General features: G+C 40.2%; 2 protein-coding genes across 3 annotated transcripts; one reads left to right on the forward strand and one right to left on the reverse strand.

The window, feature by feature from the left end:
- Nucleotides 1-1,070: 1,070 nt before the first annotated feature.
- Nucleotides 1,071-3,662, forward strand: LOC132691948 (tripartite motif-containing protein 75-like). Its single transcript, XM_060653832.3, has one exon. The coding sequence runs from the start codon at nt 2,084-2,086 to the stop codon at nt 3,491-3,493; it is 1,410 nt and encodes a 469-aa protein (XP_060509815.1). The 5' UTR covers nt 1,071-2,083; the 3' UTR covers nt 3,494-3,662.
- A 17,584-nt stretch (nt 3,663-21,246) lies between these two features.
- Nucleotides 21,247-53,827, reverse strand: TMEM192 (transmembrane protein 192). 2 transcript variants are annotated; one of them, XM_078445638.2, is made up of 7 exons: nt 53,651-53,827; nt 44,922-45,068; nt 38,040-38,304; nt 32,667-32,801; nt 25,775-25,877; nt 25,037-25,220; nt 21,247-23,220 (listed from the first exon to the last, which is right to left on the reverse strand). In XM_078445638.2, the coding sequence occupies exons 1-6, from the start codon at nt 53,675-53,677 to the stop codon at nt 25,082-25,084; spliced, it is 816 nt and encodes a 271-aa protein (XP_078301764.1). In that variant the 5' UTR covers nt 53,678-53,827; the 3' UTR covers nt 21,247-23,220; nt 25,037-25,081. The 2 variants fall into 2 exon arrangements, with proteins under 2 accessions (XP_078301764.1, XP_078301763.1); XM_078445637.2 differs by having other exon boundaries at nt 21,247-25,220; nt 53,651-53,826.
- Nucleotides 53,828-72,089: the final 18,262 nt, after the last annotated feature.

A 72,089-nucleotide genomic window follows, 5' to 3' on the forward strand; every position in this document is an offset into this window, starting at 1 on the left:
AAGTTTCTGTGTTTTCCATAACGTGTTTTTATGCTTCTTTTTCTGCACTGGGAGTTCAGGTTTTTAAAATTTGTTTCACTTATTTTGTAGGTACTCTTTGTTCAGAGATAGGATTTAATTAGTAAATAAAAATATTTTTCCTTTTCTTCTTCTTTTTATAAATTCGTATGTCTAGATGTTATTTCCCGGCTCTCACTACGCAACAGCCTGTCCAGAAGCACATTGAGTTGTTGAAGGGGAGCAGAATTTGCCACCCCAAAATAAGCTCTTCTGCATAAGGATTATTTCAAGCTGATTATTTTTGAAAGAGGGCAAATGCTGGATAATGTTTGAAAATAGAAGTTGCCCTTTTGTGAGGGTAATTTACATTCATAAAAGAAATATCCATTTGTAAGGGTTTCTTTGCACTCTGTATCGCAAGAGGGGGATGACTAAATCTCTAGAAACCCTTATCTTTGAAGAAGGCAGGGACTCAAATCTGCATAACAACTTTACTCTTGTTTACTCTGCTTTGCCAAATAATCTCCCCAAACTGCTCTCCTCCCTTGCATCTATTTTTTGTCTTTAGCTGGAGATGGTATTTAAAATGGTGGCTTGGGCCATTTTGGGGGAGTTACTCCACTTTTCGTGGGTATCTCCATTGTATATGGAAGTATACATATCATAAAACATATATTTTTTCTTGTTAATATATCTTTTTATAACCGGGGAGGCTCAGTCAAGAGCCTAGGAGGATAGAGGGAAAATTATATTTCCTCCCCTGTACCTTAGAGGAGCAAGGATGAGAAAAGCAAACCAAATATGGTAAACGTGAATTCTGAGCCATCAGAAAAACTGTGTTTTAAGCTTCAGAATTGAGGAGGTTTCCTTAAGTTCTGTACTCTCATAAGACAAAAGTTTATAGTGATATTATAATCATTCTTTACTCAATTCTAAGAGTTTGGGATTGTAGGGGAGGAAAAATTTTCCCTTCTGTCCTTTTAGGTTCTATAGCTAGTTTAAGAATTAAGTTGAGATAGAAGAATAAGAAAAAACTTTAATAACCTATTTATGCAAAGGAATCTCACAAAGATATGAGACTCAAACGACGACCCAGACAGACCAGATGATTGGGACTTGCATGCCATCCAGAGCTCAGGAAAGAGCCAGAAGTCTGGAACCTTTGCGGTTGAGGGAGGCAATTCCCAGAAAGGTGAGTAGAAAAAAGTCTGGTAAACAAAGGTTCTTATGTTCTGCAGGTAAGTCTCTTAGGTGAAAAAGTTCTTTCCGGTAATAGCTCTTTTTGCACTAGTCCCCCTTTATAATGTAAATTTCCTTTATAATTGCAAATCCCGCCCTCTCCACAAAGGGGGAAATTACTTTTTTAAGGCAGTTAAGATGGAGGTAAAGGGCTTTTCCTGCTGGGTCTCGAATGCCTTCCTCAAAATAATTCACATTACTAATGGCCTATTTTCGGGTTGCATGTGCTGAACCCCTTCAAGATGTAAAATGAATTCCTCCAAGTTACATGGATAGGTGTCTTAATTTGGCTGTGCTACATCTATCTGTCCCAGAGCCCATGCCCTTTCCACAGCCCACGTTGGGGTGAATGGGAGGTAGATGAGATGTAGGGATTGTGGTACCAAGTAGGTAGGAATAGATAGAGCATCATAATAAAGGCATGGAAATAAAAGATTGGGGTTAGAAGAGGGTAATCTGACTAGAATTTGGTAATGGGTAGGACCACCTGAAACAAACCCAGAGTTGTTTTTGTTTGTTTGTTTTTTTAAGGAAGTTATACTTCATCTGCAAGTAATTCATGATTCGAGGAAACAATTGTTCTCCTGGCTAAGAAAGCTGCCTCGCTCGGCTTTCTTTTCTCTGTTTCCAAAGGCTGGAGAGGACTTGTCTAGTTGAGTTGTGACTGGTTGCAGGCTGTGGGAAGGGCTCTCCTTGGCAGCTGGAATTAAAGGCCTGAAGATTCACAGGACTTTAGCAGCGGCCAGCAAAGTGAGGACTGAGATTTTACAGTGTATCCACTTCTCACTGGAGCCCAAGCTCCTGAAGAAAACCCACCTCAGTCCAGTCTCTCATTCACAGCCCAATGGCAGTGTCATCAGCCCTGGCAGGACTCCAGGCCGAAGCCAACTGCCCCATCTGTCTGGACTACCTGAGAGACCCCGTCACCACCGAATGTGGGCACAACTTCTGTCGCTGCTGCATCCAGCAATCCTGGGCTGATCTCAGCGACAGGTTCCCTTGCCCCGTCTGCCGTCACTCATGTCGAGAGACGCACTTGAGGAGCAACACCCAGCTGGGAAGGGTGATTGACATTGCCAAGCTCCTCCACATCAGCAGGAGCAAGAGGAAGAGGCGGGACGAGAGGCATCTGTGTGAGAGGCACAACCGGGTCCTGACCCTCTTCTGTGAGGAGGACCTACAGGTGTTGTGTCCGGCGTGCGTGCGACCCCCTGACCACCAGGGCCACTGGGTGAGGCCCGTGGAGGAGGCCGCCTCTCACCACAGGCAAAGGCTCGGCAGTTACATCGAGCCCCTGAAGAAGCAGGTGGCTGATATTCAGAAATTAATAAGCATTCAAAGCAAAAAACCCTTAGAGCTGAAAGAGAAGGTGGAAAACCAAAAGCTGGAACTACTCTCTGAATTTGAGTGCCTGAAGCAATTTCTAGATCGTGATCAAGCCGCAGTTCTTTCTCGGTTAGCTGATGAAGAGAAGGACATTCAGCAGAAACTGAGTGCAAACATAACTGCATTTTCAAACTACATTTCCACCCTCAAAGGTATGCTGAGTAAAGTAGTAGAGAACAGTGTGCTGTCTGAGGTAGAATTGCTATCACAGATTAAACATTTCTACAAGAAGTCTGAGGATGAGATTAGCCCATCAATCTTTTCGATCCAATTAAGAAGAGAAGGTTGCAGTTTTCCTCCCCAGTACTCTGCTTTGCAGAAAATTATTAAAAAATTTGGAGTGGACGTGATCCTAGACCCTGAGACGGCACACCCTAACTTGATTGTCTCCGAGGATAAAAAAGATGTGAGATTTGCAAAGAGAAAACAAAACGTTCCTTACTTTCCAAAAAGATTTACAACCAACACAGTCGTCCTGGGTTTTCCATATTTTTATTCCGGCAGGCATTTCTGGGAGGTTGAAGTGGGAGACAAGTCTGAATGGGCTGTTGGGATTTGCAGAGACTCGCTTCCCACAAAGGCCAGGAGATCTCTGTCAGCCTGGCAGGGATGCTGGAGGCTTCAGCTGCAGGGGGATCGATATAATGCAGTGGGAGCTGTTCCAACACTGCTACTGTTAGACGTGAAACCCAGAGGCATTGGCATTTTCTTGGACTATGAGCTGGGTGAGATCTCATTTTATAACATAACTGAGAAATCTCACATCTATACTTTCACTGACACTTTTACTAGACCGCTTAGGCCTTATTTCTATGTAGGACCTGATTCAAAGCCTCTCAGAATCTGTACAGGAACGGATTGTGAATGAAAACTCCCTGGACCATTGTAATAGTTGTTTTGTTTGTTTTAAAGAATGGAAGTTGGGGGCGCTCGGGTAGCTCAGTTGGTTAAGCGTCTGACTTCAGCTCAGGACATGATCTCATGGTTCGTGGGTTTGAGCCCTGTGTTGGGCTCTGTGCTGACAGCTCGGAGCCTGGAGCCGGTTTTAGACTGTGTCTCCCTCTCGCTCTCTGCCCCTCTCCCGCTTGTGCTCTGTCTCTCGAAAATAAATACACATTAAAAAATTGGAAGGTGGGCAGGCTCTTGTGGGTGTGAGGGTGGATTAAGTTGGTCAGAAAGTGCAGATGGAGTGTGCAAGCAAGGGATTGACCAAAACAGAACTGGTCAGCTTCGCCTCAGCTCTATCAAAGTTGTGTTATTAAAACATTGTGCTATTATTGTCATGTACAAGTTGTGTACTAGGCAGAGCAAACTGTAACCTTAGTTTTCCTAAAAGGCACAATTGAAAGGGATGGGGCAGACATCAGAGGGAGTGGCAGACCGTTTTTTCCTTTACCCCAATGGGGCCAGCTACTGGCAGCACTCACCACATCTGCCTTTTTAGAAACCCTCTACATAGTTTTCATTTCATCCTAAATTCTTTGTTATTATGCATTGTATTTTATAGCATGGTGACTCACAGCATTGTAGAAAATTGGAAATTCTTATTAGTAACAGACATTGCAGTTTAGAAACCATGTCAGAGAATATAAGATGAATCACCAAGTAGTAAAAACTATTCGGGCGTGATGGCAGATCTATTTTTATTCAGCATTTTCTTACTAGGATAGCTAACATTTAGCAAGTCCTATGTCCCAGGAGTTACAGTATTTTCAAAGCAAATACTAAGTGCAAGGCACTAGGCTGTTAAAGAAAACAAGTGTACATGTTTAACCCTGGACACTGCACTGACTTCACCAGAAGGATCTAGGTTCTGTTCGTTTTCTATGATGTACTTTAACTAATTTGCAAAATGTACTTATTTTGCATGAAGGTGAAACTATATAGCTATGTGCATATGCTCCAAAGTTAACTTTCATATCTTTCCCTATTTTGAATAGAATTTTATATCTTAGCCTCTTATTTCCATCTTCATATTGATGTCATTTCCCTTTGTTTTTCTCTTCCACCAAAAATCTTTATGTTTTTGAAGAAAATAGATACAGTCAATGTGTGGGTCATTTTTTTGGAGTCTGATTTATTGAACAACTGAAAAATACTAACTCAGTGACGGAAGTGTGAACAGGGTGTTAGGTGACATCAGGGACCTATTTATTTTGTTAGATGTGATACAATTATGATTCAGGAAATGTCCTTATTCTTAGAAATTACTAGTGAAATATATAAGGGTGCAATTTTGTTTCTATGATTTCTACTAAAGAACTCCAGCCAAAAAAAGGTGGGGGGGTGGAGCAGGGAGGACACAGAGCAATAAATGAAGCTAAGTGACAATGCTGATAATTCTGGAATCTTGGTGATAGTATATGGACATTCGGTTTATATACTCTTATCAAGATAGAAAGCTTCTGCACAGAAACAACAAAACTAAAAGGCAACTGACTGAATGGAAGAAGATAATGGCAAATGATATCGGATAGGTTAGTATCCAAAATCTATGAAGAACTTATCAAACTCAACACCCAAAAAACAAATAATTCAGTGAAGAAGTTATTCAAAGGATTCAGAAATGCTGATTCGAAGGGACACATGCACCCCAATGTTTATATCAGTGTTACCAACAATAGACTATGGAAAGGTCCCAAATGTCCATCAATATAGACCATGGAATACTACTTGGTGATCAAAAAGAATGAAATATGGCAATTTGCAACAACATGGATGGAACTAAAGTGTATTATGCTAAGCAAAATAAGTCAAGCAGAGAAAGATAAATATGATTTCACTCCTATGTGGAATTTAAGAAACAACAGATGAACAGGGGAAAGGAAAGAAGATAAAAATGAAGAGGGAGGCAAACCATAAGAGACTTTAAAACATTTTTTTAATGTTTATTTTTGACAGAGAGAGATTATGAGTGGGGCAGGGGCAGAGAGAGGGAGACACAGAATCTGAAGCAGGCTGCAGGCTCTGAGCTATCAGAACAGAGCCGGACATAAGAGACTCTTAAATACAGAGAACAAACAGGGTTGCCGGAGGGTGGTGGCTAGGGCGATGGGCTAAATGGGTGATGAGTATTAAGGAGGGCACTTGTTGGGATGAGCACTGGGTGTTGAATCACTGGGTGTATATAAGTGATGAATCACTGGGTTCTACTCCTAAAACCAATACTATACTGTACATTACTTCACTTGAATTTAAATAAAATTTTAAAAATAAATAAAAATTAGCAAGGGTATTTCCTTTTGTCTTTGTGCACCAAAGTAAGGTTTCTGCATGGACTCACTCTGCCATCTCTACCTGAAGTTTGAATGGGTGCATTTACAGTTGAATGAACACATTTATCTCTCCTATCTTAATCTAAAATAGGTTTATATTGATTTTGGCTAGTTCCACATTTCTTGAGTTTTGAGAAGCTAGCTGTTCTTGAACTACAAATATTAACTATCCATTTCCTTAGAATTGAGTGCAGATTGGATGTCCTTTGAGCAGTTACTAGGTGGTCTCTCTATTGGCTTTACATATTTTTTTTTTTTTTACTGTAATAGTATAACAAAAGATGCTTTGCCTCTTCTATTGTCTGTTGCCTAGTTACATTATATGAATTATGACAAACTTCAGGATTACATTTCACTTTCCTTTAGTTTTCAATTGGATTTTTTTTGACAACTTTTTGATAAATTCCCTGTTAATACAACATGGTTGCTCTAATAAAAAAAAGAAAAATAGCCATATAGAGATTATTGGTGTGACCCTTTCCCCTATTCCCTTAACAATACAGGCACACACACATACCCACACACCCTTCCTATTAACAGCATTAACATTTTGTGTATACCTGTACTGATTTCTTGGCATGCATAAATCAGTATATATTAAGGACTTTTTATGTGCACTAATTTTTTTAAATATATTTTCTATTTTTTTTTTTTTTTAAATTTTTTTTTTTTTCAACATTTTTTATTTATTTTTGGGACAGAGAGAGACAGAGCATGAACGGGGGAGGGGCAGAGAGAGAGGGAGACACAGAATCGGAAACAGGCTCCAGGCTCCGAGCCATCAGCCCAGAGCCTGACGCGGGGCTCGAACTCACGGACCGCGAGATCGTGACCTGGCTGAAGTCGGACGCTTAACCGACTGCGCCACCCAGGCGCCCCTAAATATATTTTCTAAAGTTTATTTTGAGAGTGAGAGAGCGCAAGCAGGGGAGGGGCAGAGAGAGGGATAGAGAATCCCAAGCAGATTTTGCACTATTAGCACAGAGCTCAATGCGGGGCTGGATCTCACCAACAGATCATGACCTGAGTCCATATCTGGAGGTGGATGCTGAAGTGACTGAGCCACCAAGGCACCCTGCCCCCTCCCCCCCCCCCCCCCCCTTTTTGCTTCTGGTGCAAAAAGGTGGTTTTATTCAAGCACAGGGACAGGACACAGGACCTGTGGGCAGAAAGAACTGCTGTGAACTAACTTTTTAAATCAATTATTCCATATTTATGTACTTTATTTTTTTAAAGTTTATTTATTTAAAGAGTGTCTACAGTCAACATGGGGCTCAAACTCACAACCCCGAGATCAAGAGTCAAATACATGCTCTTCCAACTGAACCAGCCAGGCCACCCCTATGTGAACTAATTTGTAATAAAGCCAATATATTAGGGACAGCAAGAATGGAAGAAAGGAGCTTTGCAGGTAACTTAAGGATTTAAGAACAATGGGAGGCCATGGAGAGGTTTGAAGCAGGAAACAATATGATCAGATTTCTATCTCATTGGCTATGTCACTCTTACATTCAGATTTTTGGGTATCTAAATTTAGGAGTCCTCAGTAAATGCTTAGAAACTGAAGCACTGAAAGTAGATAAAACTTAGAGAAAGAATGCTGGGTGAAAGTCACAAAATTCATAGGACTAGCTGAGAAGGGGACTATCTAGGAAGATTATTTTCCCTCCCCTACAAGGGTAGAGGGGTCCTGAGATTAAAAAGTGAGAACAACTACCTCAAAGTTTAGAAGGAAAGAGAATGGAATACAGACCACAAGAGGAATATTTGGTCTTTGACCTAGAGAGGTTAACTCCTTGACTTAAAAAAAAGGTAAAGAGGATGGATAGGATGAGATTTTGGATCTACTAAATTCATTATAGAAGTTTAGGGATTTCCCATCTGACAGGCTCTACTTTTTAATCTATATATTTACATTTTTATCTACATATTCATGAAATTTGTTTTCTTGGTATAAATTACTACAAAAAATATTAAAAATTTTGTGGGTTCTGGTTTCAAGTCATGTTTAGAAAGTCATGCCTATATCAAGTTTGTAAAAATGGTCTCCAATGTTCTTTTATATCTTTATATTAAGGTTAATTTTATATGTCAACTTGACTGGACAGGGGGTACCCAGTTTAAACATTTCCAGGTGTGTCTTTGAGGGTGTTTCCAGATGAGATTAGCATTTGAATCAGTGGATACAAGTAGACTGCCCTTCCCTTTGTGGGTGGGCATCACCCAGTCTGTTGAGGGCTTCAATAGAATAAAGGAGGAGGAAGGAGGACTTCACTCCTATTTTTCTGTGCTTGAGCTGCCACATCTCATTTACCTAGGATTCAGGCTAAATCACACCACTGGCTTTCTTAGGTTTCTGTTTATAAATGGCAAATCACTAGACTTCTTGGCCACCATGATCAGAAGCTAGTTCCTCATAATATATATGGCTTCTATATATCTATATCTATTTTCTCTCTATATATAATACCTTCTATATGTATATATATCTTCTGTTCCTCTGAAGATCCCTAATATTCCTTATGCTTTTATTAAAACTTTCTCCTTTATTACCTTTTGTTTATTTATTTTAATTTTTAATTTTATTTTTTTAAATTTACATCCAAATTAGTTAGCATATAGTGCAACAATGATTTCAGGAGTAGATTCCTTAATGCCCCTTACCAATTTAGCCCATCCCCCCTCCCACACCCCCTCCAGTAACCCTGTTTGTTTTCCATATTTATGAGTCTCTTCTGTTTTGTCCCCCTCCCTGTTTTTATATTATTTTTGTGTCTCTTCCCTTATGTTCATCTGTTTTGTCTCTTAAAGTCCTCATATGAGTGAAATCATATATTTGTCTTTCTGTGACTGACTAATTTCACTTAGCATAATACCCTCTAGTTCCATCCATGTAGTTGCAAATGGCCAGATTTCATTCTTTTTGACTGCTGAGTAATACTCCAGTGTGTGTGTGTGTGTGTGTGTGTGTGTGTGTGTGTGTGTGTGTGTGTATACCACATCTTTATCCATTCATCCATCGATGGACATTTGGGCTCTTTCCATACTTTGGCTATTGTCGATAGTGCTGCTATAAACATTGGGGTGCATGTGCCCCTTTGAAACAGCATACCTGTATCCCTTGGATAAATGCCTAGTAGTGCAATTTCTGGGTTGTAGGATAGTTCTATTTTTAGTTTTTTGAGGAACCTCCATACTGTTTTCCAGAGTGGCTTCACCAGCTTGCATTCCCACCAATAATGCAAAAGAGATCCTCTTTCTCCACATCCTCGCCAGCATCTGTTGTTGCCTGAGGTGTTAATGTGAGCCATTCTGACAGGTGTGAGGTGATATCTCATTGTGGCTTTCATTTGTATTTCCCTGATGATGAGTGATGTTGAGCATTTTTTCATGTGTCAGTTGGCCATCTGGATTTCTTTGGAGAAGTGTCTATTCGTGTCTTTTGCCCATTTCTTCACTGGATTATTTGTATTTTGGATGTTGAGTTTGATAGGTTCTTCATAGATTTTGGATACTAACCCTTTATCTGATATGTCGTTTGCAAATATCTTCTCCCATTCTGTCAGTTGCCTTTTAGTTTTGCTGATTGTTTCCTTCACTGTGCAGAAGCTTTTTATTTTGATGAGGTCCCAGCAGTTCATTATTTATTAATAATGTCTATACCCAATATGGGACTTGAACTTACAATCCTGAGATCAGGAGTCACATGCTTTACCCACTGACCTGGCCAGGCACCCCTATACTTTATGCTTTTAAAAATAGAACAATATAATGAATATGTGATTCTTAAGAAAATTCAAGTTTTATAGGAATATATAATTTAGAAAATTAAAGACTAAGTCCACAAAAGCAACCACTGTTATCATCTAACAGTTTGGTGTGCATCGACCACCAGTTTTATTTTATAAAAGTTCTACATGCATATACTTTAACGTCAAAAAGTTCTACACAATTATAAGAAACTACATTCTCTAACCTCCCCAACTCCTCTCTTCTCAGAGATAACTACTTTCAGCTCTTCAGAATATCTTTCAGTGTTTACCTCCATATTTCTTAAAAAAAATTTTTTTAACGTTTATTTATTTTTGAGACAGAGAGACACAGCATGAACGGGAGAGGGTCAGAGAGAGGGAGACACAGAATCTGAAACAGGCTCCAGACTCTGAGCTGTCAGCACAGAGCCCGACGCGGGGCTCGAACTCACGGACTGCAAGATCATGACCTGAACCGAAGTCGGCCGCTTAACCAACTGAGCCACCCAGGCGCCCCTCCATATTTCTTAACTCCTCTTTTGCTACTTGTTTTTTCAGGTTTAGGCATTGTTCTACCAACCTTCCACCGCTCCAGCCCAACCACACATGTGCAATATTTTTTTCCTCCAAATCTCCCATTTAACTTTATTGTCATTTTTGTTAACATTCAGTATTTAAGTTATGACAGTGAATGCTCTAGTCACTTTTTTCTCTGATCACTTTTCCTTTTTCACTCGTTAGTCTTCCTCCCTTTGAGTTTAGTGTTCTACATACTATTTATCACTAACTTGTTTATGCACATTCACACTGCTGATTCTCCAGGTCTCTCGAACATTGAGGATGACATGAATTTTTTTGCCCTGAACAAAGGCAAGACCATCTGGTCTTGCCATTTACTGAAATGGGGGAAGATAGGTGAGCAGGTTTGGGGTAGGGAAGATCAGGAGTTCAGCTTCAAAAATATTAATTTTAAAATGTTTATTAGATATCCAAGTGACAATCATGCAACTGTCTAGGAGTTCTGGAGTTCGGGAGAAAGCTAGACCAGCAATTTAAATTTGGGGAATTATTCAGGCAATGACATTGGGTGAAATCAGAAAGGGAATGTGTGCAGACTGATGAGAAGAGGGCCTGGGACTGAACGATTGAGCTCTCCAACCTTGAATATCCAGGGAAAGAAATTGGACGCCAACCAGAATGCCTGCTGTAGCGTATCTCTCCCCCTGATTTCAACTAAAATCCTCAACAAAATAGAAAAGCAATTATCTGAGGACTCCAAAAGGTAAATAATGACAGACAGACTGGGGAGGGAAGGCACAACTTGAAAAGAAACCTGTAGAGTTTCCTTTTTATATCTCCCAGCTTTGTGCTGAGTGAGATAATGAATCAAAGACAGCAAAAACTCAGAGAACAATCCATCTTAGGAGAGGACCAGAAAAAAGGCCCCTGGGGATATGATTTCTTTTTCTTTTTTTTTTTTTTCTCCCAGAGACCAGACCTGACCCCAGTTGGGGATCTGTACTCCCAGGCAATGGGAACCAGGAAAAGGGGTCCCAGTTGCAAGGGATGGAGGAGGATCCGTCTGTTTTTTTCTCTCTTGCTCCTTTGTCCGCAGTCCAGGCCCGTTTGTTCAGAATCGCACAATTGCACAGGAAGCTAAATTTGCAAGAAAACTCCATCTGTTTGGCCACAGGTCATTGGGAAAGAGAGTCAGGACGTGGGGAGGGAAGGAGGAGAGAACTGGAGAAGGGAATTCTGTCTCAGAATATTTCCAGGCCCACCCAACAGCTGAGCCTGAGGGAACAACCCAGCGAAGTAAAGCAAATGCTTTGAGAAATGCAACGACGATGTAAACCCCTTCCAAGTCCCAGACAATTCCTAAGTGGCTCACACGAGGGGCAGATACAAATATAGAAAGGACTCTTGAAAATCAACACTAAGCAGGGCACCTGGGTGGCTCAGTTGGTTGAGTTTCCAACTTCTCAGGTCATGATCGTGCAGTTTGTGAAAGTTTGGGTCGAGCCCTGAGACAACTGAGATCTGTGCTGACAGTGAGCAGCCTGCTTAGGATGCTCTCTCTCTGCCCCTCCCCCCCGTGCATGCTCTCTCTCTCAAAATAAAGAAATAAAAATCAACACTAAGAAAGCAAGCACCCCAGTAAAAAATGGATAAATGATCAGAACAGACTTTTTACCGAAGAACACGAACATGATAAATAAGCACATGAAAAGATGCTCAACATCCTAGCCATCGGTGAAACGAAAATAACACTGTAAGATACTACTGCCCACTTACTAGAATAGCTGAAATTTTTAAAAAGTGACAATGTCAAGCACTGATAAGTATGCAGAGAAACTGGAACTTTCTATGTTGCTGGCAGAAATGCAAAATGGTAGTTATTTGGGAAAATCGTTTGGCAATTTCTTATAAAGGTAAAGGTTTATAAAACCATATTACTCAGCAATCCTACTCAGGTGTTTACCCAGATGAAATGAAAACATCACTTAAATGAAATTCACACAAACGCTTTAAAGCAAATGTTTATAACAGATTTATTCATAGGAGCTCAAAACCGGGGGCAACCCAAATGTCTGCACTGAGAAATAGACAAACTATGGTATGTTCATGGGATACTTAATTCAGCACTAAAAAGGAGTGAACTATTGATATTTGTAACATGGATGGATCTCAAGTGTATTACGCTGAGGGAAAGAAGACAGACCTAACAGGTTACATACCATATGATTGCATTTATATGACCTGGAAAAAACAAAACTATAGAGCTAGAAAACAGGTCAATCCTTGCCAGTGGTTAATAGTCAGGGGAGGGTTTGATTATAAAGGGAATGTAGAAGTAGATTTTTGGGGGGAAAGGGCTGTTAGAACTATTTCTCTTGTAATAGTTTCCGGTTGTTGCTGTAACAGATTAATCACACGTGTGTGGCTTACCACAAATTTATGATCTTCCAGTTCAGAGGCCAATAGTCCTAAAGCCAAAGTGTTGGGAGGGCTGCATTCCTTCTGGAGGCTCTCGGAAAGAAATGGAGTATTTCCTTTTTGCCTTTTCCAACTTCTTGAGGCCACAGGCCAGCTGCTGTCCCTCCTCCATCTTCAGGGCCAGCAGTGTAGCAGCTCCGAGTTCTACTTCCCTTACAACATCTTCAGTGACTCTTCCTCTCCAGCTTTCTTTCTTCCCTTATAAGGACCCTTGTGATTAAGTTACACTGGGCCAACCCAAGCACTTTGAGATAATCTCTCCATCTTTCATGATACTTAATTCATGAAATTTAATTATACCTGCAAAGTCCCTTTTGCCATTACATTAACCTCTAGTTTCTTGGAATCAAGACATGAACATCTTTGGAGGGGGGGCCATTATCTTGTCTGCCACAGCCCACTCTCTGGCACCCAAAGATTTACATCTGTCCCACATGCAAAACAGCTCCATGTAGGGGCGCCTGACTGGCTCAGTCAGTAGAGGAAGTGACTCTTGACTGGGATCCTGAGTTCAAGCCTCACTTTGGGCATAGAGCTTACTTAAATTTTTTTTAAAAAGGGGCGCCTGGGTGGCTCAGTGGGTTGGGCATCTGACTTCGGCTCAGGTCATGATCTCGCGTGAGTTCGAGCCCCGCGTCGGGCTCTGTGCTGACAGCTCAGAGCCTGGAGCCCATTTCGGATTCTGTGTCTCCCTCTCTCTCTGCCCCTCCCCTGTTCATGCTCTCTCTCTGTCTCAAAAATAAATAAACGTTTAAAAAAAAAAAAACTAAAAAAAATTTTTTTAAAAACACAAAAAAGCCAAAAAAGCAAAAATCCCTCACATCCACCTCATCTCGACCTGCACAGAGTTTCAAACTATTACTATGGTGGTATTGGTCAGACAATGTTATCTATACATTTTTCAAAAGTCATAGAACTTCATAGCAACAGTGAATTTTCCTGTACGCAAATGTTAAAACTGGGTGTAGAAAACAGGGAAAGAGCAAAGGAGACAGCAGAAATTGCCAGTAGGGTGACAAGAAACCCAAAGATTGTGGTGACCTGGAAGCTGAGTAAAGCAAGTATATCAAGGAGGGTATGATGAACTCAGATGCTCTTGAGATCCAGGACGGTGAGAGGTGAGTACTGACTGAGCATCACGGAAGTCTCTAGTGACCTTGCCTACAGTAGCTTCTGTGGAGCAGTAGAGGCAAAAGCCTGACAAAAATGTGGGTTCAAGAGAGAATCGGAGAAGTAAAGACAATTAACAAAGATCAGTGCCAGTCCGTGAGCTATTAACAAATAGTTACTGGTCCTCTAGGAGAAAGGAGTATACACTAGAATTTAAACCAACACACGGATTCTGTTATTCAGAAATCTTGCTATGAAAAAAAATCATCTAATCTTAATCCTTCATGACAGTTGATTTACATACTGGCTCAAGAGCCTTCTCTTCTCATGGATTGGTTACTGTTGCCAGCACCAGACCAGAGACCAACCACACTTTGAGCAGAACTGGCAACACTCTAGAAGGGTTTGCTGCTTTACATTTTAAGAAGTTGTCAGGGCACCCAGCCGGTGAAGCATCTGACTTTGGCTTAGGTCATGATCTCACGGTTTGCGAGTTTGAGCCCCACATCTGGCTCTCTGCTGTCACGCAGAGACCACTTGGATCCTCTATGTTCTCCTTCTGCTCCTACCCCGCTCATGTGTGTGTGTGCTCGCGTGCTCTCTCTCTCAAAAATAAACATTAAAAACATTTTTTTACATTAAAAATAAATAAAGCCTTTTGTTTCCTATTCTTCTGTCATTGTGAGTTTATGCTTTAACAAATTCTTCATTTTTTATTAAAAATTGTTTTTGTTTTAATGTTTATTTTTGAGAGAAAGAGAGAGAGAGAGAGTCAGAGCAAGAGCGGGGGAGGGGCAGAGAGAGGGAGACACAGAATCCGAAGCAGGCTCCAGGCTCTGAGCTGTCAGCACAGAGCCCGACACGGAGCTCGAACCCACGAACTGTGAGATCATGACCTGAGCTGAAGCTGGACGCTTAACCGACTGAGCCACCCAGGTGCCCCACAAATTCTTTAAAAAAAAAAAATGTTTATTTTGAGAGAGAAAATGAGCAGGCGAGAGGCAGAAAGAGAATCCCAAGCTCAGAGTCTGATGGGCTTGATCTCATGAAGTGTGAGAACATGACCTGAGCCGAGATCAAGAGTCGGATGCTTAACTGACTGAGCCATCCAGATGCCCAGCTTAACACATTCTTTACTATCATTTTAGCAGAGGAATCAGTAGTAACTTTGTATATTCAATCCACGCCATCTTAACTTTCAAGTACCAGGTTTTCTTTGTATGTATGCTATGCACTATTACTTACAAAGCAGTTATATTAAATATACTGAGTTGTAACTTACATTTTTTATTTACTATATGTTGAACATTATTCATTAGAAAATAAGTCACTATACAAATTTTAAATAATACAGAAGCAGAATAAAAAGCCAAAAATCTTTACTTTTATTCTTCTCCTTCTTCAACTCTTCTACCTTTCATTCTCCCACTCCCATTCACTCTTTACAGTATGAACTACTAAGTTTGTTTTATATCCTTCTGGACCTACTTCTGTCTTGATTCACACACACGCACACATGCACACACAAATTCTTAACCTAAGGGGAATATCAAAACATTATACAAATATATTGGACAATATGCTTTTTTTCACTTAGTGTATTAGAGGCATGATTTCATGTTGGGGTGTGTGTGTGTGTGTGTGTGTGTGTGTATTTGCTCATATAATTTTCATACATGAATACTTTTGTAGGAAAGATTGTTGGGAGTCAGAATTACTGGGTCAAATTACCACTAAGAATGCTTTTCCACTTATTTGCCCATTATTGACATATCCATTGTGCACACTCCTGCCAAACTTGGATATAACCAATCTCTTCACTCTTGCTACTGTGACTTGCAAATGTACCTTGTTTAACTTCTATTTCCCTGATAGGTAACAAGGTGGATTTTCGTCACCGTGTTTCATCTATGAGCTGCGTGTATTTATCCTTTATTTTTCTTTGCTGTGCTTTTGTAAATCTTAAATTTAACATTTGAATAGGGCACTTGGGTGGCTCAGTTGATTAAGTGTCTGACTCTTGATGTTGGCTCAGGTCACGATCTCACGGTTTTTAAAAAAAATTTTTTTTTTTAACGTTTATTTATTTTTGAGACAGAGAGAGACAGAGCATGAACGGGGGAGGGTCAGAGAGAGGGAGACACAGAATCGGAAACAGGCTCCAGGCTCTGAGCTGTCAGCACAGAGCCCGACGCGGGGCTCGAACTCACGGACCGCAAAATCCTGACCTGAGCCGAAGTCGGCCGCCCAACCGACTGAGCCACCCAGGTGCCCCACGATCTCACGGTTTTTGAGATTGAGCCCCAAGTTGGTCCCCCATGCTAAGCATGCATGGAGTCTGCTTGGGAATCTCCGTCTCCCTCTCTGCCCCTCCCCCACTCATGCTCATCTCTCTCTCTCTCTCTCAAAATAAATAAATTTAAAAAATAAAAATAAAAAATATCAAATTTTAAAATTAAAAACATAGGAAGGGATATACAATGAAGTCTGGCTCCCACCTGTCTTCTAGCCACCCAGTTCTCCCCACAGGTTGGTAGAGGTGAACTGTGAGTCCCAACTCTCTAAATCATGCGGTTGGTCTTACAGGCAACTAGTCCCTATCCTCAGGGGGGGTTTCCAAAAGTCACTTCAATAACATGTAAACCCAGGTGTGGTTGAAAGGGGCTTGTTATGAATAACAAGACACTCCTTTCACTTTTATGGTCCTAGAGCTATCTGGGAATCTGCTGAAGACCAACTATTTTAACAAAAGGTACTCCCAGTGCTCTTAGGAGATTCCAAGGTTTAGGAGCTCTATGCCAAATGTACTTTTTTTATAAATCACAAATCACACTCTGTGACATGAATTGTAAATGTTTTTTTACCCATTTTTGTATTTGTCTTCTAACTTTTGGCTCGTTCCTCTCATAACACTTTTTGCCAAGGGGAAATTTGAATTTTTATGTAGTTAAATATATCAGGGTTTTCACTGATGGCTTTTATACCAATCTTAGAAAAAGTTCCCCTACTCTGAAATGATTTTAAAAACCTCTCCCATTGTTTATAGTACTTTCGTAGTTTTACTTTAAACCATGAAATCTTTGAATCAGCAGTAATTTATTAGATATGAATTCCAAGGCAGGGATATAATCTGTTACCCTAAATAAGGAGGTAAACTGCAACAAGCTCAAATTACCAGAAATGGAGTTTATTTGGGAACAGCACAAGAATTGAATTTCAGGGAATGCATGCTCTAGCAATCTACAGGCAAGTTTGCTGAGGATTTGGGATGGTTTGTATTTATGGGCAAGGAGTACAGAGCAGGCAGGGGTGGAGGGGGTGGGGGCGTCTAGTCCAGCCAGAGTTCAAACAAGAAGCTCATTGGCTTGAAGATGGGGAGAGCTTCTTGGTGGATGTTCACTGGACAGGAGATAAGTCTCAGTCTTCTGTACATCAGGCATTTATGGGAAATCAGTCTCTGTTCTTAAATTCCATGCTTCTGAAGGTGCATGTGTGAGGTTCTCCATTTCATATCCTCCAGTTCCATGTCAGATGGAAATCCTTTCATAAACCTGTGTTTTTCTTTGATGGTTGACCTAGTTGTCTCAATACCATTTACTGAATGAGCTAACCTTTTGGTGATTTGAATTGTCACCTTTTATATCCTAAATTCCCATATATACTTCGGTCTGTTTGTCCCTTTCCTTTTTTGTTACATTGATCTGATTGTGGGCAGTATCTCACTATTTTAATCATTACTGTTATAGTATGGCTGATATTATATTATGATATGATATTATATTATGGCTGAGCACTAGTCCTCATAGATAGATTAACCAAGGGAGAATGGCCGTGTTTACGATTTCAAGCCTCTATCTGAGGACACTCCATGCCTTTTCATGTCTTATTTTTCAGTAGTGTTTTTAACTTTTCTTCAAAAAGATCTAGGTATTTAGTCTTTTTTGTTGTTATTATAAATGGGGTCTTTTTTGAATTGTATCTTCTAGCTGGTAGTTGCTTCTATAAAGCAATAGATTTTTACATATTAACTTTGCACCCAGTCACCTTATTGAATTTGAATTCTCTCATTTCTGTTGTTTTTTTTTTTTTAAATAGTTTTCCCAGTAGGTTCTTTGGAGTTTTCTGCATCTTCAATCATGTTATCTGCAAACAGTGTTAATTTTATCACTTCCTTTTCAAATTATATAGCTCCGTATTGTTTTTCTTATATACATGTTTTGTTAAAACCTCTAGAATAATAAGTGTAGACATTCTCATTTCTTTTTTTTTTTTTTTTTTTTTTTTTTTTTTTTTTTTAAATGAGGGTCCCTGAGTCGCACCCTTAAATCTTTTTTTTTTTTTTTTTTTTTAATTTTTTTTTTAACGTTTTTATTTATTTTTGAGACAGAGAGAGACAGAGCATGAACGGGGGAGGGTCAGAGAGAGGGAGACACAGAATCCGAAACAGGATCCAGGCTCTGAGCTGTCAGCACAGAGCCCGACGCGGGGCTCGAACTCACGGACCACGAGATCATGACCTGAGCCGAAGTCAGCCGCTTAACCGACTGAGCTACCCAGGCGCCCCGACATTCTCATTTCTGATGTTACTGGAAACATGTCTGATATTTTCTACTGATTTTCTTTTCTGTAGCATTCTTTTCAAATGAAAATCTTATGCAGGATAATGGTGTTTTTTTTTTTTACCATTTAAATTTGAATTGATATGATTATATTCTAATCAGGAGAGAGAAACCAAGCAAATGAGTAAATTATATCATACTGTAGGAGATAAGTACAGTGGGGGATGAATCAAACAGGGTATAAAGGAAGAAAAATTTTCCCTTCTTCTCCTCTAGATTCTTTGGCTGGTCTGGTAACAGAATGGGCATAAGACAGATTAACAAGAAAAAAAACAAATTTAATTTCATACACACAGGAGCCCCATAAAAAAGATGAGACTCATAGCAGGAAGCCTTTAAACCTTTTAGACAAAGAAACAATACATTTGTGAAAAACTGACAAGACAAAGGGGTTTGGGCTTAGGGATAGTAAACTGGGGTGAAGAATTATCAAGACTTGTTTATACAGTCTCTTTAGCCTTAAACCCCATCTCTGGTCATAAGGATGCCTTCTACCCTCCTCGTAAAAGGCAGACAGCTTTCACATGGGACATTTATAATCTTTCAGGGGGGAAAGGGGAGGGTCAGAGTTTCTGAGAGGGTCACTGTTTCTCAAGTATCTTTAATTCAAAATAATCAATAAGCCAAAGTGGCATGTTTTAGGGTAACAGTGTAAACCCCTACGAGGGTAAGGAAGATAGAAAATGGTGAGTATGGGGAAAGCTGTGGTTTTAAATAGTGGTCCAGAGCAGGCTTCACTGAGAAAGTAACATTTAACCAAGACTGGGAGGAAGAAGGATATATGTAAATGGCTAATTCTAAGTAGAGGGAACAGCAACTGCAAAGGTCTGAGGTGGAAATGGGTCTCACAACTCAACAATCACAACGTAACTGAAACAGAGTAAGTAAAAGAAGAGTAGGAAGAGAGGAGGGAAGGGTGGGAGGTGGGGCAGATTCTCTACAGTCCTAGAGGTCAATGCCATGCTTTGGTTTTTACTGATAGGCAACCATTAGAGTAACGTGATGGATGTTTTAGAAGAATCTCTTTGCTACTATATTAAACACTGATGTTTTGGGAGCAGGGCGTGTATGGCAGTTGGAAGCCAAAAGACCACTTAAGAGACTATTAAAATAATCCATGTGAGGATGATGGATTCTAGATCTATTTTAAAGGAAAAGCCAGCAGGATTTGTATATAAGACTGTATATAGGTGTGAGGGGTGGAAGAGCTGTCACTATGGAAACAGATGGCTCTGGAGGACAGCCTGGCTTTTGATGTGTTATGTTGGCGATGTCTTAGATGTTACCATAGAGGGCTAGATGAGGGAGCTAGGTATAGGAGTCTGGAGTTCAAAAAGACCGGAGGTACACATTTGGGAGTTGCCAGCTTGCGGATTGTATTAAAGACACAAGTTTACCACGAAAGTGAGTCCTGACGGAGAAGAGAGAGGCCGAGGGGCTGAGCTCTGGAGTACACTAACAATGAGAAGAAAAGGAACCTGCAAAGGAGAGAGAACAAGAAGCCAGTGAGGTCGGAAGACAACCAGGAGTTTGCAGTGTCTTGAAAGCCAAATGAAGATGAATCATGGAGGGAGTGCTCGGCTGAGTCTCCTGCCGCTCACAGGCTAAGGAAGAGGAGACCTATGCATTCATCCCCAGCTCAAGCAATACAGAACGGCCTTCTTGGTAACCTTGACAAGAACAGTTTCAGTGGAGTAGTAGGGCGAAAAGTAAGACTAGATTAGAGAAAACGTGAAGAGAAGAATTAGAGACAGGCTTCCTTGGTTTGCAAATAAAACAATTAAAAATAAATAAATTAATTAATTTTAAAAAAGGAGCAGGGAGGCGCTTGGGTGGCTCAGTTGGTTAAGCAGCCGGCTTCAGCTTAGGTCACGATCTCATGGTCTGTGAGTTCAAGCCCCGCGTCAGGCTCCATGCTGACAGCTCAGAGCCTGCAGCCTGCTTCAGATTCTGTGTCTCCCTCTCTCTCTGCCTCTCCCCAGCTCGCACTCTGCCTCTCTCTGTCTGAAAAATGAATAAACATTAAAAAAAAGAAAGAAACAATTTTCCTTAAGAAACCTAGGTAATGTTTTGAGATTTTTGTGATTTGTGATTGACATATTTTCAAAGTTTGTTTCCTTAAGAATTTAAGACTTCTAAAAGCATCTCTGATCAAGTTGTGAGATCATTAAAGTAAGTCTTTTCTGTAAAGAGGATGGAGGAAGAAGAATATAAAGTTCATTTCATTTGCCATTTGATTTTCTGAAAGGCTATAGTACACAGAAGTTAAATTTTCTCTGTAAGTCATAGTAACATAAGAGTACTCCACAAGGTCTAATTTACAGAATAATCGAATTTATCAAACTCAATGGTTGGTTTATTTGTCTAGTGTGTTTAAGTCCATCTTTCCTCTACTCCCACCCCCCACACCATCATTAGCATGCAGATTCCATGAGAACAGGAACCCTCTCTGTCTTACTGACCCCTGAATTCCCAGCACCTAGAATACACTCGGGCACATGGTCAGTTCTGAATTAAATGCTAAGTGTTAAATGAAATGAAATGCATGTTATGGAGACATTTTGGGCTGTAACAACTGGGGGTACGTAGTGGCATCCTAGAGACAGAAATACTAATAAACATCCTACAGTTCATAGCATAGCCTCTCAAAACAAAGGCAATCCAACTTGAAATGTCAATTTCAAGTGACAAGGTTGGGCGTGCCTGGGTGGCTCAGTCAGTTAAGCATCCTACTTTGGCTCAGGTCATAATCTCGCAGTTTGTGAGTTCGAGCCCTGCATTGGGCTCCATGCTGACAGCTCAGAGCCTGGAGCCAGCTTCGGATTCTGTGTCCCCCCGCCCCCCCTGCCCCCGACCCTCTCTGCCCCTCCGCTACTCCTGCCCCGTCTCACTCTGTCTCTCAAAAATAAATGTTAAAAAAAAAAAAATAGTGGCAAGGTTGGAGAATGCTGCCTTAAAGGAAAAAGGAGAATGAGCTTGATTCATGTAAGACTTGGGTCTGAATCCCTGGAAGAAGGAAAAGGACCTTCAGAAGCTGGGTATATTAAAATTCACTCAAGACACTGCTGGCTCTCACACAAGGAAACATCTGATATGGCTTTTAGGGATGCATTTGTGTGAACTTTTTCACCAGGGCTGCAGCAGATAAAATCTAGGCTGCAGTGTTTGAAGAGATCATAGCAGAAGAACACAGAACAATGAAATATTTCCAACAGATAGAAACTGAGGACTACCCTTATATATAAAGTGAGATTATGTTTGTTAAGAAAAAGAGTATTCCAGGAGAATAATAAGCAAAAGACCTGATGATATATACAGGTCACGAAAGATTGATAAAAGGTCAAAGAATATGGGGGAAAACACTCAACTTCATTAGCATTCAAGGAAATGCAATATGAAACAATGACATATATATATATGTTTTAACCCATTGGAAGGGCTAGAATTAAATATAGACGGAAAACACCCACAGGTGGTGAAAGTATGGGACAACAAGCAGTATAAACTGGTACAATTCCTTAGCAGTGGGATTTCAGATCTTTTTTTCCTTATAGTTTTCGATAGTGCTCTTTTAAAAAATGAGCTTTTAACATATAAGTCATGATGCTATTGTCCTCTGAAATAAAATCCCCAAATTACAGACATCTATGTTACACATATATATACATATGTACTTTCAATAGAATGCTACTATACTTGTCCTAGTTCAGGGCCAAATCTTTCTGCCATCTACTTTTTCTCCACCTTGTACTATAATCTGATGCTCCTGAAAATAAAACTGACTCTGTCACTTCCTTGCTTGAGACTCTTCATCGGATCCCATTCCAGGGCGGGCCGCTCAGCACAGAGAACAACAAGGTACTCTCCCAGATCTGATGCTGTCCGCCTCTCCTCCCATGTCGTGCTTCACACTCAAGTGCACAGCGCTTGTGATCTCTGCAGCTGTTTGCCTTGCTCCTTTATTCATTCATTTGCCTGGAATTCCTACAGCCCCTTCCCTGCCAGGGTGCCCTGGCCTGAAGTTCCGATAGTTCCTCGGACTTATAGCCATTATTTCACTTAGCACAGAGCCTAGAAATCCTAGTCCTCTTCCTCCTTACAAACCAGGGTCTCCTTAAGTTTTGTGTCTGCTGTGCCACCACACCACCTGCCTGGTGAATAGAATGCTTAACATTTAAAGTGCTTTGTTCATTATCCTGTTTTCCTAGTTCCGATACTTCATCTCATTTTTGCTCATTGTTTGGTACGTTCATGATTGAGTTTAGAGAAGTCTTTGCAGTTATACAGACATCACATCAGAATCTAAGCATCCTAACTTTTTAACTGTATCTTTTTCTGTAAACCAAAGTTCATCCTATACACCTTAGAAACTGACTATAGATCCAAATGAATTTAAATAAGAATCGTCTACCACTGGTGTTTTCCTTTTGAAAAGGAAAATAGCTGAAGGCTGTTGGACATGACTGCCAACTGACCCATTAGCTGGACTTGGACAATCGGAGGCTGCTCACCCCTCCCCTGTCCTTGGAATAGACGTTCTGCCCACCGTCTCACAGTGGGAGCTGTTCCGAGGACACAGCTTTGGGAGAATAACGTGCTGTTGAGACCTCCGGATGGTATATGAGGCCAATTAAGGCCTCTTTATAAACTTAAGATTCTGGTGGGTGGATGCAGAGATCTGTTTACCTGACAGCCCGCCTCTCAAGCCAAGCCTTGTACACAAGTTCCCTTGTTCATTAAACCTCCTACCTGCCAATCTGGAGTGCTCTGCCTCTCTCTGGTTGCTCTCTGTCCTCTATGTGGGGCCAGTTTCAGATTATACCCAGGAAGCTCCCAAGGAGGCTGCAAACCAACAGAGGCAGTTTATGGCTTCTGCCAGAACACAGAGACAGATTTCCAGAGAAGGCAATGACTTTGAGATAGACTTATTAAAAAGGAAGGAAAGAAAAAGAAGAAGGAGGAGGAGGAGGAGGAAGGGGGGAGGGGGAGGAGGGAGAGAGAAGTCGGGAAACTTGGATAAAATCTAAATCTTAAAAATATAATTTCGGCTTTAGTTTGTAGATGTTGTCATTTGGGGATTCAAGGGTATTGCCTACAGGGGATATACCATCACCTTTACCTTGGTAAAAAAAAAAAAAAATTTAGAATGGTCCAGTAACCGCTATATCTAAGGGAAGCTTGGTGTTTGGCCTCCATAAGTACCTGGATGGGTTTTCAAATGAAATATTTAATATTTAAGGGTTTTCAAATGAAATATTATTCAGCTAGTGACCAACATACATAATCACAAATATCCCCTCTCCTCATATTAAGCTTTCTAGGGCAGTATATAAAGGTGCTAATAGCAAATGGATAAATTAAAAGGGCAAACTAGGAAAACTGGGGAAATAATGCCCTTTACTCATAAAGTGCTTCATTTTCCCTGGAGAATGAGATAATGTTTAATATCTATATAAGTTTATATGACATTTTATTCCTATAATTTAAAAGCATAATCCAAGGGGCACCTTGCTGGCTCAGTCGGAAGATTGTGAGCCTTTTGATCTCGGGGTCGTGAGTTCAAGCCCCACATTGGGTACAGAGATTAATTAAATAAATAAAACCTAAAAAAAAAAAAGTATAATCTAAGACTAAAAAAGGTCCTTTTTCCCTTTTTAGACCAAATTAAAGTCACAGAACATATCTTTCTTGATCTAGTCAAGGCACAGTCAATACTGAAATCTATGGCAACTTCTTGAAGAAGGGTAAAAATAAAGATGGGGGGCGCCTGAATGGCTCAGTTGGTTGAGAGTCTGACTCCTCTAATTTTGGCTCACGTCATAATCTCAGTTCGTGAGTTCGAGCCCCATGTTGGGCTCTGTGCTGACGGTGTGGAGCCTACTTAGGATTCTCTCTCTCTCTCTCTCTCTCTCTCTCTCTGCCTGTCCTGTGCATGTCCCCCACCTCTCTCAATAAATAAATAAAATAAAAAAAATAAAGGGAAAGTTCTCAAGTTTTCTCCTAAGTATTTCAGTCGTTGCTAATGAAAAGTAGTGCCGATGTAACAAGCAACACTGGTCAGTCTAACACTGGTCCATGTAAACTCAGTATCTTATTTCTGGAGAATGGAAAACTGTAGGAGTTTGCATAGGAAATCACCTAGTGAGATCTTGGTCCTACAGTGAGGAAATGCTTCATAAAAGCTGCAGCACAGGTCATGCTGTAATCCTAAACCACACGAGCATGTCAAGTACATGACAAAGCTCTGAAGGGGGAAAAAACATAAACCACCAGAAACAATGACTTCTCTCATCAGTTTAAGAATGGAAAGAACTTATTTGATCAAAACCCTGTTTAAAATAGATTATCGAGTCAGACTTCCTCTATATAAATAACCAAATTATTACAGGGTTCTAATGTCATGTGGTACAAGCATTGAGCGAGGAGGTGTTTAAATTATACTTTTGATCCTATGATAAACCAGGCAGTTAAACAACTATAAAATGTGCAAAAACAGACCTCCTTGAGTTACCGATGAAGTACCTTTCAAGCGACCCGCAAGTCCCACATATTGAACAGCCACACAGGTGAAAATGAAATTCAGGTTTCCAACAAAAATTGTCAAATGTTATCTGGCAAAAGCTGCAATTCCCCAGGACAGCTTGTCAGTCAGTCTTACGTTACTCTGGAGTCCTCTGCACCTGCTGTCTTGGCCTTGAGTCTCTCACATTCTACTAGGTGGAGAGTCTAGCTCGGAGGAAGTGAAAGTCAACAACCGTTTACTCAACAGGGCATTGTGTCGCTTCAGGTACGCTATTATGTCTCCTTGCTTTTCAACGATGTCTTCTAGGCTTGAAATAGTCCTGCAAACAATCAGGATATTAACGGGTTGCACAAATTCACCAATACTCATTGGTCTCTTTGCAAATGGGTCGCTAATAGTTTTCAGTACAGCATATTGTATTTGTGACTCTTTCTTAAGATATTTTAAGCCAAGGCAATATCCCAAAATAAGATTCTTTCATTAGACTTGGTTTCATTACAGTTGAATGGAATTAAGCAAATGGAACTTAATTCTAAAGGCACATATGCATGGGGGTGCCTCTGTGGCTCAGTTGGTTAAGCATCCAGCTCTTGGTTTCAGCTCAGGTCATGATCTCACGCTTCATGAGTTCCAATCTGCTATTGGGCTCCATGCTGACAGTGCAGAGCCTGCTTGGGATTTTCTCTCCCTCCCTCTCTCTCTGCCCCTCCCTCCTCGTCTCAAAATAAATAAACTTCTACCAAAAACAAACAAACAAAAAAGGCACATATGCATAATAATAAACTCCAAGCATTAGAATGTTTTCTAAATTTCCAGGGGAGAAAAATTTTTATAATTCTCTCTCTAGTCTTTTACACCCCATCCAAAGCCTACCTGAATCCAGTCTCCGAGGTTATATTGCTGGGGTAAGCATAGATTTTTTCTTCTTCAAGTACATCAGGCTGTGGCTTGGCTTTATTAAAGTTTCGAATTTTCACTAAAATAATAAAGTCATTGTCAGGTTAGATAATTATGAAAAAAAAATGTATTTCCACTTATTCAAATTACATTAATTGGCTATGCTTTTCAAGTAAGTTAATATGGGTAAAAATGCTTCATAAAATGAATAAACAGGTTTGTTTATTGATGTACTCAAACCTTTGAAAGTCTATGTGCCAGGCCTGTCCTAAACACTGGGTATACAGACAGTATTGTTACTATCGATAATAATAATAACAGCTATGATTTCTTTGTGAATTTAAAACACAGGCAAACTATTTTACACGGAATGCCTCATTCAGTTCTCAGAACCATCCCCTGAAGTAGATGTTCTTATTATGCCTACTTTCTACAATAAAGTGAAGTCCAGGGAAGTTAAATTAAGTAGCCAGGTCTCCCAGCCAAGTACTAACCGGGCCTGACTCTACTTAGCTTCCAAGATCAGACAAGAACAGGCACGTCAGGGTATGGCTGTAGACAAGTAGCCAGGTTTCTAATCCAGGAACCAAAACTTTGAAGCCTTCACTGTTGATACTACCCTATAAAAAGAGCTACTAGTCCAGAGAAAAATACAGATGATAAGTCTACATTCCAAGGCAGTATGAAAGAACCAAGGGGCGCCTGGGTAGTTCAGTAGGTTAAATGTCTGAGTTTTGATTTCAGCTCATGTCATAATCTCATGGTTTGTGAGTTCAAGCCCTGAGTCGGGCTCTGTGCTGACAGCTCAGAGCGTGCTTGGGATTTTCTCTTTCTGCCCCTACCCTGCTCATACATGCTTTCTTTCTCTCGTACAAAATAAATATATGAACAAACGAATGAAAGAGAAAGAAAGAAAAGAAAAAAAAAGAAAAGAACAAAAATCAAAGCTTACACAAGGAGCTGTGACAGCCCTGGAAAGCTGCCCCTTAACTCAGCAGCAGTGGGATGGGAGGGAGGATCATGGAGAGGGAGGAGGGTAGGGCTTGCATCCAGCCTTGAAGAAAACACAAGAACTAATCACACAGACTAGAGGAGTAGAGAAGAAGGGTGTTTTAGGTGCAGGAAGAGCCTGAACAAATACTTAAGACCTTGACAAGGTGTATGTGTGTATGAGGGGGTGGAAACGTAGGTAGGGAAGATATGAGTGACTGGTGTTGCCGTGCCAAGGCATTAGATTTGCCCTGAGAGTAAATGCAAGTTATTGAAAGCATCTCGTCATCATCCCTGAAGAGCAGGGATGAGTAGGGCCAGCTCATGGAGAGCCTTTTATGCCACAACAAGATTGCAGATTTTCTTCCTCAGGCCGTTAGAAAATACTAAACAGGGGTGCGCCGCCCAGGTGGCTCGGTCCTTTAAACATCTGACGCTGGATTTCGACTCCAGTCATGATCTCACGACTTGTGAGTTCAAGCCCTGAACCAGGCTCTGCACTGTCAGCTCTCTCTCCCTCTCTCTGCTTCTCCCCTGCTGGTGCTTATACATTCTCTCTCTCTCTGAAAAAAAAAAAAAAAAAAAAAGGAACTTAAAAAAAAAAAAGGAAACTCTGAACAGGGATGTTGTTAATGATTTGAATTTACCTATGAATACAATTATATTAGCAGGAGTAAGGAATACAAATGAAGAGGACAGAGGAAGGGAATTGTCCACACAGGATGTGATGAGTGTCTGCTTAAGGCAGTGGCAGTGACAGAGGAAAGGAGACAAGTTCGAGAGGCAGGCAGACTGAACAGGACTGATGATTGATCCCTGGGAGAGTAAGGTGGAAGGAAGAATCCAAAAGGATGTCTAGGTTTCTGATTAAAAGGTGCAGGCTGATCCTGCTAGCTGAGATGGGGAGGAGGGATGGGATGGGGAAGGTTTGGGAGAAGAGAAAGATGTTCCACCTCTGCCTTGTTGGTACACTGGAACACTTGGATGGAAATTATCACTAAGCAGATGGATGTAAAGGTTTGGGTGGCTCTGTTCATCTGAGGGCTGCCCATGAGTGTACAGATGGTAACTCTGAGTATGTAGGATGAAAAAAGACGAGGGAACACCAAAACCTACCAATATTAAAGAAGTAAAGAAAACGAATCTGCAAAGGCAGGAGGAGCATGAGGAAAGCGCAGTCACTGTTCACTGCCACAAAGATGAAGACATAAAGAGGACCCAGTGGATGTGGCAGTTTGGAGGCCACCCATGAACCTGGTTGTCAGCATGGAGCCCGACACGGGGCTCGAACTCCCAAACCGTGAGATCATGACCAGAGCCGAAATCAAGAGTCAGTCACTTAACCGACTGAGCCACCGGGGCACCCCAAAACTCACTATTGTTTAAAATCATTTCAGTATGGAGAAGCAAGAAAAATCCATATATCAGGGAACCTATCTTAAATTTTCCATGACACCGAACAAAAGCAACATTTGTCTCTAGAAGCTATTCCCTAAATCTCTCCTATCAGAACCTACAGTACATTTAAGGGAACATTATAATTTAAAAAGTTAAACCTACTATTGACGACGTGGAGGTAAAACAGTCATACTTGAATCTTCTAAAGCAATTCAATATTTGCAGAAACCCGAAGTTTATAATTATTATCATTATAAACACTTCCCTGTGTAAACCATCTATTTACTTTACAGGTCTGAAATACCAATTATCAGGTTTTCTAACATTAGGAACCATATTATTTGAGATTTAAACAATTTTAATGGCATTTTTATTCAGATAAAAATTTAAAATTTAATGTGAATGAAGACGAAATATGCCATTAAGTCTTAGAGTATAGAATAAAGCAATTCTTTTTAATTAGGAAGACAATGGATTAAAATAAATGGAAAAGAATAAAATAAAATTATTTTAAGTTTAGGTTCCATGTAACTGATATATTTGTGTCCAACTGTGAAAATGAATTCCAGTCAGGATTTTTGGAACATCTGTTTGCTTTACCTCTTAAACACTCTCAGGTTTTTGTCTTTTTGTTTTTAACATTGCCTATTTTACTTATAATTAATTAAAAATGCTACAGCAAATTCTTTCAAAATGGTACAATAGGGGCGCCTGGGTGGCTCAGTCGGTTGACCGTCTGACTTCGGCTCAGGTCATGATCTTGCGGGTTTGTGAGTTTGAGCCCTGCGTCGAGCTCTGTGCTGACAGCTCAGAGCCTGGAGCCTGCTTCGGATTCTGTGTCTCCCTCTCTCTCTGCGCCTTCCCCGCTTATGCTCTGTCTCTCTCTGTCTCTCAAAAATGAATAAATATTGGGGCGCCTGGGTGGCGCAGTCGGTTAAGCCTCCGACTTCAGCCAGGTCACGATCTCGCGGTCCGTGAGTTCGAGCCCCGCGTCAGGCTCTGGGCCGATGGCTCGGAGCCTGGAGCCTGTTTCCGATTCTGTGTCTCCCTCTCTCTCTGCCCCTCCCCCATTCATGCTCTGTCTCTCTCTGTCCCAAAAATAAATAAAAAAAAAAAAAAAAAAAAAAAAAAAGAATAAATATTAAAAAAATTTTTTTTTTAAAAAGGTACAATAAATCCTAGAGAAATAAATCTTGGACTACATTTTAACAGTATTAATTTCCTCTTATTTACATGATGACATTCAAATGGTATCTGGAATATGATTGTTACCTCCTTGTATGTCATAGACCATTCCACAGGTATTACAGAAAACACTTTAATACAAGAAGTCTTGCACCCTCTCAGTAAAGAAAAGTTGTAGATACTGGAACATAACATGCCAGTTCCATATTCAGATCTAAACTATCACCTCATTTACAGCATTTGACAGATGTGTTTAGAATGGACCTGATCTTAATCAATAAAGTAATTCAATATTCATTTGTCACATGGATCACTTTACTGACACAGCAAGCTGTTTCTTATATATTGGAAAATAAACCTTACTTTAAAACTAAAGTCTCATTCTTTTCTGGGAGGTTAAGTGGGTATGATACTTACTTACTTACTTACTTACTTACTTATTTAAAATATAACTTATTGTCAAATTGGTTTCCAACAACATCCAGTGCTCATCCCAACAAGTGTCCTCCTCAGTGCCCATCACCCATTTTCCCCTCTCCCACACCCCCCAACAAATTTATGTTTTTAGAGTGAGGGACAAATGTAATCCTCTACATAATTTGTTTCATCGTTAGCTGATAACTACAGAAAAATTTACAAAGATCAGTCAATAATGTGACATCCTTCACATTTACAAACTAGTCACTCCATTCACTTTCTGAGTACTCTTCTATAGGCCTAAGGGTATGCAAAAAACAAAACAAAACAAAACAAAACAGTAAAATGAAAGAAACTGAGACCTATGTGATTTTGTCCTTCATAATTAGAGAAATGATCTCTTTCAAAATGGACAAGATATTTTATTGTCAAAAAATAACTGTTGAGCAGTGCCAGAAAATTAGGTACTTTTTTTTTTTTTTTACCTTTAAATTTCATATTTTTAATTTACATCCAAATTAGTTAGCATATAGTGCAATGATTTCAGGAGTAGATTCCCTAATGCCCCCTTTATCCACTTAGCCATCTCCCCTCCCACAACCCCTCCAGTAACCCTCTGTTTGTTCTCCATATTTAAGAGTCTCATGTTTTGTCCCCCTCCCTGTTTTTATATTATTTTTGCTTCCCTTCCCTTATGTTCATCTGTTCTGTGCCTTAAAGTCCTCATGTGAGTGAAGTCATATGATATTCGTCTTTCTCTGATTGACTAATTTTGCTTAGCATAATACCCTCTAGTTCTATCCACGTTGTTGCAAATGGCAAGATTTCATTCTTTTTGATTGCTGAGTAATACTCCATTGTATATATATATCACAGCTTCTTTATTCATTCATCCATCGATGGACATTTGGGTGCTTTCCATACTTTGCCTATTGTTGATAGTGTTGCTATAAACATGGAGGTGCATGTGTCCCTTTGAAACAGCACACCTGTATCCCTGGGATAAATACCTAGTAGTGCAGTTGCTGGGTCATAGGCTAGTTCTATTTTTAATTTTTTGAGGAACCTCCATACTGTTTTCCAGAGTGGCTGCACCATCTTGCATTTCCACCAATAATGCAAAGGAGATTGAAACAATGTTACAATGTAACAATGCACCAATGTTAATGTGAGCCATTCTGACAGGTGTGAGGTGGTATCTCATTGTGGCTTTGATTTATTTCCCTGATGATGAGTGATACTGAGCATTTTTTCATGTGTCCATTGGCCGTCTGGATGCCTTCTTTAGAGAAGTGTCTATTCATGTCTTTTGCCCATTTCTTCACTGGATTATTTATTTTTTGGGTGTTGAGTTTGATAAGTTCTTTATAGATTTTTGATACTAACCCTTTATCTGATAGGTCAGTTGCAAATATCTTCTCCCATTCTGTCGGTTGCCTTTTAGTTTTGTTGATTGTTTCCCTCACTGTGCAGAAGCTTTTTATTTTGATGAGGTCCCAATAGTTCATTTTTGCTTTTGTTTCCTTTGCCTCTGGAGACGTGTTGAGTAAGAAGTTGCTGTGGCCAAGATCAAAGAGGTTTTTGCCTGCTTTCTACTCGAGGATTTTGATGGCTTCCTGTCTCACATGTAGGTCTTTCATCTATTTTGAGTTTATTTTTTGTGTATGGTGTAAGAAAGTGGTCCAGGTTCATTTTTCTGCATGTTGCTGCCCAGTTTTCCCAGCACCACTTGCTGAAGAGACTGTCTTTATTCCATTGGATATTCTTTCCTGCTTTGTCAAAGATTAGTTGGCCATATGTTCGTGGGTGAAAATTAGCTACTATTATGGACAGATTGTACAGCATGCCAATATTGCAGCAGGAATGACATCTAGATATTTCCAGGGCTTCAATTTTTTTCTGTTAAAAGTATCCTTCCATCTATTTTTCATGTTAACGTATCTAAGGCTTACTTAAATTTTACCACTGAGAGTTCTGAGAGAGGCAAAGAGACAGAGAGAGACAGACAAACAGACCAACCCTCAGACAGCTCTAAATTTAGAAAATGGGTTCATAAATAGTTTATCCGAAAGGAAGTTTAGGCTAAATGCAGTTTTGTACACATTATTTATTTACTTACTTACTTTGTATTTTGTTGTTATCATTATTATATTATTATTATTATTATTATTATTATTATTATGTTTTAGCAGGCTCCATACCCAGCAAGGAGCCAAACACGGGCTTGAACTTACCACCTAGAGTTCAAGACTTAAGCTGAGATCAAGAGCTGGATGCTTAACCAACTGAGCCACCCACATACCCCTGTATTTCTTTTCTTTTCTTTTTTTTTAAGTTTATTTATTTATTTTGAGAGAGAGAGACAGAACACAGAAATGGCAGAGAGGCAAAGACAGTGGGCGAGAGAATCTCAAGCAGGCTCTGCACTGCCAACGCAGAGCCCAATATGGGGCTCGAACCCACAAACCATGAGCCGAGGTCAAGGGCTGGGTGCTTAACCGACTGAGCCACCCAGGTGCCCCTGTATTTCATTATTTTAAATTTAATGCCAGAATTACATTTCAGTTGCCTTTGAGGAAGCAAATGGTTGTGGGTTTTTAAAATTCTTTTGTTTTTGTATTTTTTAATGATCAGGCATTACTTGAGTTGACCAAGATTTGTTGATGACACATATTTAGAAGCGTGACTCGTTGGTATCTTCCTGTTGGTTTGAAATTGAGGAAGTCTGGATGTGGTCAGCAACGAGAGGTAGAGGTGCTAAAGAGGCTCTTAGCTACTAGAAACACCCTGCTGCAAAGATAACAGCAAACTTCCCACTATCAGGGATGGAACAAGCAGTTAAAGGGGTCTGTCCCAACTGTGTAGTTGTAATTCTCACCTGTGTAAGTAAGCAGACATGTCAGGGAGCAGATGAGTTCCAGGGCCAGGATGGCCAGGATGAGGTCAAGATACAACCTGCTGGGCTCCGGGAAGGAGTGCTGCACGCACAGCACGAGGAGAAGAGCCGTGTTGCCTGAGGAGGAGAAAGAAACACAGAGTCAGCAGAGCACAGAGCCGGCCCCAGGGCAGGCTTACAATGGGGCCACTTACACTGAGCAGTCAAGGGAGCAAAAGGACAAAAGCCCCAAATTGCTGCTCTCTGGAGGAAAAAAACCCCAACCCGTCTGAGTTAATGATGCCCCATAATACTTAAAAGCTAAGAAATTATTTTTTGCTTTATAAAATTATTCGCAATGGCATATGCGTTGAGTCTTGTGTGCATTTGAGAAAGGATGCAGTTCGTAGAACTTTGCATTATCCCAGTTCTTCAGAATCCAGAGGCACGAGAACCCTGGTCGCCCATGCTGGTGACAAACTGCAACAACACAGACTGCCGCGAGGCTAAGGATGTTGCGGTTATCCGCACCATCTGGGTGGAACTCCGGGACACGTTGCTAACCGTGGACAAGTGACCTGATACCTCTGCTCCTCAACTTCCTCGTCTGAAAAATGGGGATGACAGGACCTTGCTCACAGTCCTGTTGTGAGGCATAGATGAGTTAATATGTGAAAAATACTTATAATGGCAAGTATTTGATAAATATGAGCTATTCCCCCTCCCCACTCCTGGCTCAGCATACCTATTACTTGGTTTTGAAGACCATCAAAATATAACACAGAAGAAAAATACAATTCTGGAGCAAAGAGCCCAGGTCTTGCCATAGCGTAGTGTATGGCGGAGTTTGCCATGGGGACCTGCTTGGAGGAAGGGTTGTACGGCAATGTACTTGCAACTGTGAAGGATTACGTGAAATCAGAATTATTCTGATAATTCTGGGGATACCTAGCCTTTCTTGAATGCCTACTAGGCACTGTTCACTTCCTCCTACAATAGAGTTTGTGTGATAAATATTATATCTCCAATTTTATAGAGAAAAAGTATCAGGATGAAGCTAATCACCCTCTGACAATATTATCACCAGCGATAAAAACAATAGTTACACTCGACTGATTAGCTGGAAATCCTACAGCCTCATAGATTTACCTTTTTATTCTTCATATAAGGAAAAAATACTTAAAGAAAATAGAAACAAGGTAAACACCCGTCCCAATCTCTTTGATTTTCTGGGTCCTTCCTTATATGAGCAACATAAAAGTGTTGCCATTTGTGATTAAAGTAAGGGTCCGATTGCTTAGAAACAGATTAAGGGTCATATTAGCAAGAATTTGAAAGTGAGAGGAAAGGTAAAGATTAGACAATCCTTTGGTGGGCTTCAAAAATACTATTTCCAGACCGGTCACTTGAACATTATTTTTGTCATAATTCATATAAGTTAAAAATGGGTTTTGCTTTTATCTTTGTGGGTGGCAGGAAAGGTCATAGTGACATCTTCTGGCCCAAAACAAGTACTACATATCAGCAGTTCAACATATAAGCCAAACTCTACCCCAGGGAACAGTAAAAATGTCACCCCTTTCATGATGAGTCAATCAGCCATCTCTATAATATGCTTCTTTCTCTGTTATAGCATGGCCCTGCAGCTTCCATTGAGAACATCACTGAGTGGACGAACTCGCAGCTTGCCCCTTAAGAAAACGTACTAACAATCTCCCAACCAACAAGAGTCCAGGGACAGATGGCTTTCCAGGGGAAATCTACCAAACATTTAGAGTTAACACTTATCCCTTTGAAGCTCTCCCAAAAAGTAGAAATGTAACGAAAACTTCCAAACTCTATGATGCCAGCATTACCTTGATTCCAAAAGCAGACAGAGACCGCACTAAAAAGGAGAACTACAGACCAATCTCCCTGATGAACATGGATGCAAAAATCCTCAACAAGATACTAGCCAACCGGCTCCAGCAATACACTAGAAAAATTATTCACCATGATCGAGTGCGATTTATTCCTGGGACACAGGGCTGGTTCAATATTGACAAATCAGTTAATGTGATATATCACATTAATAAAAGAAAGGATAAGAACGACAGGATCCTCTCAATAGACACAGAAAAAGCACTTGACAGGGGCACCTGGGTGGCTTAGTCAGTTAAGCGTCTGCCTTTGGCTCAGGTCGTGACCTCATGGTTCATGGGTTCAAGCCCCATGTTGGGATCTCTGCTGACAGCTCAGAGCCTGGAGCCTGCTTCAGATTCTGTGTCTCCCTCTCTCTCTGCCCTTCCCCAGCTTGCACTAGGTCTCTCTCTCTAAAAAAACATAAATAAATTAATTAATTAATTAAATTAAAAAAAGGATTTGATAAAATACAGTATCCTTTCTTAATAAAATCCTCAAGAAAGTAGGGATAGAAGGATCATACCTCAAGATCAGAAAAGCCATATATGAAAGACCCACTGCTAATGTCATCCTCAATGGGGAAAAACTGAGAGCTTTCCCCCCAAGGTCAGGAACATGACAAGGATGTCCACTCTCACCACTGTTATTCAACATAGCATTAGAAGTCCTAGCCTCACCAATCAGACAACACAAAGAAATCTAAGGTATCCAAACTAGCAAGGAGGAAGTCAAACTTTCACTCTTCGCAGATGACATGATACTCTATGTGGAAAATCTAAAAGACTCCATCAAAAAACTGCCAGAGCTGATACATGAATTCAGCAAAGTTGCAGGATATAAAACCAATGTACAAAAATCAGTTGCATTTCTATACACCAATAATGAAGCAGCAGAAAAAGAAATCAAGGAATCGATTCCATTTATAATTGCACCAGAAACCATCAAACACCTAGGAATAAATCTAACCAGGGAGGTGGAAAATCTATACACTGAAAACTATAGAAAGCTTACGTAAGAAATTGAAGAAGACACACACAAAAAAATGGAAAAATATTCCATGCTCATGGAATGGAAGAACAAATATTGCTAAAATGTCCATACTACCCAAAGCAATCTACTTACTCAATGCAATCCCTAACCAAATAACACCAGCATTGTTCACAGAGCTAGAACAAACAATCCTAAATTTGTATGGAACCAGAAAAGACTCTGAATAGTCAAAGCAATCCTGAAAAAGAAAACCAAAGCTGGAGGCATCACAATTCCAGACTTCAAGCTGTATTACAAAATTGTAATCATCAAGACAGTACGGTACTGGCACAAAAACACACTCAGGTCAATGGAACAGAATAGAGTACCCAGAAATGGACACACAAACGTATGGCCAACTGATCTTTGACAAAGTAGGAAAGAATATCCAATGGAAGAAAGACAGTCTCTTCAGCAAGTGGTGCTGGGAAAACTGGACAGCGACATGCAGAAGAATGAACCTGGACCACTTTCTTACACCATACACAAAAATAAACTCAAAATGGATGAAAGACCTAAACGTAAGACAGGAAACCATCAAAATCCTAGAGGAGAAAACAGGCAACAACCTCTCTGACCTTGGCTGCAGCAATTTCTTACTTGACATGTCTCTGGAGGCAAAAGAAACAAAAGCAAAAATGAACTATTGGGACCTCATCAAGATAAAAAGCTTCTGCACAGCAAAGGAAACAATCAGCAAAACTAACAGGCAAATGACAGAATGGGAGAAGATATTTGCAAATGACATATCAGAGAAAGGATTAGTATCCAAAATCCTTAAAGAACTTATCAAACTCAACACCCAAAAAACAAATAATCCAATGAAGAAAGAGGCAAAAGACATGAATAGACACTTCTCCACAGAAGACATCCAGATGGCCAACCGACACATGAAAAAATGCTCAACATCACTCATCATCAGGGAAATACAAATCAAAACCACAATGGAAAACACACACACACACACACACACACACACACACACACGAGATACCACCTCACACCTGTCAGAATGGCTAAAATTAATAATTCAGACAATAACAGATGTTGGTGAGGGTGTGGAGAAAGAGGAACCCTTTTGCACTGCTGGTGGCAATGCAAACTGGTGCAGCCACTCTGGAAAACAGTATGGAGGTTCCTCAAAAAGTTAAAAATAGAACTACTCTACGACTCAGCAATTACACTACTAGGAATTTATCCAAAGGATACAGGAGTGCTGTTTCGAAGGGGCACATGCACCCCAATGTTTACAGCAACGCTATCAACTATAGCCAAAGAATGGAACAAGCCCAAATGTGCATCAGCTGATGAATGGATAAAGAAGATGTGGTATATACATACACTAGAATATTACTCAGCAATCAAAAAGAATGAAATCTTGCCATTTGCAACTATGTGGAACTAGAGTGTATTATGCTAAGTGAAATAAGTCAGTCAGAGAAAGACAAATATCATTTGATTTCACTCACGTGTGGATTTTAAGAAACAAAATAGATGAACATAAGGGAAGAGGAGTAAAAATAATATAAAAACAGAGAAGGAGACAAACCATAAAAGACTCTTAAATACAGAGAACAAACTGAGGATTCCTGCTGGGGTGTTGGGTGGGGGCATGGGCTAAATGGGTGATGGGCATTAAGGAGGGCACTTGTTGGGAGGAGCACTGGGTGTTATATGGAAGTGATGAATCGCTGGGTTCTACTCCTGAAATCATTATTATACTATGTGTTAACTAAATTGGATTTAAATAAAATAATAAATAAATAGAAAATATACTAATAGAGCATAGAAAAAAATCAAAATTAAATTCTGTACAGCTGTTTTTGTAGGAAAAAAAAATAATTTCGAATCTGGTTTCAAAATGTGTAAGCATTTATTCTGGACTCAAACTGAAAAAGAAGGTCTTTTGAGAGAGGCAAACCAAGAAACAGACTCTTAACCATAGGGAACACACTGATGGTTACCAGAGGGGAACAGAGTTAGGGAGACGGGGGAAATAGGTAATGAGAGTTAGGGAGGGCACCTGTCACGATGAGCACCAGGTGATGTAAGGAAGTGTTGAATCACTATATTGTACACCTGAAACTACTATAACATTGTATGCTAACTATATGGGAATTAAAGTTAAATTAAAATGTCAGGGGCATCTGGCTGGCTCAGAAAAAAAAAAAAAAAAAGAAAAGAGAAGAATCTACCTAAAAGGGTAGAGGGAAAAATTTTTTCCCTCCCCTAGAATAGCAAACACAGATGTCAAAGAAAAGTTAAAGCTGTAATATATTATTTAAAAAGCTTCAAGACATTAAGGTGATCCCAATTTTAGTGGCCACCACACACATCTCACAAAAATGAGAGAATATATTGGATTATAAAGTCAAATTTCACGTTTTCTTTCTGCTATCATTTCTGCCACTGACGCAAGCCACAGACCAGCTGAGCCAGACTTACCAGTGGAGTGGATCATCAGGGCAAGTCCTTTAAGATGCCTTGTCGACAGGTAGATCATGTTATAGCCTCGGTTTCTTACTTTGTTGTGGTGATACTGGATGTAGCGCTCAAGAAGGAAGTGCAGAATCCACAAAATAACTTTCCCAAGGATTATGACTGTCTGAACTTTCAATGGGTTGGTATAGTTTCCTGGGCACTTGTCCTCAATTGGATTCGGGTAAGAACAAAGTACACCTGTTAAAAACGCCAAAATGACAAACACAACCTGGTGGAAAGGAGAGCAGTAGGATTAATATTCAATATTTGGAATTAAGAAATAATAATCACCATCCCAGCACATACTCATACCTATGATTTTGTTATCCTGTTTTTATAAATGAATTTAAAACTTTTTTTTTTTTTTTGCCTTTTTACAGACATTTTAAGCAGAAAATTTGGAGGAAACTCTACAGGAAGTTTGGAAACAAATCACAAATAAGACAAATCACCCCCAATCCATCTAACAGAGATGAGTAAATGGTAAACAGCTTTCTGCTCACTTCTTTTTTTTTGAATTTTTTTTTAACATCTATTTATTTTTGAGACAGAGAGAGACACAGCATGAACGGGGGAGGGTCAGAGAGAGATGGAGACACAGAATCTGAAACAGGCTCCGGGCTCTGAGCCATCAGCCCAGAGCCCAACACGGGGCTCGAACTCACCGACAGCGAGATCATGACCTGAGCCGAAGTCGGACGCTTAACCTACTGAGCCACCCAGGCGCCCCATCTGCTCACTTCTCTTTTATTGAAAAGAGTGAACATCATTAACTCAGTGCCTCAAAGGTTAACTAATAAAAAGCATCATTTAAAAAACTTTATTTCTAGGTGGCTCAGTTGGTTACGCGTTTGACTCTTGGCGCTGGCAGCGCGGAGCCTGCTTGGGACTCTCCCTCTCTCTTTGCCCTTCTCCTGCTCATGCTCTCTCTCTCAAAGTAAATAAATAAACTTAAAAAAATTCAATAAAGTAAAATATATGTGATTTGTCAAAGTGATTTGTCAAGAATAGTAATATTTGCTATGGCAACTCAAGGTGCTTATTAACATAAAGCAAATAGTTGAACGGTCACCATATACTCTATACTATAAAACATTGTACATTGGACCAAATTGATCCATTATACATAAAGTAGCATATAGACATTTTTCTCAGTTTTTTTTTTAAGTTTTAATTTAAATTCCAATTAGTTAACATACAATGTAATATTAGTTTCATGTGTACAATATAGTGATTCAGTAATTCTATACATCACCTGATGCTCATCACAAGTGCCCTCCTTAATCTCCATCACCTATTTAACCCATCCCCCTACCAACCTTCCCTCTGATAACCATCAGTTTGTTCTCTGTAATTAAGAGTCTCTTGGGGCGCTTCGGTGGCTCAGTCGGTTAAGCATCCGACTTCGGCTCAGGTCACGATCTCACTGTCCATGAGTTCGAGCCCTGCGTCGTGCTCTGTGCTGACTGCTCAGAGCCTGGAGCCTGTTTCAGATTCTGTGTCTCCCTCTCCCTCTGACCCTCCCCCGTTCATGCTCTGTCTCTCTCTGTCTCAAAAATAAATAAACGTTAAAAAAATTAAAAAAAAAAAAAGAGTCTCTTGGTTTGCCTGTCTCTCTGTTTTCCCTTTGCTCATTTGTTTCGTTTCTCAAATTCCACTTGAGTAAAATCATAGGGTATTTGTCGTCCTCTATTTCACTTAACATAATACTTTCTAGTTGCATCCATGTCATTGCAAGTGACAAGATTTCATTCTTTTTATTTTTTAAATTTTTTCTTTTGATTTCATTCTTTTTTATGTTTGAGTAATATTCTATCACATATATATGTATGTATATATATGTATATATATATACATATATACATATATATATATGTATACACACACACACACACACACCATCTCTTGTTTATCCATTCACCAGTTGATGGATACTTGGGCTGTTTCCATAATTTGCCTATTGTAAATAATACTGGTGCATGTATCCCTTTGAATTGGTATTTTTGTATTATTTGGGTTAAATACCCAGTAGTGCAATTGCTGGATTGTAGGGTAGTTCTATTTTTAACTTTTTGAGAAACCTCCATACTGTTTTCCAGAGTGGCTGCACCAGTTTACATTCCCACTAACAGGACAAGAGACTTTCCCTTACTCCACATCCTCACCAACACCTGTTGTTTCTTGTGTTGTTGATCTTAATCATTCTGACAAATACAAGGTGATATCTCATTACCATTTTGATTTTCATTTCTCTGATGGTAATATTAGGCATATTTTCATGGGTCTGTTAGCCATCTGGATATCTTCTTTGGGAAAATGTCTATTTATATCTTCTGCCCATTTTTTAATTGAATTATTTTTGGGGTATTGAGTTTTATAAGTTCTTTATAGATTTTGGATACTAACCCTTTATCGATATGTCATTTGCAAATATGTCTTCTCCCATTCTGTAGGTTGCCTTTTAGTTTTGTTGTTTCCTTCACTGTGCAGAAGCTTTTTATTCTGATGTAGTCCCAATAGTTTATTTTAGCTTTTGTTTCCCTTGCTTCAGGAGACGTATCTAGAAGAAAGTTGCTATGGCCAATGTCAGAGAAATTACTGCCTGTGCTTTAAGGGGTTTTATGGTCTCAGGTCTCACATTTAGGTCTTTAATCCATTTTGAGGGTTTTTTTTTTTTTTCCTTTTATTTATTTATTTATTTTGAGAGAGAGAGAGAGAGAGAGAGAGAGAGAGAGAGAGAAAGCACAAATAGAGAAAGCACGAGAGAGAGGGAGAAAGAGAGAATCCCAAGCAGGCTCCACAGCAGCAGTGTGGAGCTCAACTCGGGGCTCCAACTCATGATCATGAGATCATGATTGGAGCCAAAGTCAACGCTTAAACAACTGAGACACCCAGGCACCCCATTTTGAGCTTATTTTTGTGTACAGTGAAAGAGAATGGTCCAGTTTCATTCCTCTGCATGTTGCTGTCCAGTTTTCTCAATACCATTTGTTGAAGAGACAGTCTTTTTCCCATTGGATATTCTTTCCCGCTTTGTTGAAGTTAATTGACCATATAATTGTGGGTTCATTTCTGGGTTTTCTATTCTGATCTATTGATCTATGTGCTATTTTTATGCCAGTTCCATATGGTTTTGATTACTACAGCTTTGTACTATAACCTGAAGTTCAGAATTTTGATGCCTCCAGCTTTGTTTTTTTTCAAGGTTGCTTTGGTAACTAATTTGTGGCTACATACAAATTTTAGGTTTGTTCTAGCTCTATGAAAAATGCTGTTGGTATTTCAATAGGGATTCCATTAAATGTGCCACTTGCTTTTGGTAGTATAGACATTTTAACAGTATTTGTTCTTCCAATCCATGAGCATTGAATGTCTTTCCATTTCTTTGTGTCACCTTTGATTTCTTTCATCAGTGCTTTATCATTTTCAGAGTATAGCCCTTTCACCTCTTTGGTTAGCTTTACTCTTAGGTATCTTACGATTTTTGGTGCAATTGTAAATGGGATTGATTCCTTAATGTCTCTGCTGCTTCATTATTGGTGTATAGAAATGCAACAGATTCCGGTATGTTGATTTTATATCCCATGACACTACTGAATTCGTGTATTGTTTCTAGCAGTTTTTTCGTGGAGTCTTTCGGGTTTTCTGGGTTTTCTATATACAGGGTCATGTTGTCTGCAAATAGTGAGTTTGACTTCTTCCTGGCTGATTTGGATGCCTTTTATTTCTTTTTGTTATCTGACTACTGTGGCTAGGACTTCCAGTACTATGTTGAATAAAAGTGGTAAGAATAGACATCCCTGTGAATGTATCACAGGCAACATTGTTCTTTGACTGTACAGGAAAAGCTCAGTGTTTTCCCATTTAGGATGATGTTTGCTGTGGGTTTTTCATATATGGCATTTATTATGTTGAGGTATATTCCCTCTAAACCTATTTGTTGAGGGTTTTTATCATGAATGGATGTTGTACTTTGCCAAAATACTTTTTCTGCATTATTGAAATGATCATATAGTTCTTTTTTTAAATTGATGTAATCTATTACATTGATTGATTTGGGAATACTGAACGACCCTGGCAACCCAGGAATAAATACCACTTGATTGTGGTGAATGATTTTTTTAGTGTATTGTTGGATTCGGTTTGCTAGTATTTTGTTGAGAAGTTTTGCATCTATGTTCCTCAGAGATATTGGCCTGTAGTTCTCTTTTTTGGTGGTGTCTTTATCTGGTTTTGGTATCAGGGTAATGCTGGTATTTTTTTTGTTTGTTTTTTAACACGATATTTTCTTAGTCCTAAAACTAGGGCAACCGACCCCATAATATCATAGGCAGGCAACTTAATATAAAAAGTTTTTTTTTTAAGTGGTATGTGTGTATGTTTGTGTGTATGTGGGGGGTATGTATACATAAAGAGTACGTTACATGAATTAAGGAGTATATTATTAAAAAAAAAAAAAAGAAGAAGAAGAAAAACCGGCCACGATGCAGGGACCAGGAGGCCACCTCTGCACGTGGTGGCATCAGGAAAGAAGTGCTTCAGTTGATAATCTGGGGATCAGAAGCCATGGCAGAACCACACTGCACTTACTAGATCTACACAAGGAGAAAGGACACATCTGTCTCCTCAGGGTATTCAGTTCTTTTTTCTAAATTTTTTTTTTTTAATGTGTATTTATTTTTGAGACAGAGAGAGACACAGCATGAACGGGGGAGAGTCAGAGAGAGGGAGACACAATCCGAAACAGGCTCCAGGCTCCGAGCTGTCAGCACAGGGCCCGACGCGGGGCTCGAACTCACAGACCGCGAGATCATGACCTGAGCCGAAGTCGGATGCTTAACCGACTGAGCCACCCAAGCACCCCGTCAGGGTATTCAGTTCTTTTTTTTTTTTTTTTTTTTAATTTTTTTTTTTCAACGTTTTTTATTTATTTTTGGGACAGAGAGAGACAGAGCATGAACGGGGGAGGGGCAGAGAGAGAGGGAGACACAGAATCGGAAACAGGCTCCAGGCTCCGAGCCATCAGCCCAGAGCCCGACGCGGGGCTCGAACTCACAGACCACGAGATCGTGACCTGGCTGAAGTCGGACGCTTAACCGACTGCGCCACCCAGGCGCCCCTTCAGTTCTTAATTCAAGGCTACACAGTGCGTGTCACTGGAGCAGCAGCTGAGCAAGTCAATGAACCACATTCATCCCCATAAACACTTGGGCTGCTAAGAATTTGCCCTCTGGATTTCTCACATTGTAGCCAAGTAAAACTATGTCCCCTCGCATTTCAGATCTCGACAACTGAAATGGAGATTTTTAACAGAGTAGATGCAGAGCCATCAGTAAGCCCACAACTAGACCATTCATACATGGAGATTTTTTCCCTTGTTTGTTTGTCCATTTAGGGGTTCCTTTTGGTACGTGATGCTGATTGTGTAAGTTTAAGGAGTACCACTTTGTTTTGGGTTTTTTTTTTTTTTAAGTTTTTATTTTATTTTTGGGTAATCTCTATACCAAATGTGGGGCTCGAACCCCGAGATCAAGAGTCACGTGTTCCTCCGACTAAGCCAGCCAGGTGCACCTATAACGTGTGGATTTAATACATTAATATATATTGCTATATGATTACCTCCTTGGTGTTAGCTAACGCTTCTATCGCCTCACATCATTATCATTTCCTTTCTGTGGTGAGAACAATTAAGATATGTAATCTTTTGGCAACTCTCAAGTTTACAATACACACAGTATGGTTGGCTGTGGTCACTGTGCTATGCCTTAGATCTCCAGGACTTATTTATCTACTGGTAGCAACACGTGTGTTTTTAAAAATCCCCAGACATTTATAATTTTATCATAATATAAAATAAGGTGCACCACTGTACTTATTGTTCTGCTGTAATTTGATTTCTCTGCTTAACGTTATTTCCTAAGTGTAGATAAATTGATAAGATTCTGTCAACATATATAGATTTATCTACATCTCTTTTTTCTTTTGTAACTGAAAAATACATGCATATGGGGGAACAATTCAAATAGTACAAAAGGCAGATAGTAAAATATATCAGGTATTCCTTCTATGGGGCCCTCAGTCCTCCACCTCAGTGGCCACTAGTGTTAAAACAGTCATGTGAATGCATCTAGAAATAATCTGTTTTTAGCCAGGAATACACATGCACACCAGCCCTCTGAATTCTCTTTTAAAATGTGTGAATGGGAACATTCTGTGCACACTGTTGTAAACCTATGTTTGCAAACACTCAATAATATAATTGTGAACGCTGGTCTAATATATGCACATCCATCCTGTTTCTTTTTCAGAGACTGCAGAGCATTCTTTCATATGGATGGGACATACAAAGTGTCCTCTGTGTGGTGGTAGGGGCAGTAAGTTGATATCATGGACAGGAGTACTATTATCAACAATCCCCTGACACATGAGCAAATACATCTACAGTAAACTCTTTGAAGAAGAGAGATGAGTCAAAAAGTATGCACATTTTAAATGTCAGTACATGTAGCCAAACTGCCCTCTAAAGAGCTTCTATAGGGGCGCCTGGGTGGCGCAGTCGGTTAAGCGTCCGACTTCAGCCAGGTCACGATCTCGCGGTCTGTGAGTTCGAGCCCCGCGTCAGGCTCTGGGCTGATGGCTCGGAGCCTGGAGCCTGTTTCAGATTCTGTGTCTCCCTCTCTCTCTGCCCCTCCCCCGTTCATGCTCTGTCTCTCTCTGTCCCAAAAATAAATAAAAAACGTTGAAAAAAAAAAAAAATTAAAAAAAAAAAAAAAAAAAAAAAAAGAGCTTCTATATATATTTAAGAACATCACCTTTGTATGGATTACTTTGTCCCAGCCAACTTACATGTATTAACAAGAGCAGATTTGTTATGATGACCGTAGGAAGAGGATGGAATCTGGGTCTAAAATGAGCATGTAATGAATGATGTGGGAGATGCTGGGTGTCCAGAAGGGGGTCATCTTCAATACTTTGGGTGAGATCCAAGGAGCCCTGAGGGACAGAAAAACAGAAGCAAACTATAATCACCACTTTCTGGATTATGTTTCTAAGACAAATCTACTAAACTATAAAGCTTTGGGGCGCCTGGGTGGCTCAGTTGGTTAAGAATCTGACTTTGGCTCAGGTCATGATCTCATGGTTCATGAGTCCAAGCCCCACACTGGGCTCTGTGCTGACAGCTCGGAGCCTGGAGGCTGCTTCAGATTCTGTGAATCCCTCTCTCTCTGCCCCAGCCTTACTTGCACTCTGTCTCTATCTCTCAAAAATGAATAAATGTTAAAAAAAAAATTAAAAAAATAAACCATAAAGCTTTAAAAAACCATTATACAAGTTAGAAGCAAGAAAAATAGACTCCCTACCTAGAGCCAATTTAAAAAGACCATAAACTTCTAGACAACTACTATACACAAATTGGTGAAGCAAGTATTAAAATGGGTACAGGAAATCTTAACTTCAGTTATCTTCAAATGAGATAATACAGAATGAGATTAAAGCAAACATTTTTTCTTTAAGCCCTCAAAACTTAGATATTGATTTATCTAACATCATTCACATTATTGATGAAATAATTACATATGGTTGCAGTTCTTTTTTTTTTTAGTTTTTGGGTTTTTTTTTAAAGTTTATGTTGAGAGAGAGGGAGAACAAGCAGGGGAGGGGCAGAGAGCAAGGGAAAGAGAGAATCCCAAGCAGAGGCACTGACAGTGCAGAGCTCGATGTGGGGCTCGAACCCAGGAACCGTGAGCTCATGACCTGAGCCGAAATCAAAAGTCGGATGCTTAACCAACTGAACCACCCAGGCGCCCTGTGTGTGGCTGCAATTCTTAAACTACATCCTGGTGTTCCACAAAAATCTGGAAAGCTAGTGGAGGCTTTATTGGACTTTTAGTTATGCTTGAAACATTTTAGAGAAGGAAACAGGTCATCCTGCTAGATCTTTGAGGAGACTTTAGTTTATAGATATCAGATTCTCAACGAAAACAACTAGTGGCAATGGCACTGAAGTAGCTGATGGGGTTGAGCTACAACCTACAACTTCAGTCGGTCTTATTGAAAGGTATTGGCGGTACAGGAACAGTACTACCAGGTCTCCGATGCATACGGCAATCTTTTAATCTCAGGCCCTAACCGAAAACTATCGTACATAAGGCACTCTAAGATTAAAAAACATAAAACACAGTCCCTGTCCAAAAGATTACATTTTCATTGGGGAGGTTAGGGATAAAGGCATACAGGATGAAATGATAATGTAAGTGAGCTCATTGGACGAAATACAAAATAAGATGGAAATAAAGGTTTCAACAGAAAAAGGGAAGCCTGAGAACAGCATTTGGAAACAGAGGATAAGGACTCTTTGGAAGGGATAGAGTGAGACAAACGGTATAAGGGATGCCTTCTGGGCACTAGATTACAAAGATAAAAATAATAATCTGGGGCCTAACTCAGATCTGGGGTGGGCTTCTCAATTTCCAAGCTCAGGCGTTCAAGGCTGTTCTGCAATTTTTTTTTTCATTCAGTGCCTAGATAGCTTCCTGTTCAGTCTGCCGTAACTTATGGTATGATTCTGATTAGTTCTGTTCTTTTTGAGATTCCTTTGCCTCTGGCTCTTTCTCAGTCAGCAGATGTCCTAGCTCCACAGGGCTAATGTCTGTGCATCCGTCCAGGCCCCGCTGGGGCAATTCTCACAGGCAGCCTTCTCAGGCATCCAAGCATCTGGATCGTGCCACACCTTCATGTCTTCCCACGTTTGTGCTCACTTCCTCTATCATACTATTCTTTGACGGTCTTATTCCTTACCCGTCCCCAGTACATTTCATGAGACCCACGAACTCCCATCCCTTGTCTCTGTAATCCTGGCACCCGGCAGTGACTTAGGGTTAGCACCCAGAGAACACCTGATGAATGAATGACTGGTCCCAACCTATCTTCGCAGTGTTCCTAACTCAATTATGGTATCATCAAAGACCTGGGCTCACCAGGAGAGGTCACCAGGAGCTGCGGGAGGATCAGCTCTGATCAGATGCAGAGGCAGAACGTACTGTGGTCAAAGGCAAGCTCCTAAGTCAAACTGCCTGGCTTCAGCTACAAGTTCTACTGCTTCCTAGCTGTGAGCAAGTTACTTCAGCTTTCTATGCCTCAGTTTCCTCATCCCAAAAAAGAGAATAATAACAGCACCTGTTTCATAGCTTTCTTGGGAAGATGAAATGAGTTACTATACATAAAAGTGCCAGAACGTTGGCAGGCACAGACTAAGCAGTGAGTAACTAGCAGGCGCTGTTGTCTCTAACTTGCTTTCCCCTTGCTTTTCCCCACATAGTATTCCTTTTACCATCCGAACTCCTAAGTCTGTTCTTTTCTCTCTGTGCTCACTATTCAGTGCAGGCCCCAGCGTTTCTCATGGCCTTTGCCTTCCAGTCTTCGGACCTCAGCAAACTCTTGCTGCAGCTGGACATCCTCTAAAATAACATACACGTCTCTTTCCCCTAAACCTTGAGTCCCTCCCGATGATCCTCAGAACACAGGCCAAATTCTTAGACTGGCTCTCTCTTTTCCAACCCATTCCCAAGCTAGTTTTTGGGACTTGCCTCTCATTCTCTCTCTTCCCCCTGATGCTGACTGCTCCTTGCTCCCATCTCTCACAAAACTCTTTCAGTCCCTGGGCCTTTACCTATTTTTGCCCACGTGTCAAGGCTTGTCTCAGCAAAATCACTGGCTTCCCTGATGCTTCAACACTGTTCCTACTGCCCTTTTCATCTGACATTCTACTTTTCATGTCCCCAAGTTTGGCTTGGGTCTATTTTCTATCTTCCATATGTCTTTTTAACCTTTTGAATGTAGAGAAAACGGGTATAATAATTTTTTAATGTCCCTGTTTGCTATTTCTAGCATGTCATTTCTGAATCAGTTTCAACTGCCTTATATGTCATATTTTCCTGCCTTTTTGCATGCTTGATAGTTTTTCCAACTGTATTGAGATATAATAGGCATATAGCATTGTGTAAGTTTAAGGTGTACCATGAGTTAATTTGATACACTTTTTTTTTTTTTTAATTAAGTAGGCTCCACACCCAATGTGGGGCTTGAACTCATAACCCTGAGATCAAGAGTCACATGCTCTACTGACTGAGCCAGCCAGGCGCCCCTTGATGCAGTTATGTATTGCAAAATGATTACCACGGAAGCATTAGTTAACACCTTCATTATGTCACATAATTACCAATGCCTAGTAATTTGGGATCAGATGCCAGACTTCCCAATTTATCTCTTTGGGTGCAGGACAGTTTTGTATTCCTATAAATATCCTTAAGCTTTGTTCTGGAATGCAGTTAAGTTACTTGGAAACAGTTTGATCTTTTTGGACTTGCTTTTAAGACTTATTATTAGATTGGACCATAGCTGTGTTTAGTCTAAGGCTAATTTTTCCCCACTATGAAGGCAAGACCTTTCTGAGCACCTAATACCCTGTGAATTATGGGGTTTCCAGTCTGACTGGCGGAACAGGCACTATCCCGGGCCCTGTGTGAGCACTAAGTACTGTTTCTTCTAATCATTTCAGGTGGTTCTTTTCCAGGCTGTGGGAAATGTCCTCACAGGCATGTATTGAGCAAGACCCTGCTGACTACCTAAGGGGGACTCTGCACATCTTCAGTTCTCCCTCTGTGCAGCTCTCTCCTCTCCAGGGACCGCCGTGTGAACCCTTGTTGCCTCTGCCTCCCCAGGCTCTCAGCTCTATCTCCTCAATTCAGGGAGCCTGCTGACCTCTGCTGGGGCGCCCTTTCCTATCACAGCCTGCAGACTCTCAAGGTGGTCGGCTGGGGCAATCCTATGACTCACTTTGGTTTTTTTAAATTAAAAAAAAATTTTTTTTTAAGCTTATTTATTTTGAGAGAGAGAGGGAGAGAGAATCTCAAGCAGGCTCTGCACAGCCAGCACAGAGCCTGATGCAGGGTTCGAACTTACAAACCGTGAGATCATGACCTGAGCTGAAATCAAGAATCAGACGCTTAACTGACTGAGCCACCCAGGCACCCCCGACTCACTTTGTTTCCTGTCTCTTGGAAAACACTTTCCTTCACTGCCTGATGTTCAATATCTTAAAAAGTGTTGTTTCATATATTGTATACAGTTTTTTGGTTGTTTGAGGCAGAAGGATAAATCTAGGCCCTGTTACTCCATGCTGGCTAGGAATCGTGGTTCCTACTGCTAACTTATAATACTAACCACAAGGTATCAAAGCTGTGGGAATAGTGTGCTTGACTAGGGCAGAGACTCTGTAGTATATATTGTTTATACGTAACACCTAATGCAGAGTAGGTGCTCAGTATGTGTGTGGAGTGAATGAAAGATTGCCCAACTTGAACACTTGGGACCTGGGAATTTATACAAAGCTAGCCTTGAAGACTTAACAGTAAGTCTTTCCTTTACCTCCCTTTCTTCCACGCACCATCTCCTCTACCCTAAATGACCTTTCTGGAGTGCCCCACAAACATCCTCTCTTATTGTTTTCAGAATCCAACTCACCTTGCAAGGTGCAACCAAGACTTAAGGTCTCCATAAAACTTGTCCTGACAAGTGTTTTCTTTCTACTTTAAAATTGCTGGGGTGCCTGGGTGGCTCAGTCAGTTGAGCGTCCAACTTCGGCTCAGGTCATGATGTCACGGTTAGTGAGTTTGAGACCCGCATCCGGCTCTGTGCTGACAGCTCAGTGCCTGGAGCCTGCTTCAGATTCTGTGTCTCCCTCTCTCTCTCTGTCCCTCTCCCACTCGCTCTGTCTCTCAGAAAATAAATAAAAACATTAAAAAAATTTTTAAAATTGCTATAAAATGTACTGCTCACATTAATTGGATTATTTCTTATGCTGTCTTGTATTACTTCCTTTTTTATGTGTATACCTTTTGTTTCTCCTGACTACATTGGGGTTTGAAACTAGAATACAGTTTCTTCTCTATGTCACTTAATAGATGTTCGGTAAATACAATGTACTTGGTGGCTATATCAAATAAACTGTCCAGTGGATTCTATAGGAAATGTAATATAACCACACAAACAATACCTTATCACCCTCAGATGGCACCTCCCCATCTGCATGTGAAGGGTAAAGGGAAGACAACTCCTGAATCCAAATAATTTCTTTACTTACACTATTAGTAACTTATGACCTGTACAAGAGATCTGTTGTTTTTGCCCATACGGATCTCCTTCCTCTTCTTTTGTGACCATAACTCAATTTCCTCTGGGGACCCACTGGGCACATCCTTCAATACTCTTCACCCTCCTCTGGCCTAGGTGGAACCTAAGAGGGCTGGGCAATCCAATTCTATGAGCAACAAAGCAAAGGGGGACCATGGTGGGGCAGATTCAGTCCAGGGCTGACCCTGAAAGGACCCCCGTCACTTAGATCCTTTGAGCTGCCCTTGTTTCAAGTCCTTTCAGAGGCCTAAGGGTTCATCCACACTGTATCATTTCAAATAAATTCCTAACTTCTTTAAATTTACCAGAGTTGGTTTCACAGCTTGCAAACAATGAACCCTAACTAAAAAGCCTCTGCCTCTGCTAACTCACTTAAATGTCTAGTCCTACAGCATACACCATAGTTTTAGCTTCTTACTGAATGGTAGAAATCATATCCACAAAATACCAAAAACAGGCAACTTGCTCAGATCTAAAAGGATTTACGTATGTAACTGTTGGTGAAACATCAATCTCCAACTGTTTGATGAAACTGATTTCTTGGATTGTACTCATCCCAAAGTGAAAAGCTACAGATTCAAGAACCTGGGGCAAGTTAAAATCAACCAAGAAGCATTTACTGCACACATTTGCTTAACAGTCTCTCATTTTCCTCAGATTTTGTTCCCATACATTGTCAGGTCATGAATCTCACCCTTAAAAATTCAGAAACAATGATTTTTCTTTAAATGTATATGAATGTCAAAACTACTTCTATGTCTTACAGTTAGTTTTCCATTTTTTTCAACTGAAAAAAAAAAAAAGTTTTAGTCTTATCATTAGAAACTGTTTGGTTTTCAAAGCAGGAGGCATCACAATCCCGGACTTCAAGCTGTATTACAAAGCTGTAATTATCAAGACAGTATGGTACTGGCACAAGAACAGACACTCCGATCAATGGAATAGAATAGAGAACCCAGAAACGGACCCACAAACGTATGGCCAACTAATCTTTGACAAAGCAGTAAAGAATATCCAATGGAATAAAGACAGTCTCTTCAGCAAATGGTCCTGGGAAAACTGGGCAGTGACCTGCAGAAGAATGAACCTGGACCACTTTCTTACAACATACACAAAAATAAACTCAATAGGATGAAAGACCTAAATGTAAGACAGGAAGCCATCAAAATCCTCAAGGAGAAAGCAGGCAGAAACCTCTTTGATCTTGGCCGTAACTTCTTACTCAACACGTCTCCAAAGGCAAGGGAAACAAAAGCAAAAATGAACTATTGGGACCTCATCAAAATAAAAAGCTTCTGCACAGCAAAGGAAACAATCAGCAAAACTAAAAGGCAACCAATGAAATGGGAGAAGATATTTGCAAATGACATATCAGATAAAGCATTAGTATCCAAAATCTATAAAGAACTTCTCAAACTCAACACCCAAAAAACAAATAATCCAGTGAAGAAATGGGCAAAAGACATGAATAGACACTTCTCCAAAGAAGACATCCAGATGGCCAACCGACACATGAAAAAATGCTCAACATCACTCATCATCAGGGAGATACAAATCAAAACCACAATGAGATACCACCTCACACCTGTCAGAATGGCTCACATTAACAACTCAGGCAACAACAGATGTTGGCGAGGATGCGGAGAAAGAGGATCTCTTTTGCACTGCTGGTGGGAATGCAAACTGGTGCAGCCACTCTGGAAAACAGTATGGAGGTTCCTCAAAAAATTAAAAATGGAGCTACCCTACGACCCAGCAATTGCACTACTAGGTATTTATCCAAGGGATACAGGTGTGCTGTTTCGAAGGGACACACGCACCCCCATGTTTATAGCAGCACTATCAACAATAGGCAAAGTATGGAAAGAGCCCAAATGTCCATCGATGGATGAATGGATAAAGAAGATGTGGTATATATATATATATATATATATATATATATATATATATATACACACACACAATGTTGTATTACTCAGCAATCAAAAAGAATGAAATCTTGCCATTTGCAACTACCGTGGATGGAACTGGAGGGTATTATGCTAAGTGAAATTAGTCAGTCAGAGAAAGACAAATATCATATGACTTAACTCATACGAGGACTTTAAGACACAGACCAGATGAACACAAGGGAAGGGAAGCAAAAATAATATAAAAACAGGGAGGGGGACAAAACATGAGACTCTTAAATATGGAGAACAAACAGAGGGTTACTGGAGGCGTTGTATGTGGTGGGAAGGGCTAAATGGGTAAGAGGCATTAAGGAATCTACCCCTGAAATCATTATTGCACGATATGCTAACTTGGATGTAAATTTTAAAAAATAATAAAAAATGAAATGAAATGAAATGAAATAAAATAAAATAAAATAAAATAAAATAAAATAAAATAAAAAGAAATTGTTTGGTTTTTAGTTAAGATACCTTAACTGTTGTTGCTATTTACACAAGAATCTAAGCTCATGTAGGGCTGGAACTGTTATGAGTCTTGCCTGATGCCCCTAATGAACTGACAGGATCACAGTAATAATTCCTATTAATGTCTTAATCCAAATTAGTGCTTTGCATTTCTTTCAACTTCACATTTCTCAAGGATAAAAATTTTATTACCTGACAATGGGGCAGCCAGTTATTCTGGGCACAATTACATGTTTCCCCTAAAAATGATTCAATATACTTATGCAAATATTTTACTTCGTACTCTACAGACTGTAGACTAGGCGACTAGTTTTTTAGTAACCTGGTTTGGATCCATTAAGCAAGGAGATTTAAAAATCCTTTTCTGCCTATCACGGTTACATTCAAAACATCACGACACTGCTTTTCTCCAATGCGGGTTGCTGGACGATGCCAGTGACAGGTCGACCCCTGAGACACTGGCAGCCGGCCTGCATGTCGCAGCCTCTCCACGTTCACAGCCCTCTAAAGCCAGGGCAGGGAACCCACGAGGAGGGAGATTCGTCCCCGCGACCCAATACGTCTGAGCGGAGCCAAGCGGCCCAGCTCAGAGGAGCACCCCAGAGACGGCTGTCAGGCCAGACGCGCATCACGTGAGGCTCCCAGTTCCGGGATCAAAGACGCGCGCCGCACGTGGGTTGGGCGCCTGCCTGGGACCCCCAGCATCCGCGCATCCCCTGCCCAGCAGCCCACCCGGCCTCCACTCGGAAAAGTAAGCCTGGAGCCAGCGCGTCGCGGACCCCACTGCCCCCCTGGGTGTCTTGTCCCAGAACCCCGAGTCCCGGGCCAGCCCTGCGCAGGAAGCGCCTCCTCCGGCCGCGGTCGCACCGGGTAAGGGTGGCTTCCCTCCGCAGTCTCCGCCCAGCGCGCCCAGCAAGGGAAGAAAGGGGTTCCGGGGCCAGCCTCCCGCCACTTCCGTGCACTCACGTCCTCCATTCTGCCCCCAGCCGCCATTTCCCGAAGCCCGAGGCCAAAGTCCGGGCCAGCCGGCCTCTCCACCTGCGCCGCGCGCCGCGGGCCCAGGAAAATTGCCACCTTCTAGGACTTAGCGGCCCCCACTTCAGACACACCCCTTCGACTCCCGCTCCGCCTCCGGCGGGTCCCGAGCCCCGCCTTCTCTCTCCCGAGCCCCGCCTTCTCTCTCCCGATTGGCCAAGGCGGAGGGGCGTGTCCCGCTCTGAAACCAGCTCTGTGGGTCGCTTTGGCTGGTCCTACCTTCCAGTTCCAGCGATCTCTGCTGGGGTCGGCTGTTGGCCAGAGACTTGGGCATTGAAGGTTGTGTTCCAAATCCAAGAATTTAACTATTTTCGGCTGCCACTTGCTTCTTTTAAAAATATTAATTTTTCATCGTCTTCCTTAGATTTTGTTTGCAGACACAGCTCTATGCATAAGTAGAAACAGCTATAGAATCCTATCGCTCCCATTTATACCTGGAAACTCCACTAGCAGAATGACAGGAACAGAATGAAGATTCTAATTTACATGACATATTTACGGATTTCGCTTATAGGAAATGAAGCATTTAGAATTTTCAGGGCTTTTTTTTTTAATGGAATAAAAAGCAAAACTTTAATGAAATTTTCTAAAAATACATGATCGTTGTAAAAATGTAAAGAAAGGAAAAATTTCTGCTAATATCAGCTCCCTAATTTAACCCTACTAGGGAGGATATACACACTTTCATACTTTTAATAGAACTTTAAATTTTATTTTTAGAAAGAGAACAAGTGCAAGCAGGGGAGAGAGATACAGGGAGAGAATCTTAAGCTGTCCCCATGCTCATGACCCTGGGATAACGACCTGAGCCAAAATCAAGGGTCAGATGCTCAACCAACTGAGCCAACCAGGTACCACCCATACTTTTTAATGTGTATTTTTACACTGCATATAATGTAATCCTGTTTATGCCATTGGTGAAATAAAATTACTCAAACATCAGCCAAGGAAAACATGATATAAGACTCTACCTGATCTTTAAAATCTCAGGAAATTTAGAGGTGTCTGGGTGGTTCAGTCAGTTGAGCGTCTGACTTCAGCTCAGGTCATGATCTCACAGTTTGTGAGTTGGAGCCCCCACCCTCTGTGCTGACAGCTCGGAGCCTGAAGCCTGCTTTGGATTCTGTGTGTCTCTCTCTCTGCCCCTTCGCCACCCATTCTCTGTTTCTCAAAGATGAATAAATGTTAAACAAAAATTTTAAATCTCAGGAAATTTAAAAATTTCCTGAGATTCTGAGTTATTTATCAAGAGCCTTTTCTAGGCATTCATTTTCCTTTAACATTTTATCTTGAAAAATGTCAAACATAGGGAAATGTTGAAAGACTAGTATAATGAACATCAGTGTGGCCCTCACATCGATTCATCAGTTGTTCATGTTATGCCACAGTTGGCTGTGTGTGTGTGTGTGTGTGTGTGTGTGTGTGCGCGCGCGCACGCGCATGCAAGTGTTCATACACATTTTTTTTTAACCAAACGTTTTGAAAGTTAGTTGAGGACATTATGAAACTTCATTCCAACTACTTCAATAGCTAAAAATAAGGACGTCCACACTGAGCATGGGGCCTGCTTGAGATTCTCTCTCTCTCTCTCTCTCTCTCTCTCTCTCTCTGTCTCTCTCTGCCCCTCATGTGTTCTCTCTCTCTCTCCATGAAATGAAATGAAATGAAATTAAATGAAATGAAATGAAACGAAATGAAATGAAAAAAGATAAAGACCCGGGCTCTGGAATTAGTCATGAAGGTTAGAATTCTGCATCTTACTAGGGGTATGATATTGGGCACTTTATTTAAATTCTCTAGGAGTCAGTTATCTCATCTGTAAAAATGGAACTGTTAATAGATATAATTTCAGAGGGATTTTTGATTAAATGAAATAATGCATGTAATGCTCTCGGTACAGTGTTGCCTCTAAGCACTCAGAAAGGTTAGTCACCTTTTTTGTCTAAGTCAGGTTTATTAAAGTATTATTAACATGCATAGTCACTGTTTTAATAGTACATTAAAATATTACATTATTCAAATAGTTCAGGAAGACTTTTTTCTGGAAGTTGACATTTTTCAAAATAAAAAAGTTGGCGGGGGGTGGGGGGAGATGATGGTGCCCTTGGTAGGCTAACAGGCTTCATTGTGGGAATAATCTGTGATTACTCTGTGCAAACCAGAAGGGGGAAATGGTGTTAGGAAATAAAATTTTGAAGTTTGCAAGATTTTATAGGAGTGGGTTGGTAGAGGAGTGAGGTCAGGCTAGGAGGTGTGCTTCAATAGGAGACGGCAACTTCCAGGGATTAGAAAGAGTGGTAGAAAACAATGCTCTGTAGAAAGGCAAGTGAAAATTTAGAAAGAAGAAGAAGATTTAATTTTAGGCCTAGCCACGCAAGCATAGTTATGTTTAGTACGTCCAGGGGAAAAGTTAGAAATAAAGAAAAATATATTGGGGCACGTGGGTGACTCTGCTGGTTGAGCATCCGACTTTGGCTCAGGTCATGATCTCACGGTTCATGAGTTCAAGTCCCATATCAGATTCTCTGCTGTCAGCACAGAGCCTGCTTTGGATCCTCTGTTCCCATCTCTCTCTGTCTCTCCCTGTGGTTTTCTATCTCTGTCAAAATAAATAAATGAACCTAAGAGAAAAAAAAGAAATAAAGAAAACTATATAATTGCCACTAATATATAATTGCCCCATAATATATAATTGCCATCTACTCAGGGAATATAAACAGAAACAATGGGTTAGGTAGTGGAATACAGTTCTGGGGAACTCTCTTCAAAATTCCAAAAGGAATTCTTATAGAACTCAGGCATAGATGAAATGTATGGGAAATTAAAACTTAGTCATTATCAGGGAAGATTGTTAAAATCTTATGTCCATATAAAATTCTAGTGTTGGTCAAAGCAATTTAAATAAGCAAAGCCCCATAAAAGAAGTTATATTTATAAAGGTATGTGACATTTCATTGTTGCACGATTGAAATATTTTTAGTGGAAATTCTTGCATTTGTTTACCTATGAGGAATAAGAAGATAAAGAGAACCTGTTTTTCTGCCAAATGGTTCACCTTTAGATTTGGATCTAATTTCCAAAGATTTCTATCTTTCCTATAAATGTTGTCACCATCAACATTATTTCGAGCACAGTGCTTAGCTCGATCACAGATACTAAAGTGTTAATAATATCTCATTTTTTAACATCAATATGAAATATGTCCTTCATTCACTTTATAATGTTAACAACACAACTTCCATTATTCAGCCTACCATAGTATCATGTATAATGCAAACAATAGGTGCTTAATTAATATTTATTATTGATTTTATTTTTATTATTTTTTAAAACATTTATTATTTTTTTAAGTTTATTTATTTATTTTGAGAGAGAGAGAGCACAATCAGGGGAATGGCAGAGAGAGAGGGAGAAAATCCCAGGCAGGCTCTTTACTGACAGTGTGGAGCCCCACTCGGGGCTCAAACACACGAACCGTGAGATCTCACAACCTGAGCCCAAACCAAGAGTTGGATGCTTAACCGACTGAACCACCCAGGCACCCCTATTATTGATTTTTAAGTGAGATCTCATTAGCTACTAATACTGATTTTAACTTGGCTTTTTATTTTTAAGTTTACTTTACTTATTTTGAGAAAAAGAGAGAGACATAGCATGGGAGGGGCAGAGAGAAAGAATCCCAAGCGTGTCAGGGGTTCTCTGTCAGTGTGGAGCCTGATGTGGGGCTCGAACTCACAAACCATGAGATCATGACCTGAGCTGAAATTAAAAGTCCATCACTTAACTGACTGAGCTACCCAGGCGCCCCTTAACTTGATTTTTTAAATCATTTTAGATTGAGTCAATCCTAGCTAGACTTGTCTACGATTCTCTTAAGCTTCCCTGTACCTCTGTCAGGAATGCACTTATAAAGGTTTGTAGCTAAGCTTCTCTTAGATACCTAGAGAGATGCTGCTGACAATTTCCCTTTCAATGAACAGACAGAAAAAGTAAGTCTACAGTTATTTTAATGTATCAAATTATTTTTGGCTTATATACTTTTCCTAGAAATTTTTTTCTCTAGAAAGAAGTTTAATGGTAGTGTTAAATGGTGAGCAATTGGAAATATTCTGCCATTTCCATTTATTCCATAAATTTTGGGGTCTTTGAGAGCACGAGGTCCCACAAATAGAATCCAATTGTAACCAAACACTTCAAATTTGGGTGAAGAAGGTATATTTAGAGGTCCTCAGAACCTATGAAATTTCAGACTTGTTATCCAGCACCTCCTCCCACGTTATTGGTTTGTGTTCTCCTGAAGTTCTTGTGCTGACATTTAAAAACACACTTGTTTCTGAAGGCAGAAAGATTTATTTTAGCTCCACTGACTAATGCGGGAGTGGGAGAACAAATTTGCTAAAACTTCCAAAAATAATTTATCTTTGGATAGATACCAAGTATGTGAAGTTTTAGACCAAGAATTTTTTTTTTTCTTTTAAAGTTTTAGAAAAGCATTTACAGAAACTTAGGATGAAAATGCATTTTGTAACCTTCATGAAAATCAAAGCTACTCCTTAGTTATTCTAGAGCTAATCTTACCTGATCTCTGCTCACTTCTGATCTGTAATCCAGCCAAGTTAGTTTTCAGCATTTTCATGGGTGGATTTCCTTATTTCAGAATAAACCAGAAGATGGGCTTTAAGCTTTTTGCAGTGATCTCTCATTTAATTACGTTCTAGGTATTTAAGAAGCAAATTTTTTGTTTCATTTATTTATTTAAAAATTTTTAACACTTATTCATTTTTGAGAGACAGAGAGAGACAGAGCACGAGCAGGGAGGAGGAGGAAGGAAGACACAGAATCCGAAGCAGGCTCCAGGCCCTGAGCTGCCAGCACAGAGCCCAATGCAGGGCTCAAACTCACAAACCTTGAAATCATGACCTGAGCTGAAGTCGGTCGCTCAACTGACTGAACCACTCAGGTGCCCCCAAATTTTTGTTTTAAAATGCAATTCATAATTCAGTGTGCTGCAGTTTAAAGCGCATTTGAAAGTGTCTTCCAGTAACTTACAAAATAATTATGTTGATTTTCCAATATTCAGAAAACCTTATAACTTCCAAATCTCTGAAGTTGTTTGGACCAAGGTGAAATAAACCAGGATATGTGATGATTTTTTGTTTATAACACCTTTGTTAATATAAGCTAGACATGGGCTTATTCTTTAAGTTAAGAAAAAAATTAAGTTACTTATGGGGCACCTGGATGGCTCAGTTGGTTAAGTGTCTGACTTCGGCTCAGGTCATGATCTCACGGTCCGTGAGTTCGAGCCCCGCATCGGGCTCTGTGCTGACAGCTCAGAGCCTGCAGCCTGTTTCAGATTCTGTGTCTCCCCCTCTCTCTGACCCTCCCCCGTTCATACTCTGTCTCACTCTGTCTCTCTCTGTCTCAAAAATAAATAAACATTAAAAAAAAAACTAAAAAAAATTAAGTTACTTAGAGTGTTAAAAAGGAGACAAAACAAAAGACAGAAACAAATAATATTTAAATTTGTTCATGGGTGTGTCTATGCCTTGCCTGTCTAAGTGCAGTGTTTATATGGTCATCACAATTGACAAAGCATTTACACATTTGAAAACCACATACTATTTTGGTCCTTATGATAGTCCTCAGAGCTGGGGTTGTGTAATATTATTACTTGCACTTTATTTCACTTTTTAAAATCTCTTTTTTAAATGTCTATTTATTTTGAGAGAGAGAGAGAGAAAGAGAGCACAAGTGTGCAAGCAGGGGCAGGGCAAAGAAAGAGGGAGAGAGAATATCCCGAGCAGGCTCTGCTCTGTCAGCGTGGAGACTGAGGTGGTGGTCAATCCTACAAAGTGGGAGATTATGACCTGAGCCGAAGTCTGACGCTTAACCGGTTTAGCCACCCAGGTGCCCTGGTCATTTGTTAATAATAGAGAAAATTGGAGTCTGATTTCATGTTTGGTACTCACTTAGTCATTTATTTATTCATCAATAAATATGTATTAAAGTTCTCCAATATGGGACCCTGGTAGGCCCTGTAGCAAAGTAAAAATTCAGTAGGTTTTGTTTCCTTTTATTATTCCTTTCCTCCTGGCTAGTCTTTGTAAATGCTGATCTTGGATTTGCCTTAGACTCTTGTCTTTAGAATGAACCTCTACATGGACTGAGTAAATTATACTCACGGATTCCCATCAGGCCTCAGCTTTCTCCTAATTATGCTTTAATACTCTGTTATGGTCTCCAGCGTCAGCCCAGTTTTCTGGTATCTCCTGTCAACCGTTTCCCATTTTTACCTTTCTATTCTTAGAGTTCACAGTTGAAAAGGATTCCTAGACATTCTGATACGTGTTTGAAGTAGAGCAGGAGCAAAAACAAACTTTTGGAGAACGAGGAAATAATTTTATTATGGATGAGGTGGCAATTGAATTGGGTTCCACAGAGCAAAGTAGAAAGGAAGGGATATTTGAACTGAAGGGCATGAATAAAGAACGCCAATTAGAAGCTATAGTCTTGTACACTGAGCTGAGCAGTAGCTCCCTAATTTGGCTCTGATTCAGTTCTGAAAGATAAGTAAGCTTCACTCTCTTTCAGGAGACTCAGAGTCTAACCCTTGTGTGCTAAAAAGGTCCTACTTCTTTTTCAACTTGACCTTTAAAATGTTTTTTAATGTTTTGTTTATTTTTGAGAGACAGAGAGAGAGAGCAAACGAGGGAAGGGGAGAGAGGGAGGGAGACACAGAATCCAAAGCAGGCTTCAGGCTCTGATCTGTCAACACAGAAATGGACACAGGGCTCAAAGTCACAAACTGTGAAAGCATGACCTGAGCTGAAGTTGGATGATTAACCAACTGAGCCACCCAGGTACCCTCAACTTGAACTTTGTATCTCTTTTATAAGGCTCCCCAGTTGGTGGATTATTTAGTGAATGCTGTTGGGAAAGTCAGCTAGCCATTGGGAAGAAAGAAAAACTGATCACTCCCATATTTATTAAGCCAAAATAAGTTCCTAATAGTTCAAAGATTTAAACATAAAAATAAATGAACAAAATTCTAGGGAAAAAACATTGTAACACAGTGGAAGAAAAAAGAGAGACTTTCCATGCATGACCCCAAACTCAGAAGCACTAAAGAAAAAAGTGCAATACATTTGATTACATAAAAAGTTTGAAACTTCTGCATGGAAAAGAAAAAGACAACTTAAAATTAAAATATAAATGCTAAATGCCAAGTAACTGAAAACAATCCAAATATTTATTATTTGTGGAATAGTTAAGTAAACTATGTATCCATACTTAGAATATTATCCAACAACTTTTTAAATGAGGTAGATCTATATTTATTGGCAAAAAGAGGCTGTATAATATAGTTTGTTGTAACAGTAGTTTGCAAAATAAGAGTCATGCTATGTAGTAAAATAAAATTAAATGAAAAACTTTTGCATATCAGAAGACAAGAAAGTGAAAAGACAATCCACATAATGAGAAAATATTTGTGAATCATATATCTTAGAAGGGGTTAATATCCAGAATATAGAAAGAACCCCTACAACTCAAAAACAATGACAACAACAATACTAACAAAAACCAAACTACTCAATTTAAAAATGGGCAAAGAACTTGAACAGACTTTTTTACAAATAAGATATCTAAATGGCCAATAAGCACACGAAAAGATGCTCAGCATCATTAGTCATTGGGGAAAGGCCAAACTACAATGAGATAGTGCTTCACACCTACTAGAATCTAGAATGGCGATCCTTAGAAAAATGAAAGATAACAAATGTTGGTGACAATGTAGAAAAATTTGGAACTCTTGTACATTACTGGTGGGAAGTAAGTGATGCAGCCAGAACAGTTTGGCAGTTCTTCAAAATGCTAAACATAAAGTCAGTTTAAGAGAATTTCACTCCTGTGTATATAGCCAAAGAAACTGAAAGTGGGCACTCACACAGGTACTTGTACATTATTGTCTATTATAGCATTGTTCACAATAGCCAAGAGGTGGAAACAACCCAAGTGTCCATCAACAGATGAATGGATAAATAAAATGTAGTATGTACATACAATGGAATATTATCCAGCCATAAAAAGGAATGAAGTTCTGATACCTGCTACGGTGTGGATGAACCTTGAAAATATTATGCTAAGTGAAATAAGTGAAACCCAAAAGGACAAATATCATATGATTCCACTTCTATAAGTATCTAGAAGAAGCTGATAGTAGATTAGAGATTACCAGGAGCTGGGGAAAGGAGAGAGTGGGAATTATTCCATAAGGAGTAAGAATTTTTATTTGGGGTGAGGAAAATTTTTGAAAATCAATAGTGGTGATGGTTGAATAATATTATAAATGTAATTAATACCACTGAATTGTACACTTAAAAATGGTTAGCATGGCAAATGATATGTTATAAATATTTTACCACAATAAAAATATAGTTTTTAAAAAGTCTGGAATATTGGGCACCTGGGTGGCTCATTTGGTTAAGTGTCCGATTTTGGCTCAGGTCATGATCTTGCTGTTCCTGGGTTCCAGCCTCGCGTCGGACTCTGTCCAGGCTCAGAGCCCAGAGCTGTTTCAGATTTTGTGTCTCCTTTTCTCTCTCAAAAATAAATAAACATTAAAAAAATAAAAAATAAAAAGTCTGTAATACACACACACAATTGCTTACCATGCAACTATGAATTATTGCATGATCCTAACTCTAACTCACATGATAAAGAGCTAATTTTTTGTTATACAAAAAGCACTTCAAGTTAATGTTAAACAAAAAAAGTTTCAAAAAATGGGCAAATGATAAGAACAAGTGGTTTACAGAAATAGAAATGCAAACAGCATAAGTATGTTCAACTTCACTCATAATTTTGAAAATGCAAATTAAGACAACAAAAGATGCTATTTTTAAATTTTATTTTATCTTTTTAAATTTTATTCTTATTTTAGAGAGAGCATGAGTAAGAGAGAGGGGCAGAGAGAGAGAGAGAATCCCAAGCAGGCTCCGTGCTCAGCGCCAAGCCTGACATGGGTTTGATCCTACCACCCTGGTGTCATGACCTGAGCTGAAATCAAGAGTTGGCCACTCAAGTGACTGAGCCACCCAGGTGTCCCAAAAGATGCTATTTTATTTATCAGATTGACAAAGATGAACAGTATTATAACATTCACACACTATTAGAAACAGTATGAGTTACTGCAACATTCTGAGAACAATTTGGCCAAGTCTGTCAAACTTATCAAATCGACATTTATCTACCTTTTAAATATTTATCCTTTAATTGTAGGAATTTTTCCTGAAGTTATACTAGAAAAAGTAAGAAAGATATTTGTTTATGGACATTTGTTGCACCATTGTATCTGAAATATCCTCTTTATTAAAAACAGTAACAATCTAGATATATGTCAATAGAGGACTAAATATAATACTGTACCAATGAAACTTACCATTAAAAAGCATAGGGGTACATCTATAACACTGATCAATATGTACTGCAGAATGATATACTGAGTAAAAAAAAAAAATCTCAATTTGCAATTATATGTACATATTTCCACTGGAGGCAAAATAGCTATTCATATATTTGTCTTTGTATAGTTATGAAAATGTTCTGCAAGAATATACAAGAATCATTCACGATTACCTCTATTTGAGTAGGACTGAGGTTGTAGAAAAATGTTTTGTTTCTCCTGCACTATGAAATTTTTACTATGTATGACTTTTTAAAACCTTAATTTTTAAATTTTTAATTAAACAGGTAATTCATGACTTGCAGTGAGCATTTTTTGTGCATATATTTCTCTAGATATTTTTCTGTATATTTTACAGCATAAATTTGCATATTAAAACATTTGGTTTTTCTAGTCCACATACATTTTTTCCATGAATAAAATTATTTTTTTCCCTCTATCGTAAAACTGAGTTTTTGTTTTTATAACATATGTAGGTCCATTTTGTTTTTGTTTTTTTTAAATTTCTGAATAGTGTTCTAATTATGAATACCATAGGCTATTAACCAGTTTCAAATAATGGATATTTAGCTTGCTTTCAGTTATTTGTTATTTAAAAAAAAATTTTTTTAATGTTTATTAGTTTTGAGAGAGAGACAAGAGAGCAAGCAGGGGAGTGGCAGAGAGAGAGGAAGACACGGAATCTGAAGGAGGCTCCAGGCTCTGAGCTGTTAGCACAGAGCCTGACTCAGGCTTGAACCCACACAACGTGAGATCATGACTTGAGCCAAAGTCGGGTGCCCAACCGACTGAGCCACCCAGGCACAAATGAACATCCTTCTTTCTTTCCTTTTCTTTTCTTTCTTTTTCTTTTCTTTTCTCTTTTCTTTCTTTCTTTCATTTTTTTATTTTAGGGAGAGAGAGTAAGCAAGGCAGGGAGAGGGGCAGAGGGAGACAGAAAATCTTAAGCAGATTCCATGCCCAGCATGGAACCTGATGCAGGGCTCAGTCTTACAAATGTGAGATCATGACCTGAGCTGAAATCAAGAGTCCTGTGCTTAACTGACTGAGACATCCAGGCACCCTTACTTTTTTTTTTTTTTTCTTATGTATACCTGTGCATCTTGGTGCATAGGCAGAGGTATATTTCTAGAACAGGTATGATGTTTTTATAATTAAAAATAGTTTAGAAAAGAATTGTGCTTTGGAAAATCCGTAGAAAATTTTCTTTTAGAAAAAAATATCCAACAACATACATAAAATATATATTTAAAAGATGAAGTTGTCCCTTGGTGTGTCATTGGAAAGTAGCCAAGAGAAATAAAATGGGAGAAAAAGGACTTAAAAATCCATCTCATTGTCTAAATGTCTGAAACAGGGTTGGTTTTTGAATTATATATATTGAATCAAACTTGGGGAATCGTAATTGAAGAAATAAAGGAAGGGAGGAAGGAAGGAAGGAAGGAAGGAAGGAAGGAAGGAAGGAAGGAAGGAAGGAAAAAAGAGAAAGGAAGGAAGGGAGGGGTGGGTGGGAGGAAACATGAACAGAAATGCAGGGAGGAGTCCTCCGGGACTGCAGACCAGGGGAGGCTGAGAGGAAGGGTCTCCTCAGCGCTGAGCAGGGCTGTTGACTCAAGGGCAAGGACCGCGCTTGTTTATCATAAATAATGCCTGTCCACTCAACACATGGCAACCGGCCACCCCCTCTTCTTTCCCTATACAGCCTTTTTCCAGCCACCTGAAAGTAATAACCCTGAATTTTTTTAAAGAAGTATCATTTTCTCATTCTTTTCACGTTTTCAATTGACTTTTATCCTTTAGTGAGTGAGAGAGATGAACAAATTTTAAGCCAGGTATTCAGAGTTTAGAGAGCTAAAAAGAAGATAAAAATCTTTCTCATCTCTTTAGATACTAGTACATACTGTTTTTCTGTCTGACTCCCAATAATTTTTAATTTAATTTATTTTTTTAAGTTTATTCAGTTTTGAGAGAGAGAAAGAGACAGAGCATGAATGGGGGAAGGGCAGAGACACACACACACACACACACACACACACACAGAATCTGAAGCAGGCTCTGGGCTCTGAGCTATCAGCACACAGCACAACGCGGGGCTCGAACCCACAACCGGGAGATCATGACCTGAAACGAAGTGGGACGCTCAACCAACTGAGCCACCCCAGCACCCCTTTAATTAATTTTTTTAAGTAATATCTATTGCCAACATGGGGCTCAAACTCACAACCCCTAGATCAAGAGTCACAAGCTCCACCGACTGAGCCAGCCAGGCGCTCTTGTCTGACTCCCAATAATAATTATTTCCTGGAATCACTAGAAGTATTCTGCTTATGCCTTACTCCCCCCGCCCCCACCCCCACCCTGACTATGCCTCAGACACCCTAAGGTGGAATTTATCACACACAGCCCAGAACTAAATATGCAACAAATGGTGGCTGAATTGACCTCAGTCAAGGAGAAACACGGGATAAGGTGTAAAAATAAGACGCTGATGGAATGTAGGGAGTGGGGGAAATAGAGCAAGGAGGATGGGCTAGAAGGAGAGATGTGGGAAGGAGGAACAGAGATGAGAGGAACAGTAGAAGAACAGAAAGGAGCACCTGAGGGGTTGAGGGGAAGAGGTGTGGAAAGGTGTTGAACTGGGGAGCCACCCATGCTCTTCATTAATTAGATCAATACACGGATAATAAGATCTATGTGAAACAGCCAAAGGGCTGATGGGGGACAGTGGGTAGGTAAGTAGTGTAGGATGTCTGAGGCAAAGCAGGGGGAACCCCCCTCCAACACTCAAACATCACATGCTGACAGTGAGTGGTGGACTAATGCCAGGCAGTAAAATGGCTACTTGGGTGGCAGGGTCCTTGGCTGGGCATCCTGGCACATCGCTGGGCTACCAACAGCAGTGAATTTCTCATTTGGGCAGGTTTGTTGTGGTGGATCCTGCCATAACCTTGCAGCTTTACTCCCAGAATGCCCTGCATCTGGGGCAGATTCACTGGCTCAGGTCTGGGCATTAACCCCCGAAGGCACTGTCAGAGTCTCTTAAAGAGGCTGATGGATGGGGCGCCTGGGTGGCGCAGTCGGTTAAGCGTCCGACTTCAGCCAGGTCACGATCTCGCGGTCCGTGAGTTCGAGCCCCGCGTCAGGCTCTGGGCTGATGGCTCGGAGCCTGGAGCCTGTTTCCGATTCTGTGTCTCCCTCTCTCTCTGCCCCTCCCCCGTTCATGCTCTGTCTCTCTCTGTCCCAAAAATAAATTAAAAACGTTGAAAAAAAAAAATTAAAAAAAAAAAAAAAAAAAAGAGGCTGATGGAGGTGGGGGGAGGACGGAGAGTGAGGGAGGGGTAGGAGAGAGAGAGGAGGGCAGCTATCTCTCAGGCACCTCAAGCCTTAGGTAATGAACAAAACATTCTCATCTCAAATTTTTAGAGACTGAAAGAAGTGTCTGCAGGGCATATTTTCTTTGATCTCAAAGTATACATAACACACATATCTCTGCCTTCCACCCCTAAACGCTTAGAAGTCAGCTTCTTGTTTTAAGGAGGCTTTTCATTCTGGGCACCCTTTCCCATGTCAGCCTGGGCACACCAACATGGCATGGAGAAAGACCCTTGGAGCCAGAAAACTCAGCTTGAATTCCAGCTCTACCACTTACCCCTCTGAGCTTCATTTTCCGTTATCTATGAGATGGACACAGTGATCTGTGTCTCATAAGGTGACAGGAAGTATTAAATCACATGTTGAATCTATTTGGGCCTTGGCACATATGAGGAACTCGTGAAATTGTAGCTTCCTTCCTGTCTCCTTCTCTGTTTCCTGCAATTCTCCATATGCAAATTGCTGGAAAGGAGGGGCCAGTGCACATAGCTCTCTCTGTGGGTATCCAGCACAGCACTGCATGTAATTAAGTACTGAATAAATGCTCTTTGATTAAGTTCAGCAGCATCATAGTGGGTGAAAAACACTTTGAGCAATCACCCTGATTAGATGTTTTTCCTTGGCAGAAATTCAGATGGCACCAATGATGAACTCAAAGTGTTGTTTTGGCAAATCACATAATGATACTTCAATTCGTTTCTCCCCAAGATGGGATGATAATCCTCCCACCTGTCTCACAACTCTGTTTCTATGCCATTGGACAGTCTGCGGTCTAGAATTTGAGGGCCTGCCTTCTGGTCCATAACATAATTAACCAAACATAGAAGCAAGAGATTGAGAAGCTAGTCAGAGAGACTGAGGAAGTGGTTTGTTGCTTCTTACCATCACTCACCCCTCCAAAGCCAGGAAAAGACGCGGCTTTCAAAAGGAACCCAGACGTTAGTTAGCTCAATTCTTCTTGCCCTTCTGCCTTTGCTGATTTCTACAGGAAACCAATTTATGCCAGGTGCTTGAGGATTCTATAGGATTGCCTGAGGATTTGGGGAAGGTAGGGCTTCCTGCTGTCCTACTGACTCAGCCCTCTTCCTCTTTTCCACTTTTCTCTCCTTTTTAGGAGCAAAAAAACCTTCGTTTTTCATGCATATCCATTCAGCTTACATCTCTTGTTGCCTGAGCAGGACCTTGATGCCCTACCCTCCTCTCCAAGTAGCTCATCAAAGTATTTCTTCCAGACTTAGAGCTCTCCCTAGGATATACTCTGTGGTATGAACTCTTCTCCACCTTATCACCCCTTCTTCTTTCCTCTTACACTCCACACCACATCCCCTATACTGCTAGGGGGCCACTCCCTAGGAGTAAGCAATAAGGTTCGGCAGGGTGCTATGTCCATCTCAATGCTTTAGGACTGCGAGCTATCCAGAAACTTTAAGAAACTGACTTGCTTCGCAGTAGCTAAAATACTTGGTTGTAAACGCTCCCAAACCACACTTGCATTTAGAGGTGCAGTTCTCAACTAGCCCGCTGAGCGGCGCTGTTCCTCTATCAGTAAGATGGAGACCGTGGACTCCGGCGTAATGTTTTTCATCAAAGGGGACAAATGTTTAGTGTTTCCGACTCAGCACGTAAAGATAGATATTTGTTTCCTGTTAGTGACATGTATGAAGTGGCTTTTCAGTGGATACTAAATTAGTAAAGTGGACTATTATTTGAATAGCACTAGTATTTACCAGGCATTGTGTGAGGAGGTTGACTTCCTGAATCGCTGAAAACAGAATTTTAAAGTGTGAGATTTTGCTAATGTGCCTCAACTATGATCATCGTCATCACTAAGGCCATACTCACGTACTACACTAATCTGTTGCCGTGTGATACTCTTCTGTGTGCAGGCTGCAGGAACACAAAGCCAGGTAATATAACCGAAATTCTTTGTGAGTTTGAGAAGGGACTTTCTGGTTGTCTTTATTTTTCCTTCCTCTGGAAGGAAAGCGGGGAAAGGAGATTAATATTTCTTAAATGTCCTTCATACACTAGGTATTATGTTGCTATTTTCTAAAAGTTACCTCATTAAACCTCATAACCTGATGAAGTAGGTGAGATTATGCTCATTTTACAGAAAAGGAATTTCTTCAATGTTGTCTTTACAGAAATTTTAGATGATTGAAGATATTTTTTTTAACGTTTATTTATTTTTTTTTTAATTTTTTTTAACGTTTATTTATTTTTTTGAGATGGAGAGAGACAGAGCATGAACAGGGGAGGGGCAGAGAGAGAGGGAGACACAGAATCTGAAACAGGCTCCAGGCTCTGAGCTGTCAGCACAGAGCCTGACGTGGGGCTGGAACTCACGGAGTGTGAGATCATGACCTGAGCTGAAGTCAGACGCTTAACCGACCAAGCCACCCAGGCGCCCCTAACGTTTATTTATTTTTGAGACAGAGAGAGACAGAGCATGAACGGGGGAGGGTCAGAGAGAGGGAGACACAGAATCTGAAACAGGCTCCAGGCTCTGAGCTGTCAGCACAGAGCCCGACGCGGGGCTCTAACCCACGGACCGCGAGATCATGACCCGAGCGGAAGTCGGCCGCTCAACTGACTGAGCCACCCAGGCGCCCCATGAAGATTTTAAACTACATGCAAAGCAATATAAAACTGTTTCATTGCAGATTTGGAGTTTCCATTCATTTTTGTAATTTTTCAGCAGATATTATATTCAAATGGACTCTTTATATCTTAGGGAGCCTCATTTTTTGATTGAGGAAAAGATCAAATAAACTTTACATACTGATATAGTAGCAAACTAAGATAGAGGAATCATTTCATTTGGTTCTCTGCTTTGGGTTATCTTAGCCCATCAAGAGAAAGTTAAGGAGGGAATGAAAGTTGTTTCCTAGCAAGAGAATCTTTTGGACTGTTTCTTTGTCCCCCACTATTTCCCTGCTACCTCTGAGGGCCTGAAGAACTTGGGGCTTTTGGATGCCGGTTGCAGGCATCCTGAGCACTTTTGGTGACTTTTTCAAATACACACCCCCATTAATTAAATAACAGGGATGAAATCAATCAAAAGCAAAGTTGCTTGGAATATAGATACTGTAAATATTCTCTTTTGCTTCAGCTGTTTATAAACAACTTTTAAGATTTCCTACCTTCTGGGACACCTGAGTGGCTCAGTCGGTTGAGCATCTGACTTCAGCTCAGGTCATGATCTCACAGCTCTGTGAGTTCGAGACCCGCATCGGGCTCTGTGCTGACGGCTCGCAGACTGGAGCCTGCTTCGGATTCTGTGTCTCCCTGTCTCTCTGCCCCTAACCCACTTGCATTCTGTCTCTGTCTCTCTCAAAAATAAATAAACATTAAAAAAAAAAAAAAAGATTTCCTACCTTCTGTTTCTGAAAGGGAAAAAAAGGGAAGTGATTTGCAAGTGTTTGAAACTTGGTGTTTAGATTTCGATTTTGGTTTAATCTCACATTTCTGTGGTATCTTTGGTCTGGACAAAAAGTCTTAGCTTATTACTGTTATTCCAACTCATTGGGGCGTTTTCTAATAGGATTGGAGAAAACGGGATGATTTGTTTTCATGCAGCAAATAGTTTTGAGCTTTTATTGTTTGCAAGGCATGTTGCTAGATGCAACATGAGGAAGTATATTAGTTTGCTAGGACCACCATAACAAAGTGCCACACACTGGGTGGCATTGTCTCATAGTTCTGGAGAAATCTATGATGTTGGCAGGGTTGATGTCTCCTGAGGCCTTTCTCCTTAGCTTAGAAGACGTAGATAGCAGTCTTTTCTGTCTTCACACAATCTTTCTTCTATACACATACATGTCTATGTCCAAATTTCGGACATTAGTTATATTGGATTAGGGCCCGCTCTAATGACCTCATTTTGACCTAATTCCCTTTTTTTAAAGAATTTGTCTTCAAATTCTGAGTTATTGAGAGTTAGGACTTCAACATATGTATTTTGGGGAGACATAATTCAGTCCATTACAGGAAGAGAGTGAGAAAGAAAGATATCACCCAAATCACTCAGAGAATTTCCAACCTAGTGGAGATGCTAAGAAATAAACAGGAGATGATGCTTCAGTGTGATAGATACTATAGATAGAAAGAAATACAGTAGTTTGGAAGGGAGACCTCCAGTGGAAAATGATGTCTAAACTAACACTTGAAGTATGTGTATGGGTTGGCTAGGCGGTGGTGGTGGAAGGGGAGATTGTGAGGAGGATGTTGGAGGAAGGAGAATGTTCTAGGCTGAGGGAGCAGCTCACAAATGACTCAGAAGGAAGGAGATGAATAGACTGAAGAACTAAAAATAGTGTGGCTGGAAAAAAAATAATAAAAGCTATGTTTTTTTTAATGTTTATTTATTTTGAAGAGCGCATGTGTGCAAATGGGGGAGGGGCAGAGAGAGGGAGAGAGAGAATCCCAAGCAGTCTCCACACTCAGCACAGAGCCCAACAGGAGGCTCAATCTCATGACTGTGAGATCATGACATGAGCCCAAATCAAGAGTCAGATGCTTAACCGACTGAGCCACCCAGGTGCCCCAAAGCTATAATGTTAATTGAGTGTTTGTTAGGTGCTAGGCACTAGGCCAAGGAGTTTGCATACATTACCTGTTTATTCTCACAGCAGCTTTATGAAGTAGATACTATTACAATTCTGGTTTTACAGATAAGAAACTGAAGCACAGAGAGGTCTTGTAAATTGCTCGAGGTCACACATCTAAGGCAGTGACAGAACAGCCAATTAGTCTAACTTCAGAGATAACATGTTGAATTTCCCGTGCCAGGGTGACTGAGATTGTGTGTAATTGGAAAAGCAGAAGAGGGAAAGTGAGTGAAGGGGGAGGATTTGAGAGGAAGTTGAAGAGAGCTAAGAAAGGAAGTTTGAGCGGTAGGTGCCAAATCAGTAAGGACCTTGTCACCCAAGTAAGGAGTTGAGATTTTATTCTACAGATGTTGGGGACCCACTGAAGGATTTAAAATGAGTGGATAAATTTCATATAGAAAGATCATTCTGGATTGTCTGTGATAAATAGCTTATGTATATATGTGCCTGAAGGATTGGGATGTGGATGGGGTATGGCAGGAAACCTGACAGTGTATTCAGGGAAATCAGATGATATCCTGGCAGAAACCTGAATGAGATCATTGATGGCTGATCTACTTGGGGACGGAGCACTGTCGGTTGGATGGAGGTGGGAGTGGGTAAAAGGGAAGTAAGAGGATAGCCGAGAGCCATTGATGGTGTTGGTCATGAAGAGAGATATCACAAGAAGAGAGATAGTTTTGGGGAGAGTGGAAACAACTTCATTTTGGGTTACCTGTGAGATAAGCAAGCAGAAATGTCGAGTAGGTAATTGGATGTACACTTCTGAAGCTAAGGGAGAGAGATCTGGGCCAAAGATTTAGGTTCAGGAGGTAACGGCATATAGATGGTAACTAAAGGCACTGAAAAGGATGAGATGACAAGAAATAATGTTAGAGCAAAAAAAGAAGGGAGCTCAAGATAAAACCTCAGGAAGGACAAC

This window comes from Panthera onca, chromosome B1 (assembly GCF_046562875.1).
Source record: "Panthera onca isolate mPanOnc1 chromosome B1, mPanOnc1 haplotype 2, whole genome shotgun sequence".
Taxonomy (NCBI): domain Eukaryota; kingdom Metazoa; phylum Chordata; class Mammalia; order Carnivora; family Felidae; genus Panthera; species Panthera onca.

What these genes read in the sequence shown, in the direction of transcription:
- LOC132691948 (XM_060653832.3), top strand. Translation starts at nt 2,084, where the DNA reads ATGGCAGTGTCATCAGCCCTGGCAGGACTCCAGGCCGAAGCCAACTGC.
- TMEM192 (XM_078445638.2), bottom strand. Translation starts at nt 53,677, where the DNA reads ATGGCGGCTGGGGGCAGAATGGAGGAC. An exon ending in CTGGGGGCAGAATGGAGGAC is followed by an intron (nt 45,069 to 53,650) that starts GTGAGTGCACGG and finishes TCTGTCCCTCAG; the next exon opens with GGCTCCTTGGATCTCACCCA. An exon ending in ATGTCTGCTTACTTACACAG is followed by an intron (nt 25,878 to 32,666) that starts GTGAGAATTACA and finishes TTATTATTTTAG; the next exon opens with TGAAAATTCGAAACTTTAAT.